This window comes from Poromitra crassiceps (genome assembly GCF_964638095.1).
Source record: "Poromitra crassiceps genome assembly, chromosome: 4".
In the NCBI taxonomy this organism is placed as follows: Eukaryota; Metazoa; Chordata; class Actinopteri; order Beryciformes; family Melamphaidae; genus Poromitra; species Poromitra crassiceps.
This window is the reverse complement of record NC_139626.1, coordinates 34,896,783-34,968,871: the sequence shown is the minus strand read 5'-3', so window position 1 is coordinate 34,968,871 and position 72,089 is coordinate 34,896,783. Positions and strand designations below refer to the sequence as shown.

Below are 72,089 nucleotides of genomic sequence, written 5' to 3'. Positions count from 1 at the left end.
ACAGAGAGGCAGACAGACAGAGAGGCAGACAGACAGACAGAGAGGCAGACAGACAGAGAAGATGATAAAGCCTGGAAAGCAGGTAAACACACACACGCACGCACGCACGCACACACACACACACACACACACACACACACACACACACACACACACACACACATATATGTGTATATATATATATATATATATATATATATATATATATATATATATATGACCTGGATGAAGAAATTAAATTGTGCAAGAACATCAAACATTTCAAACGCTTCTATAAAAAATCACTCATTGGTAAATATGTGGAAATAGACAGTGTTTTGTAATTTGTAATTTAATGGTGTTTGTATTTGTTTTATCTGTTACTATGCAACACATTTTTAATTGAACTTTAATTTGCTTAAATTTAATCTCATTTACTGTTATATTTACAATGCAAATTTTTCATGTGAATTTATTATACGCTTTGATTTTATCTGAACTGTAAACTGCTGGGATTGTTCATATTTTTAAGTTGGATAATGTAAAGAGGGGGCCGAACAAGATAAGCTATGGCTTCTTTCTGCCCCTTCTCAAACTATATCATAATGTAACTGCTACGTTTTCTTTGTCTTTGACTGTTCGAGATAAATAAAGATCAAATCAAAATCAAATCAAAATATATGTATATATACAGTATATATATATATATACCGTATATATATATATATATATATATATAGTGCATCCCTGCTATCTCCTCAACTGCCTGTCCTGGCTGACTTACCCTGATGTTGTCGAAGGACAATTTGCTGGTGATGTCGTACAGGAGGAACAAGGCTATGGAGAAAGAGTCAACAAAAAGAGATGTATGACTATATATCCTACTACTTCAGTCATGTTCCTGGGTAAACGTCATGTTCCTGGGTAAACATGTTCCTGGGTAAACATGTTCCTGGGTAAACGTCATGTTCCTGGGTAAACGTCATGTTCCTGGGTAAACATGTTCCTGGGTAAACATGTTCCTGGGTAAACGTCATGTTCCTGGGTAAACGTCATGTTCCTGGGTAAACGTCATGTTCCTGGGTAAACATGTTCCTGGGTAAACATGTTCCTGGGTAAACATGTTCCTGGGTAAACATGTTCCTGGGTAAACGTCATGTTCCTGGGTAAACGTCTGGCTGTGAATGGATCATTTTGAGTATTGTCTCTTCCTCTCTCACCCTGTGCATCTCTGTAATATGCATGCGTGACACTCCTGAACCTCTCTTGGCCCGCCGTGTCCCAAATCTGAAAGGGAGAAAGACAAGCGGTTGCACGCTCTCAGGCTGTTGCACTTCTTATGAGAAAGACAAGCGGTTGAACGCTCTCCCGCTGGTGCCCGAGCGGGAACAAGGCCAGCGCCTGCCCCGAACAATAGGCTGCTGTTGTGAGAGCACTTCAGGGTTTCACTGGAAATGATTTACTGACCTGCAGTTTGACATTTACGTTGTCAACAGTCACCACTTTGTTCTGAAAGGAGCGGAAAAGCAGAGGACGTTAGAGTCGAGACAGATAGTAATTTGTACTACCTGCTTGCATCTACATAAAAATACACACACAGTGGTGGAAAGTAACTAAGTACATTTACTCAGGTACTATAAGTACAATTTTGAATTTGTTTTGGGGGTGGGGGTGGGGGTGGGGTAGTGTTTGGCTGACATCTAGCAGGGCTGAATATCATATTTAGTACCTTCAAGTAAAAGATCTCAGTACTTCTTCCACCACACAAAAACACACACACACACACACACACACACACACACACACACACACACACACGCACCGTGAAGCCGATGCCCACTGTAGCAGAGAAGGAGCCGGGGATGAACTTGCCCTGGTCAAACTGCACCAAGAGAGACGTCTTCCCCACTCCACTGTCCCCTACCAGGATCGTCTGCAACACACACACACACACACACACACACACACACACACACACACACACACACACACACACACACACACACACACACACACACACACACACACACACACACACACACACACACACACACACACACACACACACACACACACACACACACACACACACACACACACACACACACACACACACACACACACACAGCAGTGACATCAGTGCGTGTGCCAAAACATGGTTTTCGCCTATAGCTAATTTCACCTTTCATAACAACTCTACGGGGGCCGAATTTCTATCTAACTTGGCTGTTTAGAGTAAAATAGAAGATAGAAAAGGCTACAGTATGTAGAAGGAGTCTCTCTCCACAGAGGGAGGTCGCTGCTCTCAGAACACGACAATAGAACCAAAAACAGTTCAATGAGGAATTGGAGCACATGAATCACTGGACAAACTATTAAAAGGATGTTTTACCGGTAATCAACCCACTTTGTATCATTAATAATCTCAGTAATATAAGCACATGGGCAGTGTTTATCTCTCTCTGTTTTCCTCATGGAGATCTCCCATTTCCTCCTCCGGCAAAGCACTCCGTTCTGACGCGTTTTACGTCACAACGCGTCACAACGGAGCTGCGGAGGTTCTGCTGGAGAGGCAGAATCTGCTGTTATTGTTTATTCTTATTTTTTAAGTATGCGCACAGAGCCTTAACAAGGCTTAATGACTTGCAGGAGCAGGAGCATTTTTCTCTGTGAGGTAAACAGAGAGAGAAGGTAATCACGGCCCATGTGCTTATATTACCCAGATGATATATGATACAAAGTGGGTTGATTACCAGTAAAGCCATCCTTTAATAAGGTGCAGCAACTGCGACTAACGTTTCGATGCAGAGCGTCTTGAACTGTTTTTGGTTATATATTGTCCTGTTTTGAGAGCACCTACCTCCCTCTGTGCAGAGGCTGAAGTGCAAGAGACTCCTCCTTCTTCTACATTGATGAAGACGCTGTGCGTCGAAACGTTAGTCGCAGTTGCTGCACCTTATGAAATATTTTGTCCAGTGATTCGTATGCTCCACTTCCTCTTTACCACTCTGGTATAGCGGGGAAAGGCTCTGTTTACCTTTACAACCAACCACCGAAAGTACCAAGCAGGCACAATCCAGATCCAATCGTTTTCAGCGTGTAGCAACGAGCTAACATTGTTGATGATGTTGTTTCACAGCGGCGCAGGCATTTGAGATCGACAGATTCGTCAAGGAGGGAGCGGAAAGGAAATCCATATATGGTCGCAGGTGGTCAGTCAGAGCGGGTCGGAGCCAATGGCAGAGCTTGCAGGGAGCGGAGAGGGATTTTCTTCCACTGTCGACTGAAATGGTCGACCCCAATGGCTGAGCTTATATACCTGCAGCCAGACCTACTAGGACACAGATCTGAGAATGTTTTTATTGTCACATAAGATTTTGTCCAGAACTCCATGACTATTTGTACTCTTAAACAGTCATTCTGCTACATTATCTAATTCTGTTAACTGAAGTTTAACACAATTCTTCAGTTTGCTAGGGGACCATCTGGAACCCCGTCAATGACCACACGTTGAGAACCACTGCTGTAGCTAGATTATAAAAAGCAATCATGCATCACAGAAAAGGCTAGTTTTAATTTCAAAATGAAGGCAAAATAAATCTAATTTCGAAGTGCTTTAGCCTACTTTTTTTCCTTTCTTTTTGTAAGGTGTAGCCTATAGCACCAGAAACATGTCTTGCAAAGTTCAGGATTTATATTTAAACTGTGCCATAATGACTGGCAGTGTTGGGCAAGTTACTTTCAAAATGTAATACACTACATATTACTAGTTACTTTCATTTGAAAGTAATAAGTTACTTTACAATATTACTTTCTGTGTAGAGTAACTCGTTACTTATTACACTACTTTTGCATTACTTTAACCAAAACAACAGCAGCAGCAGAATGACATCGCTGCCCCGGCCGGAACCATCCCGAAAGATTATGTCAACCACCTTGAAGTCAGTGTAAACAATCCAAAATTCTAAATGTTATTCTTTTCCTTTGTTATTGTCATCTATAGTAGTTATTTGCATAAAAACAAACAGTTTGATTAGGAAATGATTGTATCTTTTTTTAAATATGTGCTTTGATTTAATAAAATGTAACTACATTTGTAACTTGAGTTACTTGATAAAGTAACTGGTATAATATTACTGAAATCCAATAAGTAATAAGTTATATTACTGAGTTACTGCTAAAAGTAATATATTACATGTAATATGTTACTTTTGTAATGAGTTACCCCCAACACTGATGACTGGTCGTAAAATCCTAATTTAAACGAGCTGGCCTGGTCATTTCCATAAGAGCCTACCTTGTGCATGAACTCCTCGTCGTATACCGGAGTGGGGGGGATGTTTGGCTGCTCATCATCTGTGGTCTCTGTGGATGGATTGGGATGGATCTCCGGGTAAGCCGTGGTGTAGTACGCCGAGATCGGCTCCATCGACTCCATTCGCTCCATCCTCTCGTCCTCGTCCAAGGGTCTGCGACGGAGGACGCCGGTGAGGAGAATCTAGCCGACAACCATGCGAGCCTCAGCCTTCCAGCACAGCAGCACTGAGCGCTACAGTTGCCTGTGTAAGCTCCTCTTTTTGGAGTGAATGGCACGGCTGCAGGCTGGGATAGCTACCTCCATCACTTGTCTCTGGAAATGCAGTCGTGACCATTCACCCACATGATGACGAGGATGGATGGATGGTGATGTGATGTGGGGGCTGGGAGGATCTGCGTCCATGGGGAGGATGTGAGGGGGCGGGGAGGATGAGAAGGGTCCAGCTCTGACCGGAGGCAGTACATAACACGCCCACTATGTCTAGTTTAGCGAGGGTCTGCCCACGTGACTCGTGAGACATCGTGATGACAGAAGAGCCGTGTCATAAGCCGTGTCATAACTCATAACTGGTGAAAGTGGGCCGGAACCGTCCGGTGCTGCGTTCCTTCAAGACTTTCTGTGCCTGAACGCCACTGCGGTCACGCCATCCGCACTTTGGGTAAGCGTAGTCGCGCTATCTGCACGTAAAATCCATTGAGCGTCTACTTCGCTCTGTACGGTAAAGAGTGGGTGAGCCCCTCATGGTGCCTTCAGGTACGCCTCGTACACTCAGAAACAGATACTAATGGCCACAGAGCTTGTTGTAAACAGCACAGATAATGTTTTTCTTATCACTTTCCCCTGTTGAAGTTGAAATGTATACATCTGTCATTAAGGCTACTTTATTGTTCTTCAAGACAACATTTTTAATAATTACCTCTATCAATGAGGTTGTTTGTGGTGCCATTTGTCTGTCTGTATGTCTGTTTATTTGAATTAGACAAAAACTAATATGCACATTTTCATGAAACTTGGTGGAAGGGTGAAGCATGGACAAAGGAAGAAGGCATTACATTTAGGTACGGATCTATGTCAGACTGACCTCATGGTGGCGCTATAATAGAGCTTAGTAACAACATGATAATAGGTAATATTGTGATGATACAAATTTAATAATTATGATATATCATGCAGGCTATATAGAAATGTAAAAGCTGTGTTTCATCTTAAAAAAAGGAACACCTCACCCTATAAGATCGACCATACATTTTCCTCTCACCTGTAGTGCTATTTATCCATCTAGATCGCTTTGTGAATAGCTTATTAAACATACCATATTTTATTTATTTATTATGTAAAAATGTATTGTTTGGGAAGGAGAGCTTTGGACTGTTGTTTGAGGTGCTCTTTGAGCCTATGGGCATGCTCTGTACTTGAGGGGCGTGCTCTGTACTGGCCCCGACTGGAACTGGATAATATTGGGGAGGATGGGCGCATGTAGGGGTGAGGATGATGATGATGAAGATGTGTGGATAAGGATGACGAGGAAGATCAGAAAGAGCATAAGACAATTCTGATGCAATCTCCAATCTGAGACTGTCAGCTGTCAATCTTTACAGAGGGAGGGCTACTTTAATACACAAGTCAAATGGGCTAAGCCAAAACTCACGTTGTGTGTGTGTGTGTGTGTGTGTGTGTGTGTGTGTGTGTGTGTGTGTGTGTGTGTGTGTGTGTGTGTGTGTGCGCGCCCGCACGTGTGTGCGTCAGTGAATCAATCTCCTATAATATTCCCATGGGGACTTATGTTATGCCTGTGGTGGTAGCCTACTCAAGAATGTGACATTGTCATACTTTTTGTAGTTTATTTATTAGGATCTACTATGGTAACATATCTCATTAATAGTTTATTATTGTTATTATTATTACTAGTACAGTGCCCGTTCCCCCATGCACCACCCAGTGGGCGCTTCCCCCCCGCACACACACTGCACTCTGTCAGGTCCCCCTAAGCGCAAGTTTGAAGTCGATCCGACAAATGGTTCTCGAGATACGCGAAGGACAGACATAAGCCGTTTTCCCACATGCGTACCGGAAAATTACCTGTAAGTCAATATCGGACATTTCCCTTCACACCTCTCCTCTCGCATATGAGAATCTAGCAGCTAAATTGCCTGTATGTTGGGGGGCGGGGCGGCACTGCAGAGCGGGTGGGGAGTGACGTGTCGGCAAAACTCTGAATGGTGAAATAAGTTTGCTTGTTTATCCGTTCACCTGCGTCGCGTTGAAGCACTTTTTACAGACTGGCTTCGTTTGATTATTTATTTATTATTTATTATTTAAGCATTTATTTACCAGGGACAGTGTACATTAATCAACATGTCAGTTTGCACATCCATGTAAATATACCAGAGTTAGCAAGAGAGCTAATTTTCATCTGTAGTCCCTGAGCATGGTGGTAAAAGAACTAGGGTCAAGGGTTCATATAAAAAGTAAACAAAGCAATATAGGATGAGCTAAAACATACAACGTTGCAAGACAGCACAAGACAGACACTCCGTAAAAACATAACAACCCATAATGTCACATTACAATACCAAACAAGACTAACAGGACAGTACATAGAAACAATTAACACAACAATTAAACCAAATCCATTAAAACAATGCAAGTAAAAATTGAAAACTAAGAAAAGCGAGTGTGAGTTAGTATGTGTATATAAGGTTAAATAGTTAAATGTGTGTGCAGATTTGATTTGATTTGAGCCACCCCTTCAATCTGTATTTAAAAATGGAAATGTTGGAGCTCTCTCTAATATCAGTGGGGAGACTGTTCCAATAGTGGGCCGCTCTGACTGAGAAGACTGATTATCCAAACGTGGACCGTCTAAATGGGATGACACAGTCTCCTCTGGACGCCGCCCTTGTTGCTCTGCCGTTGCTCCGTCCTTGAGTTATGAACTCAGAGAGTGGGGGAGGAGCAAGTTCGTGTAAGATTTTAAAAAATAGACAGGCATCTGAAAAATGTTTAAAACTATCAAAATTAAAAAGATTAAATTTCTTTACAATGTTGCAGTGGTGGTAGCTGTTGGGCTTTCTATCCAATATTTTAAGTGCTTTTTTAAAAAGAGACTCAATTGGTTTCAAAGTTGTAGAGTTGGCTCGAGACCAGCTAGTGAAACAGTAGGAATTATGGGAAAGGATCATGGCGTGCATGAACAGGGTAGCAGCTGTGGATGATAGGTACGGGCGAATATGACGGAAATTGGCCAGGTTGAATTTAACTGTGTTGGTGAGCTTTTTTACATGTTTTTTGAATGATAAATTTGAGTCAAGGATGATCCCTAAATATTTGAACTCTGAAACAACATTGAGTTTCTCCCCCTTAACAAAAACCTCAGGGTGATGGGTTACAGTGGACTTACAGGATAAATACATGCACACGGTTTTACTGATGTTCAGATGTAAACATGAATTGGTTAACCAGGTGGATACATGTACCATGGCTGCTGTTAGTTTTGTGGCGGATTGTTGTCTGTTTTTGGTATGAATGAAAAGCACGGTATCATCGGCATACATCTGTATATTAACAAGTGGGCAAACTGAGGGTAGATCATTTATGTACAGGCCAAAAAAGATCGGGCCCAGTATCGATCCTTGAGGGACCCCAATGTTACAGGTGATGAAAGATGACTGTATATTACCAATGCGTACACTTTGTTGTCTGTTTGTGAGATATGAATGCGTCCACTTAATGGCTTCTGGAGAAAAGTTAAAAAATGATAATTTAGAGAGAAGGACTTCATGGTTGACTGTGTCAAACGCCTTCTTTAGGTCTAAAAAAACTGCGATGTGTCCGGGCTTGCCTTCGCTGTCGGCAACGTAAGCAAAATACTTCCACATTTCGCTTCGTGCATTTGCTTCGTCTGTGTCCCTGTCGGGCTGTGCCTGTGACTGAAGGAGGAGGAGGACTGTGGCCACAGAGAGCGAGCAGGCAGCAGAGATAGGGGAAAATCAGCACGCCCACACATTATTATCACAAGATCATTTCGCCAGTTTGCTTTAATGTGCGTGAATGATTAGATTATGCCCGCTGGAACATTAAGCAATGTGTGTACACCTCGCCCATGAGAGTGTCGCGGGAAATGACTGGACCCGTTCTACACTTAAGTCCGCTATCGCGCATACCGCTCTTCTGACTGGATCGAAACTGGTGAAATCTCCGCGATGACGGGGTCGCGCTTATACCGGCACGGCGCCTTTCCCACATGCAGGCATTAGACCACATCCGGTCATTTTGCGGTACAAAGCGCATGTGGGAAAAGGGCTATACAGACAGTCCTGGAATAAGTCCAAATTGCATGAAATGCGGCACCGCACTCCATCGGGGTCCGAGCAGCGCACTCCCCAAGTTTGAAGTCACAATTTGACAAATGTTTCTCGAGATAAACTGCTTTTTGTGTTGCCAGCAGGTGGCACTATGTCAAATTGCAAGAAATCCAGCGCTGCACTACTTCGAGTTCCCAGGAGCACACTCCCCAAGTTTGAAGTCAATCGGATGAACGGTTCTCAAGATAAACCACTTTTTGTGTTGCCAGTAGGTGGCGCTGTGCCGAATTGCACAAAATTCGGCACTGCTCTATGTCAGGTTCCCAGCAGCACACTCCCCAAGTTTGAAGTCGATCAGATGAATGGCTATCGAGATAAACCACTTTTTGTGTTGGCAGTAGGTGGCGCTATGCGAACTTACACGGAATTCAGCTCCCTGCACTCCGTTGAGTCCCCCTAAGTGCGCTCCCCGAGTTTTAAGTTTTAAGTCGATGGCTATGGAGATAAAGCGCTTTTTGTCTTGCCAGTAGGTGGCGCTATGCCAAATTGCACAAAAGTCAATGCTGCTTATTCAGCTTACAAATACATGTTCTCTCCTCCTTTCATACTGCCCTCTCATGTTTACTTAACACCCGCCCCCCCCCATTCAATGTCAAGGACTCGATGTTGACTTAGCTAACGACCCTGTTTACTCAACGACTGTCCTCACAGCAGTGTTGACACTTAGCCCAGATCATCCAGGGCTTGATGGAGCACACGCTTGATTGGACACAAATGTATTAATATCGAACATGTTTCGCATCCGAATCGCACGGAAACAGGGCACCGCCATCCATCGGGTCGCCATCAGCGCACCCCCCAAGTTTCAAGTCGATCGGACCAACGGTTCTCGAGATACGCGAAGGACAGACAGACAGAGAGAGAGACAGAGAGAGAGAGAGACAGAAGCCGTTTTCCCACATGCGTACCGGAAAATTACCTGTAAGTCAATATCGGACATTTCCCTGAATTTCCCTTCACACCTTCACGCTCGCATGTGGGAATCTAGCAGCGAAATTGCCTGTATGTTGGGGGGCGGGGGGAGGGGGGAGCTTATTTGGGGGGTCGGGTTTAGATCAATAAGGTGTTTTCGGGTTGTCCTTGGGCTGCAAACTCATTTAAAGTATGCAAATCGAAGTTGTTTCTGACAAGAATAATGTCACGTTACTCCGGGACTGCTCAACCCATGACAGAGCCACTCTCCCCGGCTTGGCAGAGTGAAGCGCTCCGCCCGCGCGTCCCCGCTGCCTGGAGCACAGCGGCTCGTGCTCGCGCTCTAAAAGGCAGGCTCCCACACGCTGCTGCCTGGCCAGCAGAAAGTGCTCCAGACTCGGTGTGATAATCCTGTAACAGCATTTGAGCTTATTCAGGTAAGATATTAATAATGTAATGACACATTCAGCGATAAACTGTCTACAATGAAGACATGTGTCAAATATGACAATGTGGTGTTCAGTATTTTAAGAGCACAGGTTTTTTTTCATTTCCTGAAAAGTTGGCGATTTGGAGATAAGTGGCTTTCATTGCACAGCGACGAAATGCACAAAGCGAAATGTGGAAGTAGTTTGCTTTGATGTGCGCGAATGATTAGATGATGCAAGCTGGAAGTGAACGTTAAGCAACGTGTGTACACCTCGCCCATGATGAGAGAAGGACCGGTGTCGCGGAAAATGACTGGACCCGTTTCTCACTTGTATCCGCTATAGCGCATACCGCTCTTCTGACTGGCTCGAAACTGGTGAAATGTCCGCGACGACGGGGTCGCGCTTATACCGGAAAACAACTTTCCCACATGAAGGCATTAGACCACGTTCCGGTCATTTAGCGGTACAAAGCGCATGTGGGAAAACGGCTAGAGAGAGAGACAGACGATCCCATCATTCTAGTATAGATAGATAGATAGATAGATTAGAACTCACTTTCCAAATTCATACACTCTCCATACCACTAGAGGTTGCACAAGATTCACAGCGTCGCAGTTTGTGTGTATGTATGTGTGTGTGTGTGTGTGTGTGTGTGTGTGTGTTTTACGCTTGGGGACCCAAAGGAGGAGTGCTTTATATGACACGACTTTAGATAATGGTAGTCATATTCTTCCCTGGTGAGACAGGTGGGTCTGCTGGCTCACAGTTGACTAATCCTGCAAGGTGCATGGGCTCAGCTCAGGACGTCCTACTCCCAACTAGACTAATAGGGGCCCTTTACACGAGGACAGTTTCTGTTTGTACCGTCTGTTTGTACCGTCTGTTTGTACAGTGTGTTTGCACCGGCGTGTGTAGAGCAGGCTACTGACTTGAAGAGGGGGAAAAGATGTCTTTCTCAGCCATAACGATGCCTCCGGCTCTGGTGGCAGATCCGCTGACTGTAATTGTGGCTTCAGGTGAGTGGAAAAATGAATTCAGGGATATCCAGCTAAAGTCAATGAAGGCCTATCTTGTGTTTTATTTGCAGATTGGAGTTTGCTTACTTTTTTGGGCTGACACAAATTTGTTGTCATAAAATAGTAACCTATCTAGGCTAGTATCAAACTAATATAAGTTATATTAGGCCCTATAATATAACTTACAGTTATAACTATACAGTTATATTGCAAAACAAATACAATGTCATGATAATCACCTTCTGGAGACCTGGTATATAGCCAGCCTACTGTCTAGTGCTATGTATAGATACTATAGTCTACTGTCTAATGCAGCAGTGATATTTACTTTGCTGTTTTCCTTTGGACAGTGTAACTATCTGCTGTATTCTTCTCCTTGCCAGTGTCCTGCATAGCCCTCTGTATAGTGATCCTACTGCTGGTGGTGGTGCTCTACAGGAAGGACCCTCTCTGCTGCAGAAGCAGGCCCTCTCAGGGGACTGAACTCTATACAGTAGGAACAACCACACACTCAATTTGAGCATGGCCCTTCACCCCAACCGCTCCGTTGGAGCTGATCAGTGCAGTGGCCAGCAGATCAGACTGTGGTTGTTATGAGGGACCAGTAGGAACACTGTTTTAACATTTTGTTGCAATGCTATACAAGTTCAAGGTAGTAATTCAAAGTTTGTTGCAGTTTTACAATGCCGAGTTTTGTATGCTTTTGCCACTCACTGGTTCAGTATTTGGCACGGATCATCAACACTGTTTCAATGACAACGCTGATAACATTATGGATAGCTCATTGTATACAAATCAGCACCTTTGAAAGAAAAATAATTGCTATAGACGTTGTTGAATTGAAACAATACATTGCCAGTGATATTTGCCAATGTCCTTACTGTGTGACTATAAGTTAATAGCATCATTTGAAGTGGTAGAGGCCTCAACTACCAGCTTGGTAAAACTGTAACTAACTAACTAACTAACTAATCTCAGTGATGATCTCCTCTCCCAGGATGGTTCTCCTCACTACCAGAATAGGCACTCTCTGATTGGCTTTGCCCATAATGAGCACAGTGCCACCATGAACCAGGGAGCTCTTGGATTGCAGGTAAGCAACCACATGTAATAATATAATAATAATAATAATAATAATAATAATAAAATAGTAATTAATTCATTTTATATAGTGCTTTTCAATGACCCAAAGACGCTGACAGTATGAGTACAGACAGAAAACAATATAACAATGAGCAACAGGCAACAGATATACATAACAATGAACAAGATAACAAGATAACAACTAACACATCAATCAGGGATACTGTAAATGGAAACAGAGGGGAGGGAGGGAATGTGGGGGAGGGTCAGGGACCAGACAGAAGAGAGGGGGGGAAGGGAGGGTGGCAGGTTGGAGGAGGTGGTTAAGGGTAGGGGAGGTTGTAAGCTTCGGAGAACAGGTAGGTTTTGAGTTGGTATTTAAAAGTGGGGAGTGGAGGTGAGTCTCTGACAGGCTGGGGGAGTTCCAAAGTCGGGGGGTGCTGCTCTAGAGAGAATGCTCGATCTCCAAAGCTTTTGAGATGGATGCGTTTGGATGGTGGAACGGTGGAAGGGTTCGGGTAGGGCGATGGGGGAGAAGGAGGTCAGTCAGATAAGGGGGGGCTATGGAGGGCTTTGAAGGTGAGAAGGAGTAGTTTGAAGTTAATGCGTTCTTTGATGGGGGGCCAGTGGAGAATGGAGGACAGGAGTGATGTGATTGTGGGACTGGGTGTTTGTGAGCAGGTGGGCGGCTGAGTTCTGAACCATCTGGACTCTATGGAGGGAGTGGGAGGTGATGCCAGTGAGGAGGGAGTTGCAATAGTCCAGACGGGAGGAGATGAAGGCGTGGATGAGGGATTCAGCAGCAGGGGGGGAGAGGCAGTGTCTGATTTTTGCAATATTGTGGAGATGGAAGTAAGAGGTCTTGATGATGGAGCTGACATGGGGATCAAATGAGAGGGTGGGGTCCAGGATGAAGCCATGGTTGTGAGCCAGGGGGGAGGGGGTGATTTGGTGCTGATGAGAACTTTCTGTCTTGTCACTGTTAAGTTTGAGGAACTTGTGGGTCAGCCAGGTTTTTATTGTGGATATGCAGCAGGTTTCGATGTGGGTGAGGGGTATTGATAGTACAATATAGTGAGGGGTGGGTTCTGAATGGATTTTGTGCTGATGTAAATCTGGGTGTCGTCGGCGTAACAATGGAAGTCCAGGTTGAATTTGCGGATGATGTGACCAAGGGGGGAGTATGTAACAGTACAGTACAGTACAGTAACAGAGTATGTAACAGATGAGCCTTGGAAGGATAGTGATGCATGTGTGATTTAGTGCATGCTGCTTCTGAGTGTGACATTACAGCTTCAATCAGAAGTTCTTACAGAAGAAGTACAGTACACTCTGTGCACAGAGGAGAATTGATCATTGCAAATGTTGTAAATGCATCCCGGGTGCCTACTGAGATGTTGCGTGTATGCAATAGCATCCTGGAAGGCTGTTCATCATTGGAAAGCCACACGACTACCACTTGTTGTTGACGAGAGCGTTGGCAAGAAGGACCGTCAGAGACAGGTCCACTTCATGATCACCCAGAAGGACCGTCAGAGACAGGTCCACTCCATGATCTTTGACCTCAATAGCTGCCACAGTGAGGTAAGCACAACCACAAGTGGGGACTCGAGCCACATGACTTGGACTCGAGTCACAATGTTAATTGCTTGAGACTTGACTTGATGCAGGAAGAGAAGACTTGACTTCTTCTGGGTTCTGATGACTTGGAAATGTCTTGAAAAAGTTTCTCAAGTCAAGTCTTGTGTTTGTGTAAATGACTTAGATTGAAAGTGATGAGATTTGTTCCAGCAGACAACTTAATTTAAATTCTGTTTTCTAAATTTGTATGGGATTATTTAATTTATTGGAGTTGAAACTGATTATAGAAATCAAAACTTTACACTATTAAAACCATATTGTATTGAAAAGTCCTAGATATTTACGCTTACTGTGGAATAACTCACTGTTCCTGTGTTCAATTACTGCACACACTCACTCTTTGATGTACGTTTTGTTACGATGTACCTGACTCAAAGGCTCATTCACATTGAATAGCATCTAACTGCAATATCTGAAACACATCTGTATTTAAACCTCTGTACTAATGTCCACTTTTTCCCCATGTTGAACGGCATATAATCATGCAATATCTGGAAACATATGTATAAGCCTTTGTTTACAATCCTAGGTGGCATATCCACACATTTACTGTACATTCCTTCATATACGTATTTAAAATATACACTTTACACACACTTATTGTATAGAGTAGTTGCTGTAAATTTACATTCCTTTATATATACATATTTAAAATAGACACTTTAGATCACACTTAGTAGCTACTGTAAATTTAGCTGTCTAAATGTACCCTTTTTGCCTTGCCTGTTTTTGACTTCTTTCTTTCTTTCTTTCTTTCTTTCTTTCTTTCTTTCTTTCTTTCTTTCTTTCTTTCTTTCTTTCTTTCTTTCTTTTTTCTGTATGTGTGTACTTTGAGAGCAAACCAGAGCCCAATTCCTTGTATGTGTACATGTATACTTGGCCAATAAAGCGGATTCTGATTCTGACATTGAGTTTGAAGATATTAAATTAAATTGATACTGGACTCTTGATTTGTTCTGACTTGACTTGCTGTTCTACTTGAGACTTGGCATTAATGACATGGACCTGACTTTGTGTTTGACATTTAGACTTGGGACTTGACTTGACTTTGTTACACCTCTGCAGTCTGCACACAGCTAGAAATGTTCTCAGTGATGAAACCAAGACACTTTTTAGATACTGTAGTTTAGGTCAAAATGATTTCACTGTTATTTCACTCTTCTCAGTGTTGTGCCATTCTGTAGTAACTAACGACAAAAAGAAAATTCTCAGATGGTGTTCCTTAACTCATTGAGTGCCAGCCACTTTTGGAGAACGGACGCTCCCAGTGCCAGAGTTTCAGAGCGTTTTCAGTGATTTCTCGAGGCCCACAGAATATTGTGTGATATTACTATGTAAACACCGAACACGCACAAAGAACGAGGAGACTCTATTGTATCATCAGCAAAAAAAAGTTTATTGATACCATTTTCCGTTCTTTAGTTATGAGCCGGAGAAGATAGGTTGTTTTCAGCAAAAACAGGCGTTTCAAATTAGAAGCTGAGATATTCAGCCTTTTGTGAAATGAAGCATTTCAAGCACATTCACTGACTCTGAAGCTAATATTTTCTGATGTAGTGACGTGGTGTAGTTGGGTGGTGCCCTGCGTGCCCCACCCCCCTCTCCCCCCCCTCAGCTGCAAACTCCTCCCCACACTAACACACAGCCTCACGCACCCAGCGTCTATTTTCGGAGTGCTCCGTTTTTGTGCGCCGGCTCCCAGCGCGACACCCAAAAGCCAAACCGGACTGCTGAGAATGGTTTGGCCCTTCGGCGTCGGGTGCTGCTTTTCTGGCGGCTAATCGTATGGAGAAACTATGCAGCAGAGACAGAGGGGCTCAGTTGTGGGCGCGGATTGACTGCTGTTCGCAGCCAACGTCAGCTCCAGCCAGAGCAATCTATATGGCTCTGGCTGCAGCATGCATCGGTTTCTCTTTCATCACGGGGCTTTTTCCTGCTGTTTTCCTGACCTTTCTCTAATCTGAAGAGCACTGTCGCCACCTAATGAGTCCGTAAAATAGGTTATACACCTTCAATAGCTACAATATTTGTACAGGAGATGCCTGAGGCTTTGATCCACGTCCCACCGCCAAAAAACGCATTTGACGCCGATCGACGTCATTGGCACTCAACGTCACTATTTACTTTGACGCCGATCGACGTCATTGCCACTCAATGAGTTAAGATAGAAGCATGATCAAATGTGTGTATTTGGGTGTCCTTGACATGAAAAACTCGAACAACATTGTCTCTATGCTAGTTTTTTGGCTTGAATTTGGATGTTTCATCTTCTTTCATTTGTTTTTATATACAGCGTCCACCGACGTATGAGGAGACCCTTGGCCAGTCTGCTGACATTTCACATGTGGATTTCCGGTCTCTGGATGTTCACCTCTCAATCCACGGCCACAACCCCTCCTCACAGCTCAGCCGGGAACGGGAAGCATCCAACCCTGGTCAACGATCCCCGGAGCTCCAGGGCCCCGGACGCTCCATCTGCTACCCCAGCACAGAGCTCCAGCAGTGGTAATTGACCATCAGGGTGAAGAAAAGAGTTTGTGGAATGACTTGCTTTGAGGCAGACCGTTGAAAGACGTGGGATTCTGCTTTGAGGGATTTCATAATAATGACTCAAGCTCGCAGATGGCCAGAATGACGCAGCCAGCAGATTGCACATTGAGTCCCCTCCCCGATGGGCTACTGTTATTTTTGTACTGAGGCTCTAGATGGCCTGATATTCCATGCTTATTCTTCAATATTTTCATATTTCCATTTCCATGTCCCAAAAGAGCCCCCAAGTATTCAGAGTTTACCCAGAATTCTGTTCTTGTGGAAGAAGCCTCTGAAACAATGACAGCATGTATGACTATTGGTCATGGGTTTCATACACTTTCTGTAATAAAACATCTAAAAGCATGTATGACTATTGGTCATGGGTTTCATACACTTTCTGTAATAAAACATCTAAAAGCCAAACATCTTATCAAATGGGGTCCCTGGAAGAAAAGCTGATCAAATGGTGGTCCGTGGTCTAATTTGTGTCAGTTTAGGTTTAGTCCTTCATGTGAAAAAGCTTGAGAACCACTGCATTAAGGCACGGAGACTCATCCCACCTATTCATTGGTCGGGGAAACTCTGGGATACATGAAGAATTAATGTACAATAAAAAAGTGAAATAAAAAAATGTGTAAAGACAATAAAATTGCTTTATGGCCGAAGATGTTGACATTCACAGTCTACAAATTAACAAAGCAAAAGCAAAAAAAAAAAAAAGCAAAAAAAGTTTTTATGCCAAGGATAGTGTATTATTATAGGATAGTGTATTATTAGCGAAAACCAGACATTGCAAACTGATTTTGGCCTGAGCACCTCAGCAGTGACCATTACTTTGGACCCAAGAGGAAGAGAAAGAACAATAACAAAGGTTTACTCTTTAACTTAGGTCAAACACTAACCACAGAAAGTAGAAAGCCACTTTATCACAGCTGAGCTTCACTGGATTTGTCTACGTTTTTTTTGGGGTGTCCTTATACATTGAGCATGAACTGTATACTGAACTGATAGTGACCTAGATTGAGATCTATTTGCCAAAGTATCAAAAGGTGTGTAGTGTACCCTGTAACCTAACCCGGTTATCGAATTACTTAGGCAGTGAAGACAGTTGCGACTTAAAGTCACACACTGGATTCCTGCTTTAGCTGGGATCTAGTGATTTTACCCTCCGCCATCTCACTCCAAGAATGCTGTGTCTGCACGTAATAACCCTAAACCCCTCACATTTATCATCCGTTCGGCTTCGTGACAGCTCCATGCAAAGTCTAGCAGGCATTATCCTCACTCCCTTGCATACCACAGTTCCCATTTGCCTCATCAGATTCTTGTCGAAAGCCTTTCTTTTTTTTGAGAGAGATTTATAGTTTTTATTTTGAGGATACCACATACAACACAATGTAGACACCAATACAATACACAAACAAACAAAACATCAATTTAAGAAAAAAATATATAACAAAAAAACAATACAATACAATACAAAATGAAATAAAAGGAGGAATAAACGTTTTTGCAGTGGTACACTGAGTTGGAGGATACGAGTTAACTGATAGCTTCCATCAGGTTCCTTAGTAGAAGTTTCCCAATTATTCCATTTCAGCATGTGGTCTATGTCATTCAACAGTCCCTGGATACGTTTAATATAGGTGCTGATTGTCGAAAGCCTTTCTAACGGAAAGGTCTGCTGACAAAATATATATGGGGGGAAAAGTTAAAAACACGCACATCCAGGTCGAAAACGGGCAGGTGCAGAGCTGGAGAGAGGCTGGAACAGTGAATAAATAAAACAGCTCGCACACTGCAAAGGCTCCAGTGAAAAATATTTATTGCACCGTTCTGGTTACGTTTCGAGCAGACTGTTCTTCATCAGACTGATGATGAAGTGCAGTCTGCTCGAAACATAACCAGAACGGTGCAATACATATTTTTCACTGGAGCCTTTGCAGTGTGCGAGCTGTTTTATTTATTCACTGACAAAATATATATGGCCTGTACCATTATGTAACAAATGTTACATTGGAATGTCGCAGAGTATGCATTATGGTGGTCACATGAAAGAACAGCACAGTTTGAGCAAGAAAGACTGTGAATCACCCAAGGGTTTCCTGCCAAATCATATGCTTCAGGAAGTGCTTTTATCAAAAATACCCCCCCTTCCCCCAGAAAATGAATCTTTAATCCAATCTATGACACGTTCTGAAGGAAACTGCAATCTAAATGTATCATCTGGACTGAAAGGACATAAACTGAGTTCACCCCAAAAAAATTGGAGCACATGAGTAATCCGGTGACATCTTGTGGTTGGTTAAGGAATTGCATTATATGACTGCAAAGCAAAGAGCAAAGAGATCATATTTAATTTTTCAGTAACAGCTACCAACAATTAGTGAATCAATACCAATATAGCAACAATGAATAACACACAGCTTGGCACAAAGCTGAGTTATACATATAACATTTTATTTACGTGACAGATGTGATGGTCTCATATAGCCATAGACAGTAAATATAGCACAGCAAGTCAGTCAGTACTCCACTGTCATGAATACATTTTCCACATTTTGGCATATAGAGCGTCAACTTCCCTCCCCTTCCGGTCGCAAACCAGCAGCAAAAATAATATGAATGGTCATGAACGGCGAGAGACAATAATTTTTTTTAATCCTATTTGAATTGTGCCATGAGGTACATATGATGTTTGTCAATTTAAAAGATACGTGTTTCCCCTAGGCAGCTCCCTGCTGGTGAAATATACCCCCCTTCCCCACTGGTGAATTACCCTCAATCCTGCTTCCCACCCGCAGACACAGCCAATCCTGCCTGTATGGACACTCGACCAAGCCGGATGACGTAACACGGGGGCACGAACCTGCGACCCTCGTGTTGGGTGGCAGGGAATCTAGCGCTACACTACCCGGACGCCCAACAATGGTAGAACCTCTTAACAGAACACATAATAATAATAATAATAATTATTGGATTTATAGAGCGCCTTTCCAAGGCTCAAAGCGCTCACAGGATCATTATTCGTTCACACCATTCGTACCGGTGGTTCAGAAGCGTGGCAGCCACACATTGGCGCTCAACGGCCCCTCCGAACCACCATCATTCATGTCTACATTCATACCAATCATACCATTCATGTCTACATTCATACCAATCATACGAGGCAAGGAGGGTTAAGTGTCTTGCCCAAGGACACAACGACAGCAGCTGGGAGGGAGCGGGGATCGAACCGCCAACCCTTGCGTCATTGGCCGACCCGCTCTACCTCCTGAGCTAAAGCCGTCCCTGGTACATCTCAATGGAACAAGAAATTACTGCATCAAACAAAAATCAAACACCTTCACGACACTTGGAACCCTTTCCTTAAAGCTTTGAATGTGCCAATGAATTAAGACCTCTTTTCTGCACTGATTTATCATTTTCTTTTCCTTTTCTGATTAATATATATATATATATATATATATATATATATATATATATATATATATATATATATATATATACCTGTGAGTGTCTCTGTTTGTTTGTCTGCCTGCCCACCTCCCTGTCTGCCAGTCTGACTATATGTCTGTCTGTCTGCCTGTATGTATGTCTGTCTGACTATACTGTATGTCTGTCTGTTTGCTTGTCTGTCTGTCTGCCTGCCTGTTTGCTTGTCTGTCTGTCCGTCTGACTATGTCTGTCTGTCTGCATGCTGTTGTATTTGTACTTACAAATCATACGTACAAACCCATTGTCTTCCCATCAGTGATGTTTATGGCTTTCTTCTTTTCCTGTTTGTTGGGTATGAGTTTGTTTTATGCTCGTCTTCTTTGTGCTGTCAACCGTTTGCAAAATAATAATGAAAACAAATGTAGTTGATTGAGCGGTTTCATACCAAACCTTTCAGTTTTACGACAAACTGCAACTTTCTTGACATGCAAAGTTATCTTTTAAATTGACAAAAATTACATGTGGACCTCGTGGCACAATTCAAACGGGATCCAAAAAAGTATCGTCTCACCACCATTCATATTTTGTTTCGCGGCTGGTTCGTAGCTGAAGCAGGAAGTAGGCGGTCACTCTGGCTCTCCATTGGTGGCCCAATATATATGAAGCATGTCAGTGGGAAGGGGCCTGATGATTGGTTCTGAGTAGGGTTAGACCAATAGACCAAATCACCGTGACGTCACCATGTAAACAAATTTACCTCCGGGTACCACTCGGGGAAGGCGGCAGGTTTAAATGTGCGTGTTGTCAAATAAATGCTGTCAAACCCTCTCGTTGTTTTCGGCCGACTACTTTCAATTTAAATGGTTAAACGGTTGGTAAACATACTTGTCCGACGTATCTAGCCTTTCTTCTGTGTTTGTTTTATGTAGTGTTAGCTAGCTAATAACGTTTGTTAGTCTGTCAAACTCGCTGTTTTTTTGCAGACTCGTAACCTCGCGTCACCAGGCTCTTCTCGGCGAGAGCAGAGTCGTTAACGTTACAGACAGAGCTACCGACGCCACGTTAATTTAATTTAGCGTCAAGTCTGGTCCAACAGGTAAATAAGCTAGTCTGGTCTCCACTAACGTTAGTGAAAGTGTTGTTATGAATGATATTAAACAACAACACAACACGAACGAACCATTTTTGTCTTCTTTGTCTGTTTTTGTCTTCAACATGTCAGTTTGTGCCGTTCACCGCCATTATAATGTGTGGACCCAGGGGTACCCGGAAGTAAATGTAAACATCCCGGTGATTTGGTCTATACACTGCTTTGAAGAGAATGTGCTACTGGAAGATATTGGCTTTTAATTAAATATTGGACATCGGCCAATCATGTCACCCACCGCTGATATAACAGATTCCCCCAAAGTCTTCCAGGGTGCTCACAATGCTAGTCCATCAAACCAAAAGCTCCTTGATCCCAAAGGACTATGGACTCCACAAGAAGGACTATGGACTCCACAAGAAGGACTATGGACTCCACAAGAAGGACTATGGACTCCACAAGAGTGTGTATGAAAGAACAGGAGGTCAATCAGTCTAGTCCAGTTAGCCTTAGACCAAGTCCAGCAGTTTGAACTTGCCCTCTTGTTTGGTGGGCAGGATGTTGATGAAGGTCTTGTAGAGTATGGCTCCTTGGGGCAGCTTGGTGATGACGCGGTAGACTTCTTGACTGCGCGGCGGGGGGATGTACACCTCCTTAGTGAAGCGGACCACGCCGTCCTCCAGGGCGTACAGCGTGTTGTTACGTCCCATCCCCACCTTTCAGAGAGAAGCCACAGTGAAACAGCCAGTGAACACAGAATATTTGTCTGAAATTCCATCCAATCAAGTTTGCATGAACTGCAATAATCCAACTATTGACCATATTCTCAATATTTCTCAATATTACAATGAAGGTGTTTCCATTCCATTCATATTCCCGTTTACATGCTACAGCGCATAGTCCAATTAATGACTGAAGACCCGTCCACCTGACGTCCCTACGTCTGAGCTTTCTGTCATGTTTCTACCATGTTAGGGACAAGATGTCGGGACTTATTTTTCCCGCTGGCATCTTTTCTTCTGTAAACAAGTTGTGCAACACTCACTGGAAGGATAAGCATGCGTCGCTACTGGCTAAGCAGTTTGACTGTCGTACGTGTCGTTATGTTACGTGACAGTGGTTCTCAAACTTTTTCACATCAAGGACCCCTAAACTAAAATTAGACCATGGACCCCCATTTGATAAGATTTTGCCCCAGGGTCTCCCATCTGATTTCCCCCCCCTTTTAGACGTTTTATTACAGAAAGTGGATGAAACCCATGACCCATGACCATTCTCTCATTGTGTTACTTATGGATGGAATTATAGTGAAAATAAATAATTTCCCTGGAACCCCCTCAAGGACCCATGGGGGTCCCTGGACCCAACTTTGAGAACCACAAATGCTGTGAAAACTCTGATAGGACATCAGTGTGATGAAAGGGATGGGGGGTCAGGTGTATTTGTAAGGGATAATGTGCAGAGAGCCGGTCATTATTGTAAAATAAGGCCCGACAGGGTGATCAGACCCCTCCGCATCACCCTGTCGGTTTTTTTTTTACAATAATCTCTCGAGACAGACTTTCCACTTGCATCGGAAATCTGTCGGCAGGCCCCGTCAAAAGCTGTGTAACAGCGCTCGCACGCATGCTGCGCTTTACCCGATCAAAATGAAGTGAACGTGACCGGTGTGTAGTCAAAAACTTGCCATTTTCAGCGTGTAGCAAGTTGCTACTTGCTACTAGCAACGAGCTAGAGTTGTTATTGTTGTTTCATAGCGACGGACGGATTTGAGAGCGACATGCAGCGAGCGGAAAGAAATGCATTAATGGGCAGAGCCGGTCGGTTGGAGCCAATGGCAGAGCTTGCAGGGAGTGGAAATGGATTTTCTTCCGCTGAGTTGAGTTCCTGTTGCACCACATTGAAACGGGGCTGCTGCCCCCAGAGGTTAGAGCTTTTTTTTTTTTTTTTAACCGATGGATTCCCAGATTGATTTTACAATAATGACAGGCTCGCTGTACATTATCCTGCTTATTACACAGCTACTTACTAAAGAAATCAACAATTTAACACAAACTACTGATTCAAAAATTATTTTGTTGATTTAAAAAATATTTTATTGCTTCCGCTAGAAAAACAGATTCTAGTTTGGCACTGCCTTCATAACAACGTAACTGCAGCCTTCTTGAGATTAGCCTACTTAGCGCTATAATAATTCAGGTTAAACTGAACATTTCCATTCATAGTCAAGTGAGACAAGGTTAATGGGACTTTATGTCTTTATCGATGGTGACGTTTTTGTCCCCATACCTCTCTATGCAGGGCCGTCGCACCCTATACGCAGAGTACGCAGACTGCGTAGGGCATCATGTGCTCTTAAGGGCCTTTTTTTTTTTTTGGTGCCCGCAGTCAGGCCACTCACTGAACAGCAGGCCAGGCGCCGCCTACTGGTTTACTAGTGGTTTTATTACTTTATTCAGGGTTAAAGTGGGTGCATCTCAAATTCAAATTGGACTCGGCCCAAATTGGGCTTCAAACGGCCCAAATTGGGCTTCAACCGGCCCAAATCTGGCTTCAAACGGCCCAAATCTGGCTTCAAACGGTCCAAATTGGGCTTCAAACGGCCCACATTTTTCGCCGCCGCCCTTCGGACGCCGGCACGTATCGGCCTGGCCTGTTTGGTATCTAATGCCCGGCCTGAATTATGATCCCAGTAAATATAGTAAATATACTGTATGAATAAGTATTCGGTTTTAAGATTGCAGTTGTGTATTTTGCAGGGGGTGGGGGGAGGGGGCACCACAAAACAATTACGCTTAGGGCACCCAAATGGCCAGCAGCGGCCCTGTCTCTATGTCTCCTTCTACAACAATTAAGCTAACGTAACACTTGCTAACTAGCATTAGCTGGGGGCATGCTGCTAATAAACCAGGCGGGTAGAAACAACAACATTACCTGGATTCATCTGAGATGTTTCTAACGAAGAGAGAGGTGTTTGGAGGCTGTACCTCGCCATTTGAACAGACTGCTAGCTGACTTTGTTTTGGCACAGGGTGAAAATGAGCAGCCGCTTCTTTTCACCTGACAGCGAGGAGTTTCAGTTGCAGGACGTAGCGCGTGGGAGGATCACGCTATTCCCCCCAGTTCCCCTCCCCCGAAAAGGTGCCCCGTCCGACCAGAGGAGGCACTGGTGCATTGACGAGGACTCATACCCCACCGGCTTCCCATCCACAGAGACATGGCCAATTGTGTCCGTAGGAATGCCTGACCAAGCCAGAAATGCCGCTGCCGGGAATTGAACCCAGGTCCCCGCAGTGGAAGGCGAGTGCTTTTGACCTCTACACTACCCCGACTACACTACCCTGACTACACTACCCAGACTACACTACCCTGACTACACTACCCAGACTACACTACCCTGACTACACTACCCAGACTACACTACCCTGACCACACTACCCAGACCACACTACCCTGACTACACTACCCTGACTACACTACCCTGATTACACTACCCTGACTACACTACCCAGACTACACTACCCTGACTACACTACCCTGACTACACTACCCAGACTACACTACCCTGACTACACTACCCAGACTACACTACCCAGACTACACTACCCTGACTACACTACACTGACTACACTACCCAGACTACACTACCCTGACTACACTACCCTGACTACACTACCCAGACTACACTACCCTGACTACACTACCCTGACTACACTACCCAGACTACACTACCCAGACTACACTACCCTGACTACACTACCCTGACTACACTACCCAGACTACACTACCCAGACTACACTACCCTGACTACACTACCCAGACTACACTACCCAGACTACACTACCCAGACTACACTACCCAGACTACACTACCCAGACTACACTACCCAGACTACACTACCCAGACTACACTACCCTGACTACACTACCCTGACTACACTACCCAGACGCCCCCACGTCTTCATTAACGTGCTCATTGTTTTTAATACTGAAAGCGTCACTTACATGTGCTCCTGGATGATACCTCATCAGCCTCTGTGTTGCGAGGACGTTGCCGGCATGGACAAAGTTTCCTTGTAAACAGATAGAAATAGACGTGAGTTAAGCGCCTACATTACCATCATCATGTATTATCACCATGTATAAAGCCTACATTTATTGGCATAGAGGCCAATGCTACTTAATCACATTTCCTTATCAAGTTGTGCATCATGTCGTTTTTCCTCATTTCTGTTTGAATACACACAACCGCATGTCACATCAATTGGATTAATAAGAGCATCAACCAGATGAGCACCAACCACAGCAAGACAAATTCCTAGTATTTGAAAACATACCTTGGCAAATAAAATAATTCTGATTCTGATTCTCATGTAAAGTAAAGTGTTACCCAATGTTCTTTGTTGAATATTTCAATAATAAGACTATGCTGTTACTTTTCTATCATTTCAGAAGATAAATCCTTCAGATAACAGAGGACTTCAATAGTAATTCAGCATTTCATGTGACCAATGATTTTGCAGGTGTAACATTTTTGAATTGCTGGATATCTAATTTTGGAATCAAACTCTTCATATTATCCAGTAATACATTTGTTTTATATTGGTCCCATTTTCCCCATTTGATTCATGTTTATGGGACTGGGTAAATATGACTAGCGCTAATATAACACTAGGGGAAACCCGACACAGGGGTGCAGTTCCAGTGCAATTCCACTTCTTTCATTTGACTATGGAAGTCATTGAGGAAACTAGACAAAAAAAACGACTGCGTCCACACTGTGCAGTGTGCACTTTCAGGTTTAGTGATGCAGGGAGGCGGGGCATTTACACTGTGCAGTGTGCACTTTCAGGTTTAGTGATGCAAGGGGGCGGGGCATCCACACTGTGCAGTGTGCACTTTCAGGTTTAGTGATGCAGGGAGGCGGGGCATCCACACTGTGCAGTGTGCACTTTCAGGTTTAGTGATGCAGGGAGGCGGGGCATCCACACTGTGCAGTGTGCACTTTCAGGTTTAGTGATGCAGGGAGGCGGGGCATCCACACTGTGCAGTGTGCACTTTCAGGTTTAGTGATGCAGGGGGGCGGGGCATCCACACTGTGCAGTGTGCACTTTCAGGTTTAGTGATGCAGGGAGGCGGGGCATCCACACTGTGCAGTGTGCACTTTCAGGTTTAAGCTGCGTTCACACCGACCTATTAAAGTTTTTCACTGGCATCGAGTTTACATACAAAGTCAATGCAAACGAGTGATTGAGCGTATATTTGACCGGGAGAAAAAACGCTGGGCGTCCGAACGACAGAGACAGAGCGATAGGGCGAAAATACGCTCGTCGGCGCCCGAGATGAAATATCCCAACTCGAGCGAAATTACGCTGGCATCAGTCGCTCGCTGTTCAACGCTGATTGGCTGCCGTGTGAGAGTGAGTCAAGGATCACACTGGCTTGGAACAAACCGCTGGTTTATTGTGTGGCAACAAACCGCATTGACAGCTGATTGACAGGCTGACAGCTGACATGAAGTGAAGTCTGTACTACCGGTATAGAGCTCCCGTTAGGAACACGCTGATAGGCTTAGCTTGTAAACAACTATGTTGGCTCATAACATCATGACATTGCGTAACGTTATAGCCCCCAGATGTCCGTCAATTTGTGTGCCTGTTGACAAGCGGTTTAAACACAGCGACAGAGCGATTCCAAAGGGTTGAATCGAGCGACAGAGCGAAAAATAATTATCTCAGTGTACTGTGAACACAGCTTTAGTGATGCAGGGGGGCGGGGCATCCACACTGTGCAGTGTGCACTTTCAGGTTTAGTGATGCAGGGGGGCGGGGCAGTTTATTTGATCCTTTCAGACCCATGAACAGGAATCAAACGTTAATGCATTAACTCCACAACCGGCTCAGAAAACACTGCACACCATAAAATCCCTTCGTTTTAGTTCATAAGTTAAATAACTTTGATTTTGAGCTGGGTTGTAATAAGAAGGAGTCATATGCCAAAGTCAAAGTTAAAACAATAACTTTAAAGCTATATTAAAATACTCATGACTTTTGATCTGAGAGCTATCTCAGTCGTTCAAAAAGTTATATATAGGGGAGAGTTTCTAATTTACGGAAATATCAAATTTTCACCATGTGAAGGGTTTCTGCAGGCCACCACACATACAGTACACACACACACACCACACACACACACACACACACACACGCACACACACACACACACACACACACATATATTCATGTATTAATTTATATATATAAATGAATACATAAATAATCGATTGTAATTACCATCCTGCTTCTTGAAGCCGTATCTCCGACCAGGACTCTTTCCCCCAAGGTTCTTGGTGCTACCACCAGACTTCTTAGATGCAAACCTCACCGAGTCCATAAGAGAGGACTGGCAAGGCATCAACAGCCCTGAAACCAGAAGCACACTAACTATATTGCTGATGAGCAGTTTTGCTTTAATCATATGATGTCTTGGTAATCTAGCCCAGATTTGAAAGGTCAAAGTGTAATAATGGTCTTTGAATTTGTTTTATGCGGTCTAGATGGGGAAAATACACTGAAATGTCTCATCTTCCACAAATAGTAGAAATGTTTGTGACAAATCTGAAAGTGTTTATTAATGAGAATCTAATGTCCCCTTGGTAATCTAGTCCAGATTTGAAAGGTCCAAGTGTAATGGTCTTTGAACTGGACGGTCTAATGCAGTCTGACTTCGGCAAAAACAGTGAAATCACCCTTTATTTCACTTTTCAATAAGAATAACTACAGTAAAACACACGAACAAAATGATACCAACTTCAGCGTACCTTCACCTAGCCTAGCTAACTCGGCTCCTACAGCTCTCTCGTTGTCTATGCTACGTGAAGACTACATTGCTGTTCAATTGTTTGCGCTTTATATGCGAATTAATGTAAAAGTAATATAATAATTTAGATATTTTTGGTACCTGTTCTGGATTTGACAATCAAGGACGCAAGCGCGGCCATCTTGAATAACGTGATCAACGTAACGCGTCTGCGTCACGTGTTAGCGTGCGATATGACCCTCCCCACTCTGCTGATTGGCTTACCGTGATATTTTGCCCTAACCTTAACCAATCGTCACTCATTCCTAAACCCAACCAATCATCACTCATCAAGAGTGCTGCATTCAGGTTCTATAGGAAAGAAATGATGGGCACCTTCGCTCAAACTCCTTTGATGTAATCTCAATGGCTCTGTATTCTCTCAGGCCAGTCTACGGTATCTCTTCCACAATCTTGTGAAAATTGAATGATTGACAGGCTAAACGTAACTGGATTTACCACCTGAAAGCTATTTGAAATCTGTTTCCCATGGAACTTGAACAGACCCCGTTATGTGAAACCACGCCCCATACGTAAAGGCACTTCCGCTCGCGGGCCGGGGAAATCAAGTTGCTCTCATAGAGAGCTCCGTTCATATGCAAACAAATAGTCTCCTATAAACCGTAAAACCTAATCAAAGTTTTGCAAATGAACAATTGTAACAACAGTGAAAGTACTGTTTATCGTACTACGTTTTAGTTGGACAACCTTTGTATGCAATACTCCAAGAAAGTGAGTGTGCAGATTGCAGTGAGTAAACGCAAGCTATTAGCTAATGTTAACCTGCTAACGTTAACTAGTACTAGTAGTTAGTAGTAGTTAACTAACGCTAGCTGTTACCAGTTATCATTTTGGAGAATGACTCTTACTTAAACAATTTGATTGTGTTCAGTCAGCTCCGTTATGTCCCACTTTTTCTTGTTTGGAAAGATCATCTCGCTAAATTTCATGAACAAAAAAAGAAAAGAAGTGTGTGTGTGTGTGTGTGTGTGTGTGTGTACTAGTACTACTAGGGGACTGTTCTATGATTCGTGAATGGTCTCAATTGTGTTTTGCCAGCTATGCACAGCAAAGGAATATCAAATTGCCAGATTTGTGAATGGAGTTTTGCATGGTGGTCTCTCCATACCGGAACTATCAGGGCTAGGTATTGCCTGTTGAATGGTCTTACATTGTTTCCTTTTAACCCATGTCCCATCTTGTATCTAACTTCTACTTGGACATGAAACAGCATGGATAGCTACAGTGACTCCACCAGTGACCTAGATGAGGACTTTCCTGTATATGACTTTCTCCAGCCTGGTCGCCACCTCAGCCAAGCCTCCCAGAGCCAGGCAGAGAAAGCTGATCCAGTAGTCCTGGATAGTTCAGATACAGAAGAGGGATCCCCCTTCTCCCCAGCCTCAGAAAAGGGCAAGTTGTGCGCAGGAGGAGTGGCTAATGTGATGATGATCAGCAGTGAATCAGATGAGGAGGATGCACTCGACGTTCCCCTGGCACAGAGACTCAAACAGAAACAAGCTAAGCTAAGTATTAGCACGTCCTCCTCTGTCACCAATGGCAAAGATACAGAACAATATTCCAACAATGGGTTTTCAGAATCAGAGCCCCTGCTCCCCAGCTCCCATCAGAGGAGTGTGGAGAACCGAGGGACTCTGGACGGCCCGGAGGAGGCCGCTCTCGCTCGGCAGTGGCCACCTCGGAAGCCTTCGTCCTGGGCAGGGAGTGCCAGCACGTCCCCTGCCAAGAAGAAGCGTGCCAAGCAGATGACAGAGGAGATCCAGGCTTCCAGGGAGCAGGCTCTGAGAAGAAAGGAGGCCAGAGAACTGGAACAAGAGAGACAGAGAGCGGAGAGGAAAGCCCTGGCAGAGGCAGCCAAAGCCCTGAGGCCAGAGGAATGTATCAAGCACATAGTGGTGGTGGTGGACCCAGGTATGCAGCAGAGAAAGTATATTTGTGCTTGTTTGTGAGTCGGACCCGGTTCCACACCAAAATGTAATGGGTTCTTCCTTGGCCCATGCTACAACCTTCCACAATGTTTCATGAAAATCGGCCCAGTAGTTTTTCCATAATAATGGGGTAATAATGCTTCGGCACGGTACACAATTTTTTGTTTATTCGATTAGACCAGTGGTTCCCAACCATTTTTGTCTTATGTACCCCTTCAGCTGTTTTGCCAATGCCAATAGTACCCCCTCACTCATGCGTGTTCAAGATTCAAGATTCAAGATTCAAGATTTTTATTGTCACTCCATGGTACAAGTACCACGTGTGAAATTCTTGTGCAGTGGACTCCGTTTACGACATAGTACAAATAGGCAACAGCAATAAGTAATAGGCAATAAGAAATAGGCATCAATAAGCAATAAGACAGCAATAAGGCAATAAGAAATAGGCATCTTATAAGCAATAAGACAAGTCGGTGGCTTATACGACAGTGGCATATTCATTGCACATAGGTGCACATGTCATGTGCATACGTTAGACGTGTTCAGACATTCCAAATTCGACGTTTTATACATACATGTGCAAATAGCATGTACCTTATTAAACATACACTTAAATTTACAATTAAACATTAGGCACCTTATTAAACATACACTTAAATTTACAATTAAACGTTAGGCATCCGTAATAGTAGCAGCTGCAGTACGGTACTGCGGTACGACTACTGCACTATTTGTGCATATTTAGGAGTCTCGTGGCCTGCGGGAAGAAACTGTTCCTCAAGCGATTTGTGCGTGTTTTTGGAACCCTGTATCTCCTCCCTGAGGGTAGCCGGGAGAACAGGCTGTTGTGGGGATGGTTTGTGTCTTTGATGATCTTCAGGGACCTCCTGAGGCACCGCTGGTTATACAGTTCGTGCAGTTCTGGCAACTCGTCTCCTGTTACGTGCTGGGCCGCGCGCCTCACCCTCCGTAGCGCCCTGCGGTCCATGGTGGTACAGTTCCCGTACCAGGCGGTGAAGCAGCCAGTCAGCAGGCTTTCAATGGTGCCTCTGTAGAAGTCCCTGAGGATTTCTTTCCTTAGCCCAAACTTCTTCAGGCGCCTGAGTCCGTGTATTCGCTGTTGGGCCTTTTTGACAACAGTGGCGGTGTGGCCGGCCCAGGTCAGGTCCTGGTGGATGTTGACTCCCAGGTACTTGAAGCTGTCCACCCTTTCCACCACTGTGCCGTTGATGGTGATTGGGGGGTGTGTGCCCCCCCCTCTCCTGTAGTCCACAATGATCTCCTTGGTCTTGGAGACGTTCAGAGAGAGGTGGTTGTCCTGGCACCATTGTTCCAGGACCCTCACCTCCTCTCTGTAGGCCGTCTCGTCGCCCCCCGAGATCAGCCCCACGACTGCTGTGTCGTCTGCAAACTTCACGATGGTGTTTGAAGTTTGAGTCGCCACGCAGTCGTGAGTGTAGAGGTCGTACCAGAAGGGGCTGGAGACGCACCCCTGGGGTGCTCCTATGCTGATGGTCAGCGGGGAGGAGGTGAGGTTGCCCACCCTCACCACCTGGCGGCGGTCTGTCAGGAAGTCCAGGATCCAGTCGCACATCGCTGTGTTTAGTCCCAGGTCCCTGAGTTTGCTTACCAGCCTGGAGGGTACTATGGTGTTGAATGCTGAGCTGTAGTCCACGAACAGCATTCTCACATAGGTGTCCTTCCCCTCCAGGTGGGACAGGGCGGTGTGGAGCACGTGTGCCACTGCATCCGCTGTGCTCCTGTTGGTGTTGTTTGCGCTGCAAAGAAAACGCTGGCTGCAGTGGATCTGCGGACGTACTGTAGAAGTAAATCCATACAAAATAGATTTTTCATTGAACTGCTGGTGTTTGGGCTTGCTTGCCTCTATTTTCCTTCTGTCACTTGGCTCCCATAAACATGAATCCGGAGCAACAGCAACTGGATGTTTATCCATTTATCCATGTTTGCTAGCTAGTTGTTTAGCATGCACTTTTGGCATGCATGCATGAACCTCTTCACAGAGTGTAACAGTGGACACCTGACAGGGGGGAACTAGTTGCGGCATGTATGTACCATTTTAGGAATGGGGTTATGAAATGACCTGCATTTTTTTTATTATCATTTTGGAAATAAATTGTAATCCCCAATCTTTCCAAGTACCCCCTGCGAGCGGTCAAGTACCCCTAGGGGTACTCGTACCCCTGGTTAGTGAATTACTGCATTAGACAGACATTTAATGGGGAAATTTGGTTGTTGAAGCAGGAAAAAACATGATTGGCAAAGAAAAAAACTAAATTATAAATGACAACAGGGTGTGGTGGTGTGGTGGTATTGGACATATCACTAACGCGGCAGTTAAATGCATTAAGTAGGAATAAATTAATTATAGCCGAGTGTATGGAGGGTGTGCAAAAATCACATCAGTAGCACATACTGAGATAAAGAATCTGAATTAAATGTGTGTACAATCTAGGGAAAAAACAAATCCCAGAATGTTCAGTATAGACAAGAAAATAAAAAAGAATCAATACACATGGAATGTATAACAAATTCATGTACCCCATATTCATATGAACAGGTCTGTGTAAAGCCAATATGTACTGTAGTAGTACACCAGTCATTCCCAAAGTGAGGCCTGGGGACTTCCAGGGGTCCTTGAGGCGGTTGCAGGGGTTCCCCATCAAAATGAGGAATTGTGTTTTTAGCTCTCTTACAGGTGGAAGGAGGCGGAGCTTTGTTGACGTCTGTGCAGGCACTGGGTTGTAGCTGCGCCATAGAGAAACAGCCCCTCCCACGCAGTGTCAGCTGGAAGAGGAGGTCTCCCAGTGCCCAGGTGATTAAACTAGGGCTGGGCAATATCAATATAATACCATGGTCTGGGTGAATACTCTTTTCTGATTGGCTGGCAGGTGTGCGTTAAGATTGTTCAACGCACACCTAGGAGACTCCTAGGCTATATTGCTAGTAGCAATATATCACTATTATATCCATATTATGATATGAGACTAGATTAACTAACTAACTGCGGGAAGTAGTGTGATCCTCCCACACACTACGTCCTGTCTGTGAAATTCCTCGCTGTCAGGTGAAAAGCGGCTGGCGACTGCACATATATCGGAGGAAGCATGACGCTAGCTAGTAGGGATGGGTACCGAGACCCGGTACCAAACGGGCCCCGGGGCCGGATTTCGGGATACCGGAGGATCAATAAGCTTTCACGTTAACGGTTCTCTTATCGGTACTGTCTGGAGTGGAGAAATTAAGAAAATAGATTTCCTATAGGCTATATAATTGCTAAATAAACGTTACGTTATCTTGCACATTTTATCTCACCAACTCCGTAAGACAGGCCTATGATGTGTTTTTTGCGATTTCCGAACAAGAAAAGGGATAATCTTTTCCGCGTTGCGCTCTCCGAGAGAGACACAGCTGCTGCACTGCCAGCCAAGACGAGAGGAGTAGGACTGAGAGAGGGGATGGGAGGGGCTGGGGGCGTGCCTGAGAGCACCCACCACACACATGCACAGCTGAGCACAGGGAACAGGGAACCGGCATGCAGGCAGATAGACTACTGCAACTGAGCAGAGCACATGTTAAGAATGGCTGAAAGAACGAAGCGAAGCGATCTAAAGTGTGGTTGTACTTCACTCGAGTCGATCGTGACAATTCACGTTGTCACAAGTGCAATAAAACCTTCGCTAGTAAAAGGTGGAAACACGAGCAATTTGTCTAAACACTTAGCCAAAGTGCATCACATTCAAACGGAGAAATGCACAGTTTTTGACAAGCTAGGTCGCCCTCCATCATCTCCTGTCAATGATGCCACGGTTGCGTTACCCAGTCTACATCAGGTAACTATAGTATGTGAACATGGTAATGATTAAGACGAGAGTAGTAAACATTTCCCCACAGTTTGGGTGTGTTAATCATCATAAATACAGTCTGATATAAATCGTCAGGTGACGGTCATCATCTCAGTTGTCGTTATTTTTATTTAGTGATTTGGGGGGAAGTACAGGAGACAGATACTGTCTTGCTTTATTTTTATTATGCTTTCCCTAGCTGAATGTTGCTATTGGCACAGTGTGGTAGAAGGATATTTTAGGATATTTAAATTAATAATAAAAACGCACCCATTAAGATTTTGCAACTTCTTTTTTGTTAAAGCTGAGCCTGCAGCCACAATGAACCAGCCCAGTCCCACTCCCACCCCTCCTCCCTCTACTGCTGGTCCAAGCAGAAACCCCTTCACCATGGCAGCTAGTGGGAGAATGACTGAGGAAAGGATAAATGAGTGCCACCTAACTGTGACCAGGTTCATTTGTCTCTTTTTTCCCCCCTTTCTCCTCTTAAAAATAACAAAAAGAACCGACAACAACCAGTCCCATTTGTTTTGGGATTTTTTTTCTCGTAAAAATAACAAAAAGTACCGATAAGAGTACCGTTAAAGTACCGGATCGATAAGCAGTATCGATAAGAGTACTAGTATCGTTAATTCCTTAACGATACCCATCCCTACTAGCTAGTCTACAACGTGCTACTTATAACATTTTTAAGCCTCAATGTATCATTTTCAAATGAATTACGTTACCTTGCTGCCGTTTGTTTAATTTAGGGTGATTACTAATGACTCAAAATGTTTTATTGATGAAGCAACAAGGCATGTGTGATGTCTTGGCCCCTCCCTCTCGCAGCCAGAAGATGTGGTGTGTGTACAGGAGGCCCATGTGGTGATGCAGATGACGGTTGATGACTTCATCACTCTGATCCACAGCTACACTCAGGTTGGTCACTGACCTCACCTCTATGAGACCAGACCAAAATCACTGACCTCACCTCTATGAGACCAGACCAAAATCACTGACCTCACCTCTATGAGACCAGACCAAAATCACTGACCTCACCTCTATGAGACCAGACCAAAATCACTGACCTCTCCTCTATGAGACCAGACCAAAATCACTGACCTCACCTCTATGAGACCAGACCAAAATCACTGACCTCACCTCTATGAGACCAGACCAAAATCACTGACCTCTCCTCTATGAGACCAGACCAAAATCACTGACCTCTCCTCTATGAGACCAGACCAAAATCACTGACCTCACCTCTATGAGACCAGACCAAAATCACTGATCTCACCTCTATGAGACCAGACCAAAATCACTGACCTCACCTCTATGAGACCAGACCAAAATCACTGACCTCACCTCTATGAGACCAGACCAAAATCACTGACCTCACCTCTATGAGACCAGACCAAAATCACTGACCTCACCTCTATGAGACCAGACCAAAATCACTGACCTCACCAAAATCACTTCCCCCATTTTCTCCCCAATTGTACTTGGCCAATTTCCCCCTGCTGCCCCTGTCGCTGCCTCTCCCTCTGCCGATCTAGAGAGAGCTGTAGAATAGCACCACGCTTCCTCCGACACATGCGCATTTGCCAGCTGCTTCTTTTCACCTGACAGCGGGGAGCTTCACCAGCAGGATGTAGCACGTGGGGGGATCACGCTATTCCCACCAGTTCCCTTCCACCCTGACCAGAGGAGGTGGTAGTGCAGCCTCCAGGACACATACCCTCAATCCGGCTTCCCACCCGCAGACACAGCCAATCATGCCTGTATGGGTGCCCGACCAAGCCCGAGGTAACACGGGGGCGCGACCCTCGTGTTGATAGGCAGTGAATCTACCGCTACACTACGCCCCTATTTGTGTTTTTTACACTGTAATGCCAGGATGTAAACAAACTGGCATTTGAGGGGTTACAATTCTGAGTCAGAATGAAATGTTGGTCCCCTTAATGAGGGATGAAGTTACCAATGAATAAGAAACAATAAAAAAAAAAAAATACTATGGAATTCACCCTTCTCAACTTTGCCTTCCGAGTCTTGAATCTTAACAGGCACCTAAGGGTGTTTTAGTTCACAGGATACAAAGTCCAGAGACCAATTAAAATGTGTTTTTCTTTGCAGTGTTGACAACAGTTTGTATTGCCTTCCTCTGTATTCCTATATGTCTCCCTTTATTATGTGACCCAGGAACAGAGGCTGGGGAGGCCCACTCTGACTTCCTGGGTGCAGGAGCTGCAGGCCCATCACCCTGGCCGGACCCTCAGCCTGGCCGTTATTGACCTGGAGAAATACTTCAGGTGTGTGTGGGAGGGGCATCGTGTGTGTAGGAGGGGCAGCATGCAGGTGTGTGTGTGTGTGTGTGCGTGTGCGTGCATTTCCAGGCTTTTTATCCCTTTTTCTTCTTCCAATTTTGTAAGGAAAATAACCAAATGAGTCCAAAATGTCTTTGATTTCATTTGATTTCCACGTTTTGTACCATTTCCTGAAAGTCGGTCAGCTGGGGCGCCCACTTTTAATTCACAGCGAATTGCTATCGTTCCTCGGCTCCCAGGACAGACTTGATTGGTCAGGTGCGCTGACGTCTGCGCCCTGTTGCCAATCTGAATTAAACAATTAGAGAGCAGCCTCAGATGACATCATGCTTATTAAATGTTTAATCGGCCGAATCGCTCACATTCACACCTGTTGCACCGGCGCATAAAGCAGGCGGGGACATAAAGCAGGCGGGGACATAAAGCAGGCAGGGACATAGAGCAGGCAGGGACATAGAGCAGGCGGGGACATAAAGCAGGTGGGGACATAAAGCAGGCGGGGACATAAAGCTGGCAGGGACATAAAGCTGGCAGGGACATAAAGCTGGCAGGGACATAAAGCAGGGAGGGACATAAAGCAGGCGGGGACATAAAGCAGGCGGGGACATCAAGCAGGCAGGGACATAAAGCAGGCGAGGACATAAAGCAGGCAGTGACATAAAGCAGGCAGGGACATAAAGCAGGCGAGGACATAAAGCAGGCAGGGACATAAAGCAGGCAGGGACATAAAGCAGGCAGGGACATAAAGCAGGCGGGGACATATGAATTGACACAGATTGGAGCCTGACAGGCACAGAGCACAGACAAGCTACCAGGCGCATTGTGTGAGTAAGCAATTGTTATTTTATAATTATTTAGTATTATCCAATTAATTTAGGCTATGTTAACATGTTTAAGGCATTGTTTAAGGTAGACTTTCTTCTCTCTCGGTGGAGGGAGGGAGGGGGCGGCACCCTAGCGCCCTCTAGTGATTTATTTCATTTCATTTTGTTTGTTTTTTAAATTCATGATGACGTCACAGAAGACATTTGAGTAATAGAATATTCAAATGTGGAAAAAATATTTAATATAATATATTTGGTTCAGCCCTAATATTTATTCACTTTGACAGTAGAAGACAGGTTGGTTAGTGTAGGGGGGGTGGTGTAAGTAGCCTGGGTAAACCCAGCCTCCACGTGACCTCTATGTGCTATCAGTCACAAGAAACTTACGCTACAGGCATAGCCTGTGATGTCACATTGAAGGCTGGGTTTACCCGGGCTAGGCTCTAAGTAGCCTGTGACGTCGTATTGAAGGCTTCGGTGTAAGTAGCTCCCGGTGTAAATTTGTGCAACAGTGTCACTGGAAAACAGCACGGTGGTCATTCACCTGTCCCTAGGTCAAAAGAGAAAAGAAAACAAGGAATGCCAGTCAAACGGCTGTTGAGTTAAACTGAGCATATCTGATGGTGCGCTAAAATGTCACATGAAACATGCCGCATATTATTTTGGACATAATCTGGGAGCACGGGTGGATGGTACAGGTGGAGGGTACAGGTGAAAACTGTGTGAAAAGAAACATTTTAGAACAGAGGATGGGTTGTAGCGAGTGTCACAACAAGTCTTCCATGAAAAACAGATAGTGAGTGCGCTGGACATTTGCTGCCCCCCCCCCCCCCCCCCCTCTTCCCCCAGGTCCAACAAGTCCCAAAGCCAGAGGAGGTTTCGAGAAGCCGTCCTGGGGGAGGAGCGAGGGCCCGGAAAAGGAGCAGGGAAAAAGAAGAGGAAGAACGATGGAGTTGAGGCACCACCTGAGGTGTCCCGAGTTGAAGTAGAGGAGGTATGTTGATGCTAATTTGTCACAATTAGGGATGAGTCGATATGCTTACGATTAGAGATGGTGATAGTTAATTTTTATTGATACTGATACTATTTTCCAGACTGCTTAATGATCCGAGTCTTTATCAATACCACTACCGATAATTATATGTATTATTTGGTGGAAACACGAGACGACAAATTCTTAACAGAACTGGTATTGCTTTTATAAACAAAATAAATAATATATAACCCGCTTTGCACGTTCAGCCATCCTAGCAACTTAAGCATTGACCAAATGAGAAATGAAGCGAACGAGGGCAAGAGGCAATTCAATTCTTCCTTGTTTAGTTTAATGACAGTTGGCAGGCAATTCAATTGAATTCTAAAACTGTTAGACACTTGCTGTATGTTTGTGCAGCTGTGATTTGAAATGACATGACTGTCTCCCAGAGGCAGAACGTTAAGCTATAGGACCCGCTAGTCTTGTTGGCAGTGTTGATAAGCCTGGACCTTACAGATTTTTGTGTTTTGAGAAATTTGGAACCGGATCCGGGTCTTGAGCCCCATCCCTACTTACAACACAATTCAATACATGACATGGGGTTTTCAATTCAATACAGCTGTGATATGCTGTAACGAATAAAAGTTAATTGACAACTGACGCAGAATGAAATTTAACAGCCAAAAGGTAAACAGGGAACCACTTGAAAAAACCCCCACTTGAGATCAAAACTGAGCCAGGAGTCGTTAGAAGTTGTCTTAAATGATGTATGAACATGTATGGTCAAGAGATGCACTCTTGTATATTCACGAATGGATGCACAGGTTTACATGCAATTAATTAACAGACAGTCAATGATACTTATAGGGCACAGATCAGATTACAGTACATCTGTTTTGATGTTCATTTTGAAGGCAACTCTGTAGACTCAACCCATCTGTTATTCTGGCCCTGTACATGGCACAGTGGGAGAGAGAGGGGAACTGCAAATGTAGGCTGCAGGTTATCTGAATATTGTGTCTGTATGTCTCTACAGCAGTGGGAGCCAACACGGTGCCCGCGGGCACCTGGTCGCCCGCGGGGTGGCGCTGTGACGCCCGCAGGCCACGTTCAGAATTTTTTTTTTTTTTACACAAACAAGACAAAACAGACAAACAGGCTCAGACACAGGGGAAAGAAAGGAAAAACAAAACAAAAAAATATAATCAGAAAAATGTATTTTTTATTTGTTTTTCTCCTCCCTTCCCACAATAACACACGAATGTAGAAAATAATTGGTTTAACAATGCATACGTTTTAAAAACGTTTATTGTCTGTGTATAATTTATTGTCTGTGTATACCGTAATTAATTATTGATTAACTATTTTGATCCACCTGGGCTGGGGTCAAAGTTTAGTTTTACTACGTCATTCACTCTGCGACAGTGCGACTGCCAGCTGCCAATGATTATATCAGTTGGTTAAGCTAAATGATGGAAAGCAAGAACAATGGCAGAAAAGCGAAACAAAAAACATTACCAATTTCAAGAGGAGTGGGAGGAAGAGTTCTTCTTCACAACAGTGAAAGAAAAGAGTGTATGTCTCGATTAAATGCATAATACTCATTATTTAAAGGTAAATCGAGCAAATTTCAACAGGTAACCCCCCACATGACTCTCTACCCTTCAGGTAGCCCTCGACCTCAAAAAGGTTGGTGACCCCTGCTCTACAGTAACTATGTGTAACTTAAGGGAAAATGTATATGAATACATTAAAGTTATAATCCGGAAGATTTCAGTTTTCTTGTCCCTGACAACACCTATGGCCATGAGCAGTAATTGCAGGTGAGATCCAGTGTCACATATGTGAAGTGAAGGTTTTATTTTTCTCTCCTTAATACATTCAAGTTGGCCATTGGGGGCAGTAATGCAACACTTGGATGCCAACCGCCACACAACTCAAAAGAAGAAGTTGGTCAGTGGTGCATTATTATGGATCTCACTGGAGATCGCGATGACACGTGGGCGGCTGGGTACAGAGTGTGTGTGTGTGGGGGGGGATTTGAGCTGTCAAAAGGGAACAAAAGGCTCGCTCCTGGCCAATCCCGGCACTTGACTGCTGCGTAGGCGGGCACAGGGTGTGTTCTGCCCAAATCTCCAGTGGGATCATAATAACGCGGACACGACAGCAACTTGTTCCAACTCCGCCTACCCTCTCTGGCGGGTGATGGAAAACAGGTCAAGAACTGTGGTATCTTTTTGTTGTTGTTTTTGTTTGGGGGCGGGGAAAGTGTCGCCACAGACAAGATCATAAATGTTGCAATACAGAGAGATGCAACAGCTTTCATCAATGAGCCATAGGCTCAATCACCATTGTGTTAACTCAGTTGGCGATATATAGTGACTTTACAGACATTTATTTACATGAAAATCTTCCAGATTATCACTTTAACTTGTTTGTTTCTGTGCCACTAATCTTTCTAGCGATGGTATTGGTTTGCTGGATTGTAAACAACACTTTCAAAATGTCATTACAAAGTGCTCACAATCATTTCAAGAGAGATGCTCAAACCATCTCATTTGTGATTATTACTAAATGGAGCCAATATTGCAATACATCTTTCTGCCCCATGATACATATCACATTTTTGTATCATATGTTGAATTTCAATATATTGTCCCATCCTTGGTTACAATTTATTTACCTTGGGAATGTACATTTCTGGGCTCTGTGGTGAGCTTTTCCAAGAAGACAAAGCCAGGAGAACACAATGTTTGAAGTGTAAATGTTAATTCACATGCAGGTGAATTGAAATAAGGATTCTGTTTTGTTAGATTCTTAGTTACTCTTGTTCCTCCCATATCCCATTAGGCTGTGGTGCATCTCCAGCTCCACACGGGTGTCTCGGTCCGCCTCTTGCCCACCTGGAAGGACTTCTCGGATCACATCAACATGACTACTAGAGCGGTTGCAGAAGCCCCGTTCAAGTGAGCAAGCAAAATAATAATAATAATAACTTTAATTTATATAGCGCCTTTCATAAAACCCAAGGTCGCTTCACAGAAGTGGGATACAGATAGGGGAGAGAGGGGGAGGAAAACAAACAAACAAACAAAACAAACAACAGGGACGGTTGAACTAAACTGAACTAACTAATGTGGAAAGGCCATGGAAAAGAGATGTGTTTTGAGGTGTGTTTTGAAACTGTTCAGGGTCGGGGCATTACGGATTTCGGCAGGGAGAGCGTTCCAGAGGGTGGGGGCAGCCACGCTGAAGGCTCTGTCCCCAAAGCCCTCTCCTTCAGGACGTGGATAGATGCTTTCTCCACACACAACACAAAGCCCTCTCCTTCAGGACGTGGATAGATGCTTTCTCCACACTCAACACAAAGCCCTCTCCTTCAGGACGTGGATAGATGCTTTCTCCACACTCAACACAAAGCCCTCTCCTTCAGGACGTGGATAGATGCTTTCTCCACACACAACACAAAGCCCTCTCCTTCAGGACGTGGATAGATGCTTTCTCCACACTCAACACAACAATCACTTTCCCGTGTGTCTTTTCAGGCGGGAGCGGGAGAACACAGGCTTCTCGTTCCACCTGGAGAGCGAGTGGGCGGGCGGCCAGCGGGTGGACAGAGCTGGGAAGGGGCTACTGCAGGTGTGGAAGAGGCAGATCCAGCAGCTGAACAGAGTCAGTCCAGACATGGCCTCAGCTATCCTGGCAGCCTTCCCCTCCCCACAGCTCCTCAAGCAGGTACGCACGCCCACTGCTGACATGCATGGAGAGATCAGCCCAGGTGTCGCATCTTTACGCTACGTTCACACAGGGCACCTACCTCAACCTGAGCCGAGTTACAAGCGCCTCTCCTCTCTCCCGAGTGTTTTTTTTGGGTCACGTGTGGTCCCGAATTATCATGGGTAGGTAAAATAAATCGGATCTATTTAATGTGCTATTGATGCTGGATATGTATAACCAGGTCTCCTTCTTGGGTGACTGCTGTCATAGAGAACTGGATGCTGTTGTACTAAGTGGATTAACTTTTCATTGTCCATCTTGCTTCTTCGGTCGCTATTCTCTCTCCTGAAGATTTGTTTACCGACAGGGAGAAAGCCCCACGTTATAGCCACCCGTCAATCTCTCTCTCTCTCTCTCTCTCTCTCTCTCTCTCTCTCTCTCTCTCTCTCTCTGCTCAACATTGTTGTAGTAACACCATTTTATTTTGAAATTCAGTTGACTTTGCCATTTCCCATGCCGATTTTTCCTTCATTGTTTGACAGAAGAAGTCTGCCTTCACGCGCCTAGTCAGCTTGAAAATAGAACTCACGCCTAAACGATAAAATCGGCGCAGGTCAGGCGAGGCGTGGGCACATGCAAGTTTCACGCTGAGGCGCCCTGTGTACACAGCCGACATTGACTAAAAAGGACGCCTATTTAAAAGCGTGGGTAAAGGCAAGGCGTAGGCAAGGCAGGGTGCCCTGTGTGAACGTAGCCTTACAGTGGATAGATACCTGTGGTTTCAGCATTTTTACAGTGGATACCTGTGGTTTCAGCATCTTTACAGTGAATGGGTGGGTGAATGTAGGCACATAATCATTGTAAAGCGCTTTGGATAAAAGCGCTTTATAAATGCAGTCCATTTACCATTTACAGTGGTTACATGTGGTTTCAGGATTGATTTTGAGATTTCACTGATTACTGTTGGTGTTAAGGCAGGGATGGGTCTGGCACCAAGTTATATCACAGATCTTTTTTAAGCCCATATGAGCTGGAACATTGCCTGTGGTCTTCAGGCAGGTTCCTATTGGCTGTTCAAAAGTCTATATTGAAAACAAGAGGTTCATATTGGCTGTTCCAAAGTCAAAACAACAGGTGATTGGTTATTTGCTCTCATGGCTTCTAGACTTTGGATTAGTTGGTTGTTACAGTACTTCTCTTACTTTGCTTTTGCTGTCGATTATATCAGTTTTTGTTTCTTTTTACTCCTTTGTTAAGTGCCTTGTTTTGAAAAGTACATATAAAAAACAGATGTTCTTCTACATGGATTACCTGATATTCCCCGTGAACCAGCATTTACCATATGTTAAAGTGGCGCAGCCTCCAAGGGAACGACTGATTCAGGGGGGCTTAAAGATCAAGGCAAACACATTTAGGACTAAATACAGATCAGAATCAGAAACACTTCATTGGCAGGAATTCATTCTGGCGTAACAGCACAACTCAACAAGATAAAAAACACAGTCAAGACACACTCAGGACATGATAGAACCCGTACAAAGTCAAATTGACAAAAAAGATCATTTTTGAATCAAAGATAGGCAGGGAAAAGGCTGTTGAAGTGGCGTGTGGTCCTAGAACCGCCTTCCTGAGGGGAGTTTTCTGAAGACATGGTTTCCAGGATGAGAGGGGTGCTTTCAGTCAAATACACAATGAGACATAGGCATACATGCATAAGCATTAGCATATTTAAATGTCGTCCTCCGAATGCTGAATGTTTCTCATGTTTCTCTGAATTCCCACTGAGCAACTCTGAAGAGACATTAGTAAAGCCTTGCATTTGTCCACAGGCTTACCGCCGGTGCAAGACGGAGCGCGAGAAGGTCTCCCTGCTGTCAGAGCTTCTGATTCGCCGAGGCGAGGGTGTGACCTCGACGTCGCGGCGGGTCGGTCCCGAGCTCTCCAAGCGCCTCTTCCTCATGATGAATTGCTCCGACCCGCAGCAGACCCTGGACTCCGTCTGAGCTCACAGTATGTCCTCACCGTCTGAGCTCACAGTATGTCCTCGTTCCTTTGAGTTTTTCTCCAGAACTGAGCAGATGTTTCTGAGCTCGTACACCACAGCTTCACCTCGTAACAGTGAAGTTGATGCCACATTGTTGCTGTGGTATTTTCTGTTATGTATATATATTTTATTAAAGAGTTTTATCAAGTTCAGTAATTTTCATGTCTGAAATGATTCCTTGGTAGGTTGTTCCTTGGTTAAAATTCATAAGAAATACTATGTACACTATCAAATTTTATTGTAAATGTTGTTGGTTAATGTTGAAATGGTTGAAGTTCTAATTTTAGAATAAACGGTCAAGGTTAGGATTGGACTAATATGGGTTTTTGAAGGACGATACTGATATTTTTGTATTGATGTTGCAATTAGCTGATATTTTATGCTGACATCAGTGTTTGAATTTCTTCATTTTCCTGCAAAAACAACAAGGATCTCCCCCAAAAGGGTTTGAATTAGTTCTCGTCAGCATGGAAAAGCTTCTGAAACAGGATCATAATGACATTTCTTTAGGGTTAGCAGCTTTTTTTTTTTACCCCCCTGTCCCCTACAATTTCAGTGGTCAGGAAACTTGAACACATTACTACCTTTAAACAAAGAATTAGCGAGACAATTCTAGTCAAGTAGTATTTTTCCAGTACATATGCAGATGTAACCCTACCTGTCTTTTACACCACTAAATTAATTCTGCTTTGAAAAACCTCTTTGGGAATGCTAAACACCTTCAAACTCAGTGGCTGACCTCTAACCGGTTTAATTAAGCATTATTTCAGGCATATAAGACATTGCCCCACATCTGCCGCTGTCGTCTATCTCTCTCCTGTAGTCCTGCATGCAGGACGGACATATCTCCGCAACCGTAACTCGTAGGGACTCAGAGTTGGATTCGGGGTGAAAAAATACATAATAGTCCTTTATAGGCATTGCGATCTGACCTTCCGTTTCCCAGAGAACTGGGACTTTTCTCTGATTGGCTAGTTTGAGGTCGGCGCCAATTTTCATGAAAACTTCCTGAGGAGAGGAAGAGTATAAAACACCAAAGAAGAAAATGTATAGATCCAGAAGAGGGCGGTAATGCAACATTAAGGATGTCAACTGCCATAAAACACCAAAAAGAGGGTTAGTGGGTATGACATCATCAGTCACCACCTTCGTTTGCATGTTCAGTTGAAGGATTGTGATGCCACGCCACTGCTGTAACGCCGCCCCTATTATACATAAATAATCCAAGAGTTAAGTTTTGGTTTTCTTATTTTGCCCAGTGAATGTGTAAATTTTGAAAATCATTTTATTTATTTATTCATTTATTTAATGTATTTATTTATTTATTTGCATAAATGCTTTATTTGACAGATATATACTGTAGTGAGAGAGACAGGAAGGAGTATGAGGGAAAGATAGAGGAGGACATGCAGCACTGCATGATGGATTTGAGCCCGGGTTGCTACCAGAAGGACTGAGCCTTAAATGTTACGCACTCTACACGGTAAGTAAGCCACCCCCCCACACTCCCCCACACTTTATTCAGTGGGCCATCACAATAAGAGTAGGCATAATACTGCATTAATTCCATTACAGGAGACGGACTGAAGTTCTCTGAAATTAGGTGGGAAAAATGCGTGCATATTGGTATCAGTACCGCCCCCCTCTCTCTCTTTGACCTCGCCTCAAAATGGGGTGTTTTGATCTTTTGAAGAGCAAAAGAGGGGATAGCAGAGCTTTGGAGCTTCATATGTCACTGTGTGTTTATCCCTGATGGGAGAGAGATTTGCTTGAAGATCCCGTTTGATGCACATGAAAAGGTGTAAAGTGTGGCATTTATATCAGGCAACAACACACTTTGAGATGATGAGGATTCAACATTTCCGCTGGGGATGCCTCGCTTCTTACAACAAACAAGAACATTCATTATGTTGTGTAAACCTTGCTGAATTTACCATTCAACATGCCACCTAATTATCTGAAACGATGCTCTGTCATGCAATATGTAGCCTATTTTCTGTTGTTTTCCTGTGTTTTCGTATCATGTCCCATCACAGCTTTCCAGTCTAAAGCTGAACTGGTTGGAGAATGTGAGAAACATATTGAAATGAGATGGAGTTATGTATAGTATATCTATGTAGTGAGTCTACTCTGAGCAGTTGTGGCGGCAGTGGGTCACTGGAGGGCAGACTTGCGCCACATACAGAACTCATTGGCTTAGAATGGAGCCAGATGGGGGGGGATATAAAAACATATATAGGCATGTCAGGATTTTGGGAGGCTGGATAAATTATCAGGCAGGCAGCAAATGTATGTAAGTGTAAGCTGAGGATGGGTGGAAAGATAATGTACAGAGAAAGCTATGGGAGATTTTGATTAATGTCATGATAGCTATTGGAGGATTTCCTTTATGCCATAGAGACACTGCGTAACGCGTCATGATTCAGAAACCACGGCCAAGACGGGGGAAAACAGAAACCCCCCCTCCAATCCTGGCGTTCTCCTATGTCGCGTGCATGGTTGCGTGTTGCACAAAAAGATCGTATATACGGAAGATGAACACTCTCCAACTTACTTCCTTGACAGCTAGATCCAGGGCCGTAGCCAGGGTTCCGAAATAGGGGAGGTCCAGCAAGGGGAGGGCGCCGCCGAAAAAAAATTGAGTTTTTTTTTCTCCCCTTTTTAAGCCATATTTAGAGTAATATATCATTTTAAATCAACATTAGGATTATACTGTTGTGATGTCATTATTCAGTATATTCTCTTTCATGTCACCACCTGCTCAGCTCTCCTGTCAACATAATTGTAACTAACAAACACAAACTGTTTTAGCCAAATTCATATCAAAATGACACCTACAAACACAGGTACACAACCCAAGCCGTACACAACACACAAAGTTACTTAGACAGACTAGACACTTACTTTCTTGGTTGTTGCTAAAAAATCTGTCAGTGTCACTCACTGTCTGTCGTTCACTCGCTCACTGTCTCGCAGCTCGCTCACCTTCAATTATCTCGCCAGGCAGACAGACAGTCATCACTCACCACCATGCTGCTGCTCTCTCAGAATCAAGTTACCGCGGACGCGGCGTCAGATGACTTCCTGCCTGACCTGCCTTTCGTTTCAAAATAAAAGCGATCCCGTGTTTTTCATGCTTTTCCTGTTTTCCATGCAGATTGTTTTATTTTTTTACAATCTTCGTTCTCAGGACACTCTACAATTTTCTGTTCCCAAAGTCCGAACTGAATTGGGGAAGAAAGCTTTTAGGTTCTCTGCACCCACCGCATGGAACAGTCTGCAGTCTGATCTTAAACTTAATAGCTTAGTAACCTTAAATGGTTTTAAGGCTATGGTAAAATCTCTTGAGAACAGGCTGTCTGTATGCAAATGTTTTATTTGATCATTTTAATGTTTTTCAATTGTATGTGTTTATGTGTTTGTTTGTTGTAACTTTGTGTTGCTGCTGTTTCTTGGCCAGGTCTCTCTTGTAAAAGAGATCTTTGATCTCAATGGGACAAACCTGGTTTGGTTAAATAAAGGCTAAAAAAAAAAAAAAAAATCTCTGAAATATTAAAAAAATCTCTGAAATATTAGGGGAGGTCCGGACCTCCCCGTGCTCATAGCTAGCTACGGCCCTGGCTAGATCCACATTTTTCTTCTCGCCAATTCTCAATGGCTTACTTGTTTTGCTCAGGAGTACAACTAACTGGCGATTTTTTACATTTGTTGTCTGCGCAGCCCACCACACAACAGCTTTTAGCTATGTTTAATTCAAGGAAAATGACGCTGGTGTGTGGAAATGAACGGAGCTTTTCCCCCGTGATGGGCGTGGCCTATTTCATGCAGTGTCTCTATAAGATAAGATTTTAAAAATGAAGGAGATGCCAAGGTTCCTATGCACGGCTGGAAAAGTATTAAAAATGAATTTGATCATTTCCAGGTCTTCAATAGTTTGGATATTTGAAACAATGTTTGGAAAATGTGGTTCAGGTCTGTCAAAATTAGCTTTTATGTTGTTGTGGAGCCACTTTAAGTCCACAGTTTTGACCCTATACGCGTAGGAGGCGCGTCAGGCAGAAATGTCTAGCAGGCAATAACACCCACCTGTACAAGCAAATAATGTTCAGATAGAGGGATGCTCTTATTACCCAGCCACTGTCAGCATGAAAAATATTACATTTTAAAATGGAAACCATGTAGGAACCCTGTCATTCATCTCACATATTCTGATATTTGGGGCTGTGAAGAACGATCATCTAGTATACAGTGATATGACCTAGTTAGCAGAGGCAAGAATGATGTCTATCTGCTTAAATCACATTGAACACCAACAAAACCTAAACAAATCAAGGTCTGGAAAAAGTATGAAATGTTTTAATTGAAAATGTGTAGGAACCCTGTATATAGGTAATTTCTCTAAGTCAAGTCAAGTCAAGTTTATTTAAATAGCCCTAATTCACAAGCATGTCTCAGAGGGCTTCTGAGACATGCTTGTGAAGCCCTCTAAGCTGGGCTTGGCTTTAGCTGTGGAAAGCCTTGAGGAGAGAGACTCATTCAGAAGAGGGGGGCGGGCGTTGGGAACCCAACAGAGAAAAAAACTATTTATTTACTATCTATTTTTCCTCTAACCTCTGGGCGCAGGCTCATTTGAATGCATGAATAACCGGAACTCAAGGGGCTCCGGTCGGCAATGGAAGAAAATCATTTTCCGCTCCCTGCAACCACCGACCGACCGGCTCTGACCATTTATGGATTTCCTTTCCGGTCCCTGGGTGTCGCTCTCAAATCCCTCCATCGCTATGAAACAACAACAAAAAAGAAAAAGAGGGAAAAATAATAAAGAATAATACAAAAAAAAAAAAAAAAATTAGGGATGTCACAATATATCGTCCCACAATATATCGCGATATCAAAACCTGACAATATGTATCGTTGAGATGAAATCTCATATCGCGAGAAAAAGAAGCTGAACATGGTGGCACTGATCTGCATCTGATTACATGCTCGCTCTCCTTTTCATTACTTTGTTTGAACAGACGAGGGACGTTACAGACATGGAGGATGAAAATGGTGAAATTACTCAAATTAGCGTGGAGGATGCCCCCTCAATTTACAAATCGATCGCAAAAAAATATTGTTAAAATATCGTATCGTTATCGTTAACCCAATATCGTGTATCGTATCGTATCGTGAACTGAGTTTATCGTGACCCCCCTTAATAATACAAAAAAATAATTAACAATAATGATAAAAAAAACAAAAAACACGCTAGCTCAAAAGAACATCATGGACACGTGTGGACGCATGTGTGCGTGGATTTACTGCCAGATGTGAAGCAATAGAATTACAGTTGATCTTATGTCTCATGTTCATTTGTGCAAAGCCGCCTCCCTGTCACTCCTGTTCAGACTAATGTTTCCCGGTAGAATGTGGCTTCGCAGCAGGGCTCTCCACTTAGAGAGACGGTGACATTTTCTGATAATTATTTTACTTCACCAGGCGAAAAAGAAAATGACTTATTATGGGTCCAAGAGATGCATTGTTAGTATTGGCCAAAGTGAGAAAAGAAACCAAATGGTATAACCAGCTGCAAGCTGAAGTGCAATCTTAATATGCAGTGTATGATTTGTGCACATCTGGCCTGTCGACCACGCGACTATAGCACCACATCAGCGGATACTAATAAACACTAATCGATACACATCTAGCTCAAAATGCTTCGTGGCATTTCCCCGATGCCATTGAGTCATTCCGCTGCAGTTAGCCGTCCCTATGACCAAATAGATGGAGCCATTCAGAATCATGAGTGCCAAAAGTGCATAATGTACTGTAGGTCAAAAGCTCTTTTGACTACCGTATATGAGTTCAATTAGAGTAAGGGTATTGAGTCACGGGTATTAAGTCAATTGAAGGGTGAAATGTGGAAGTTAGGATGGCACTACACTAGATGCTGTGCTCATAACCTTTTTTTTTTATGTTTTTTTTTTAAATGAGAGCAATTTGCTATGGAAATGTCCTGCCTGCTGAGGCAGCGGTGCTATATAGACAGAAATGGTGAAGAAAGGATTGGTTCATTCAAAATATTGGCTGTTATTAATGTTCTAATTGGCTCCCCACGGACTGTTCCTGGTTGTCTGTACTATAGAGCCCTTTCAAGGTGAGGAGAATATGGTTAACGTAAGTTGTTTCAACTGACTCCAAGCGAATGTCACTATTGCTATTTCAAATCTACCAACTGTGCTGGGTATCGCTGGATTTGTAAGTTTCCTCTATAGTGCTTTGTAAGTTTGTCACATTTTTATATCCGAGGTGCTTTAATAATCTTGCTTAGTGGATTCTTAAAGAGTAATTCCTGTTAACAACCGGCCCCTGCACCAACCCAGGCTTACGCCTGGTCTTAAGCTAAGTCGATCGTAACTTGATGTTCTAAATCTGACCTAACAGTTACTCCATTTGCACAATCTATAGGCTTAAGACCAGGCGTAAATCTTACGCCTAGTCAGGCGCAGGCTTAAAGTCCAAATCTAGGCCGTTACTAACAACACAGCTTGAGCTACAAGCAACATGGCAAAAGTAGTTTGCTAGTACTACATTTATCTACTTTTTTTTATACATTGAACCAACTTCATGCCAAATCACTGTTATCTCAATGATCATGAAAAACCACCAGCGCTTCAACCCACACAGTAATAAGACCACACATATAGATATGGAAAAAGTCACCAAACGTAGGCGATGAAAACTCGCCGGGACCCGGTCGGTCCTCTCCACCGACTCTTCGTACTTCCTGCTGCCTCCCAGAAACAGCGTTCATTGAGAGAGCCAGGTAGGTCCCGCTGTGTAATGAAGGTGTGTGTCTTGTTTTATCAGACAATGAGCAATTTAGATCTAAATCTTCAACTAACAAGGTCAGGTTCTGTCGCACTGTATGATTTTCCATAAGGTTTTAAACATGGACGCTTAATTAAGCAAGTTAAGCCCAATTTATACTTGGTCTGTCGACACTTTTGAAACCGTCGCCGACAGAAATTAGCTCTTTGTCGACACTTGTGAAATTTCGAATGTCGCTGACTACGTCACATAGTGTCGCGCAAGTGTGATTGGCATTATAGACGGCACGCGCGGTTGACTTCCTTGTTTTGGTTTGTGCCCACTATTTTTATCAGCCTGTCCTTGATGTATGACTTCGTGAAAATCACAAAGAACACAGTGACCAATTTCCCAGAGAGAGAGGAGGTGAGTTGCATGGTTGTGTGTCGTTATGCGGCTGCAGCCAAGTACGTTACATCTTGCCTACTTTTCAGATAACAACTTTGTGCAGGAGGTTTTATTGTGATTGGTACGTTGGCGAAGATGTGAGGCCATTTGAGCAGAGCCTGCAATTCCCTAGCGGGCAGCAACGTTGAGACTCAGAATGAGTCTACGCCGATGACACTCAGCGTTACTTTTCCTTCCCCCCCTCAGACACCCACATCGAAGCACGCATCTCTGCATGCCTCAAAGACATCGGTGACTGGATGTCTGCCCACCACCTCAAGCTCAGTCTTGGTAAGACAGAGCTACTCTTCCTCCCAGGGAAAGACTGCCCTCTCACAGACCTCTCTCCATCTCCACTGTGCTTCCCTCTCAAACAGCTAAGAACCTTGGGGTGATCATTGACAACCAGCTGTCTTGCTCGGCCTACATCTCCTTGTACAACATCTGCAAAATCTGTCCGTTTCTGACCAGGGAAGCGACACAACGCCTGGTCCAGTCACTTATCATCTCCCGCCTGGACTACTGCAACGTGCTTCTGGCCGGCCTTCCTGCCTCTGAAATCCAACCGCTTCATCTCATTCAGAACGCTGCAGCCCGTCTGGTGTTCAACCAACCCAAATTCCCTCATGTCACTACCCTCTTCCGGGACCTTCACTGGCTTCCCATCTCGGCACACATCAAATTCAAGACATCAGACATCTCCTCTGTACCTGCAATCTATGGTCAGGCTCCAAACCTCTCACCGCTCCCTCCGCTCCTCCACCAGTGCAGGACGCCTCGCCTCGCCCCTCCTCCGCTACGTGGGCTCAAAAGTCGCCCATCCCGTTTGCGACTCTTCTCGTCCCTGGCACCACGATGGTGGAATGAGCTTCCACCTTCGGTCAGGACGGCCGAATCACTGCCGATCTTTCGGCAAAGACTAAAAACACACCTTTTCAGGCTCCATCCGGGCCCTTCTTGAACTAATATCTTTCTGTCTCTCTCTCTCTCTCTCTAAAAAAAACACAAAACACTTTACCACTATTCCTTCAGAAGTTGTAGCTGTCATTGTGTTGCATAGTTCATTTCTCTAATGTTGACAAAAATGTGTTGTGCCAAATGACGTAATGTAATGTAATGTAATAATGAATGAAGGCTGAGTCTGGCGTCGAGGCGTCATCGTTGAGAGATCTACTTCATACAGGTAAATCCCATCGAGCTGCTGCGGTCGTTCCATCCTCAAAATACAGACATGGAGAATGACTGTAGGGTCCAGTTCTGTAGGGTCCAGTTCTGTAGGGTCCAGTTCTGTAGGGTCCAGTTCTGTAGGGTCCAGTTCTGTAGGGTCCAGTTCTGTAGGGTCCAGTTCGTGTAGTTTGTGGTTTTGCCGATAAGCAGGTGAAGCTGTGGCATTCAGATAAGCCTTTGCCGTGCACTGTACCCGACATTATATACAGTACAGTGAAGCTTCATATCATGAGCTATCAATGTCAAGGACACCCGATAGGATCACTGCGCCGGACCGGAGAGATTAACAGCGCCATGGCGTGCGCTGGCCTAAGTTATGATAACCTTGTCATCACTTGTCAGCTCTGCAAACTTCATCACCATTTATATTTCATCTCAACACTACAGGGAAGCCTGTACTTAATGGAGATTTAGACCTTCAACCATTCCTTATCTGTCCCCGTGCATGTCGATGTGAACCATCCCCCTGCTATTCACATGATTTGCTTTTTGTGTTGGAGCCGCTAGGATATGAAATAACTTGTAATCCTATAATAAATAGAGAAAGGATATCATACACATATGATATCAGAGCAGAACTAGACACTACATGGAATATCCGACCTACAGAAATATTGTAATACCATAAGTGATGATAAGGCCACTATAAAATGACTTTTTAGTACCACAGATGCAGTCCTATTATGAATATTGTAATGGATTTTTGTTAAGGCAAGCCTGGTATTTCCAGATGAATCTCAGCTTTTTGGAAGCAACTAAAACGAGATCCCAATACAAATCATGTGGCAGTACAGTATGCTCTAGCTGCACTCCTGACAAGATAGTGCTGTTAAGGAGGTAGTCATGACAACAGGATCTTTGCATTTTGCTGATGGATGGTCACATTTACATTGTAAAAAAAGTTAAAATGCAGGCAAATATTAAACTTTTTTTTTTTTTTTTTTATGAGAATGTGGCTGACCTCGGACCCTCTAGGGGGGTCCAGAGGCATGCCCCCCCCTTCCCCGGAAGAAAAGTGTACATTTTAAAGTCAAATGGATCAATCTGGTGTACTTTCAGAGCAAAATGAAGAGGCTAGATCTATGAAGACACACTACACACCACATTAATAGCATCTTTACTGTGCTATGGCTTTACAGTGATGAAAGAATAAATGTCTGCCTATATATATTCTGCATACAATGGCCCATCTATACCAAAGTAGCCTAAGTACAAAGTATCATTTGCTTTGTAGGCATAACAAAAGTAAAATTCAATTAAAAGGGAATTTCCTAACTTTGATTGGAATGATGTTCAGCCAAGACAATATATAAGCCCTAAAGTAGGAGTTTGCATTCAACTAGTTGAAATTAATATGTGGCAGTCGAAATCTATTTGTGGCAGTCAAAATCTGTTTGTGCTGTACCGCCAGAGTGAGATTTGTTCCAATGCTTCAATTCACTGTCCATAAATGTACTGTAAATATACCATCAAGCACAATTCTATCACACTGTGACTATTTCAACTAAAATAATAAAGTGCATCCTGAAGACCGCATGACCTTGAGAAAAAAAAATGCTGTGATGCTGTATCAATAACTTTTGAAAATTGGAGATTTGTGTGATTTTGATAATGTTGACGACTGGACGACCAGCACTATTTTCTGAAAATGGCTCAGAAAAACACACTTATCTTCAATGTACCTGGACATCCCATATATTTTTAGGTGTCTACATTCTGGTTCTGGACTAGAGAGTTGAACGAGGCTGTGATTATCCTAGAGCTCACAATAGGTCATGTTATACAGTATAAGCTCAAGTCATTTTTTTAATCATTCCTCACTTTGAAATGGTTACTATAAGGCCATTTCATCACACATGAATGCAATTTGGCTCTTTGGATTCACAAGAGTCTCAGCTTTGTAGCCATACCCAATTTCTACAATTCCATGACTGTTTTGGTACCACAGTGTGCAGAAATAAGGAAACAAAAAAAGGCTAGAATAACATTTTACTGCATGCAGAACACTGTCTTTAGGACCCCGGAGCTCATATACCCTATGTAGCTGACATACATGGCTGTAAAGCTAAGACTCATGTGGTTCTAATTAGCCAAATTCCATTCAGATATCTTGATGTGAGAGGTCAAGGGACTCAATTGAGTAGTCATGCCCATTTACCTTTGTCAAAACTTTGCAGACTTTGGAGCTATGTTACACCTGCTTCCCAGCAAGCTAGCAGAACATGGCTGCTACCTAAAGCACACCTAAAGAGGGTCTAAAAACGCCACTGGTGACAGACCGAGTCAGTCTCTCTCTCACTGGTGACAGACTGAGTCAGTCTTGGTGACAGACCGAGTCAGTCTCTCGCACTGGTGACAGACCGAGTCAGTCTCTCTCACTGGTGACAGACTGAGTCAGTCTCTCTCACTGGTGACAGACCGAGTCAGTCTCTCTCACTGGTGACAGACCGAGTCAGTCTCTCTCATTGGTGACAGACTGAGTCAGTCCCTCGCACTGGTGACAGACTGAGTCAGTCCCTCGCACTGGTGACAGACTGAGTCAGTCACTGGTGACAGACTGAGTCAGTCCCTCGCACTGGTGACAGACTGAGTCAGTCCCTCTCACTGGTGACAGACCAAGTCAGTCTCTCTCACTGGTGACAGACCGAGTCAGTCTCTCTCATTGGTGACAGACCGAGTCAGTCTCTCTCACTGGTGACAGACCGAGTCAGTCTCTCTCATTGGTGACAGACCGAGTCACTCTCTCTCATTGGTGACAGACCGAGTCAGTCTCTCTCATTGGTGAGAGACCGAGTCAGTCTCTCTCTCACTGGTGACAGACTGAGTCAGTCTCTCTCTCACTGGTGACAGACCGAGTCAGTCTCTCTCTCACTGGTGACAGACCGAGTCAGTCTCTCTCATTGGTCACAGACCGAGTCAGTCTCTCTCATTGGTGACAGACCGAGTCAGTCTCTCTCTCACTGGTGACAGACCGAGTCAGTCTCTCTCACTGGTGACAGACTGAGTCAGTCTCTCTCACTGGTGACAGACCGAGTCAGTCTCTCTCACTGGTGACAGAGCCGAGTCAGTCTCTCTCACTAGTGACAGACTGAGTCAGTCTCTCTCACTGGTGACAGACCGAGTCAGTCTCTCTCATTGGTCACAGACCGAGTCAGTCTCTCTCATTGGTGACAGACCGAGTCAGTCTCTCTCATTGGTGACAGACCGAGTCAGTCTCTCTCTCACTGGTGACAGACCGAGTCAGTCTCTCTCACTGGTGACAGACTGAGTCAGTCTCTCTCACTGGTGACAGACCGAGTCAGTCTCTCTCACTGGTGACAGACTGAGTCAGTCTCTCTCACTGGTGACAGATCCGAGTCAGTCTCTCTCACTAGTGACAGACTGAGTCAGTCTCTCTCACTGGTGACAGACCGAGTCAGTCTCTCTCTCACTGGTGACAGACCGAGTCAGTCTCTCTCTCACTGGTGACAGACCGAGTCAGTCTCTCTCACTGGTGACAGACTGAGTCAGTCTCTCTCACTGGTGACAGACCGAGTCAGTCTCTCTCACTGGTGACAGATCCGAGTCAGTCTCTCTCACTAGTGACAGACTGAGTCAGTCTCTCTCACTGGTGACAGACCGAGTCAGTCTCTCTCTCACTGGTGACAGACCGAGTCAGTCTCAGTCTCTCTCACTGGTGACAGACCGAGTCAGTCTCTCTCTCATTGCACACACAGCACTCAACAGAAGGAAATGACTCCATGCTCACTTGAGAGTTAATCCTTCGGCTCGACTGGACGTAGTAGGGCATAGGAGGACGTAGGAGGACGTCGTTGCCAGACAAAATAAATCTTGTCCCCGTTTGAGGCCTTCGAGACGTCGACCTGCTACTGTATAGTTTTTAAAGGGGCCAAAGGAGCGGACGGAAACCCAGAAGGACAACAGCAACATTACCCAACTTAATGGCAGCTGCGTCCACCTCTGCCTTTGATAATCACCTCATTATCTCGCTATCAATCACCATTACAGGTCGGTAAATTGTGAGAATTATACGAATTCCCTAAATGATTCACAATGCGAGGCTATGCGTATTTTTACATTATTTACCGGCGTTCGTCGGCCGTTCACGGACTAACAGTGGATCTGCCGCTCCATCATGGGTAATGAGGTAGAGAGCAGGGAGTAAACAGGCGCTGAGGTAGAGAGCAGGCGCTGAGGTAGCTCTCGTAGAAGGCAACAACGGGGCCAAGGCTGCATTCAATATCATTTATTCAAGTTTATATGAAGCGGAAATCTTCGGGCGATGGCGGCGGACAAGAGTCATTGACTCGTCTGCCTCTCCGGCTTTAAATCACCGGGGCCAAACACAGACAGGGGGAACCGTGCGAGAGAGATCGGCTGATTCTCTTGTTTACATGTACACACAGATAAAGGCTTGTTTCATGTAGGTTTTCTTTACTACAATGTTTCCTCCCACTGCAAACTGCACAGGTACCACTCTACCACAGGTACCACTCTACCACAGGGCCTGCAAGTCTTCTACAGCCTGCTTCTTAACACCTTAAGTGCCATAGCCGAAATAATTCGTCTTACATAATCCAACGCTTAAGTGCCAGAGCCGAGTTTACTCGTCTTACATAAACATTTTTTTTTTTTTGACGCTGGGACATCAATCAACAACTTTTACATCTTCGAGATCACTATTGGAGCAAGATAATGTGTATAATCTATTTTACCGACCCACTAAGTGTTGACAGTGCTCCCCCAGACGACCGAAATCAAAGAAAAAACTGCCGCGGGACCAAGCCGTTCAAGGAAATGCCGTGGCGATTTTACAGTAATCCACTTGTCTTGCCTGAGAGCGGCCGCGCACCGGCAGCAGCACACAGAGAGCGGAGAGCGATTTGCAAAATAGATCATAGGTGAAACACACTTTGAAACACCTCAGAAAGGCCATAATCAACATCTGCCCATCGCCCACGCATTCCCCGGCCCATCTTGACTCGCACAAGGAGCGTCCGCACGCAGGCAAGCAGGCAGGCAGGCACACAGGCAGGCAGCAGCAAAAGCGCTTCTGACACGCCCGCTGTACAGCCAGGAGGAAGGAGGAGAAGACACACGGAGGGAGGAGTTTGAATGAGAGGGGTGTTTCCTGTTGTTATGGAGGAAATTACTGTTCAAAACTATTGTTTAGAATGTCTGACGGTCTTACTGATGCCAAAAATGAATGGTTAAAGTGACTGTTTCACAAAAAGCCATTTATCTCTGAATAAATTTCCAGACGCTGAAACCATGCTGTACTCAACGGCTAATATCTACATAACTACTAACTCTGCAAACTAACTCTTTTAGACAGAGAAAGCACACATTCTATTAGTTATTTTTAGATGATTGGTGTTCATGAATTCTTAACAGAAAAGAATCCTCGGCTGTTGCTAAAATGAGCCAGAATCGTCAAAAACACCCCTGGCACAACTTACCTACAGGAATGAAAACATGGCTGGCATTCAATGTGTTAATTTGGGGTACGGGGACCGCCAGGGGTCCTGTTATAGTAAAATTATTGATTGATTGCTTATGATCTATGGCTCTTCTAAGATGGACTCTGCTCCATCATGCAGACTCATTCCTGAAGGGAGATAACATGTATTTTGTCTTGTGTGATCAGACCAAGGTTATTGTGTCTTTTGTGAATGTCAGATGGAATTACTGGCGTAATGGAAACGTACTGGGTTAGATGGAACTTCTGTGAGCGCAGTGGAAAATCACTGGCCTCCAAGGTTGGGGGCGGGTGCTCATTTTAGTATATGATGGGAAGACGCTTTGACTCGTGGCTCTCCTGATGTAAGCATTTTGACAGTCAGGGAGACTCTGTGCACAGATGTAAACATGTGGAATAAAATCCTCCTATATACACTTTGAACGGGGAACTCATTATTGATGGATCAACAAGGCATTTCAGCTATTTTTCCATTACAGTCCTTGAGGAGGTTCCAGGGGCTCCCCAGCAAATGGATAAATTGTTAAACATCCCCATTATTTCATTTACAAGAAGTTAACACAATTAGAGAATGTGGAAGAATGACTGTTTTGGCCATAGCTTCACTGTTATGACTCAGAATAGGCTCTAATAGGCTCTAATAGGCACTAGAGCCTATTCTGAGTTGGGGTATGTTGAGGTTCTTGACATAGAGCCTTATCTTGAAGTACTTCCATCATGGACGCTACAATTGTATAACTTTTTATATAACTGTTTAATGTAACCTTTCATGAATTGTGATTATTGCAAATGTATTGTTTTTCTAATTGTTTTTCTAACTGCTTCTTTACAACTAGATCCTTGCTTCTACTGGTGGGGCATATTGTGTTGTTGTAAAATGTTTTATTCAATAATTGATTGTACTTCCGGCATGATTGTATTTAGCCGTCATCTTTGCCTGACACAGCACAACGCTAAGGAAGGCCTTTGGCTGAAACGTTCGTTGCTGCGGATATTTGGAGTGCTGGCTTTTTCTCTCACTACTCCCTCCTCTTGTCCTCTGGTCCGGAGCTGGTCTGAGCTTCGGTTTGTGTTCACTCGACATCAACAATCTTTATTATTATATATCCACATCTTATCATTTTATCCAACCTGTCTCTGACCAGACTAATGAGCTCGTCATCTGCGATACATAATACATAATACATACATAATCCTTGTCTCTCCCGGGCAGAGGGAGTAGAGCCTCCTTGTCTCTCCCGGGCAGAGGGAGTAGACAGTAGAGCCTCCTTGGCTGTCCCGGGCAGAGGGAGTGGATTTACAGGTGGAGTTGGTGGTGGTGTGGAGAGGTTTGGGATCAACAGCGGTGCTCGCTGCCTCAGAGACAGGCATTTCTGGCATGGCCACAAACAGCCAGCAGACCGGTAAAATAAGAGCAGGGAAAACTGTGAAACAGCATTTTCTTAATGCTCAGCTACTGCGAATTCACACTTGTTTCCATAAACAACATCACTGATGAAATTATCAAGTGATGATGTCATGGTCACACCGATGACACCATCAGTGATTTAATTGATGATGTCACTGATGATGTCACAATGTCTATGCATATGTGACCTCATCAGTTCACACATCAGTTCACTGGACATTGTCATTGTGACATCATCAGTGATTTATGACATCACTGATGACGTCCTACCCACTGATGTCATAGACATTGTGACATCAGCACCTGCTGAGGTTTTAAATTAGACGACTCTTGGCTTTGTGGAAGGACAGTGTTTAAAGTGTAACTCGATGACTTTTCTCCAGTCTACCATCGTCGGATTTACAATATGCCTCGGGTGGCAGACACCAAAGTCTAGTGTTTGATGCCTCGGGTGGCAGACACCAAAGTCTAGTGTTTGATCGGCCAACCGCCAGAAATTGACCTTTTCCCCTGACTGCCTTTTTCATCTGTAAAACTGACACCTCGGAGTCCTATCTGCATTCGGCAAGAACTAGTCGAGACATGAGTAACGGTAATCTTAATTTTTGGGACCAGTTGCAAGCTGGCAGCTCCGATGTGGACTGGTGTGAAGGAAATTACGTTATTCACCCCAACATCGCTGAGTTTTATAACACGATCAGCAACATTTTGTTCTTTGTTTTGCCGCCTATATTAATGTGCTTGTTCCACCAATATGCAACACATTTCAACAGTGGGATATATCTCATATGGAGTCTACTACTGGTGATTGGTATCGGATCTATATATTTCCATGCCACCCTCAGCTTCCTGGGCCAGATGCTGGATGAGCTGTCCATCCTGTGGGTGCTGATGTGTGCCATCGCCATGTGGTTCCCCAAGAGATACCTGCCCAGGATGTGCAGGAGGGATCGCACAAGGTTCAAAGTGCTCATTGGCATCTTGTCAGGGATCAGCACTGGGATGGCGTTTGTGAAGCCAGTGCTCAACTCCTTTTCACTGATGACCCTGGGCTTCGCCTGCACCCTGATGCTCATTATTGAGCTCAAAAGGTGTGAAAACCCACATGTCTTCAAGCTGGGCCTCATCTCAGGGTCCTTGTGGGCACTGGCTCTCCTTTGCTGGTTCAGTGATTGTGTATTCTGTGAAATGTGGTCCTCTATTAACTTCCCCTACTTACACTCTGCTTGGCACATCCTGGTTTGTCTGGCTTCCTACTTGGCCTGCGTTTGCTTTGCCTACATTGACGTGGCGACCGAGGCCCCGGAGCGACATCCCGTCATCATGTTCTGGCCCAATGAGAAGTGGGCCTTCATCGGTGTGCCCTACATCACCTTGCTCTGCGTCCACAACAAGTCTTCAATCAAGGTGACTTAAGTCAGCCGAAGCTCTTATCCGCCAATTGTGCTTCGTTGCTTGCGACCCAGGATGCGACCCAGCAGCGTGGGCACAAGATACACCGCTGACCCAGCAGCGTGGGCACAAGATACAAGATACACCGCTGACCCAGCAGCGTGGGCACAAGATACACCGCTGACCCAGCAGCGTGAGCACAAGATACACCGCTGACCCAGCAGCGTGGGCACAAGATACACCGCTGCGCCTGTGATTGTGCATCTATTGCTACTGTGTGCTGCCATGCCACTGGTTAACCCTTCACGTGCCAGAGGTGGCACCCCCGACTCGTGGTTTAGGGTATGGCCGGTCTTCAGACTCGTGGTTTAGGGTATGGCCGGTCTTCGCCTATGGATATTACTGAGGGGGTGGCTGCTTGCCCATGGCAAGTAGTGTCAATTTCCATCAAATCCAACTCCCAGGTTGGGCTCATCAGAAGTGGTCTGGAGGATGAGAAGGGGCTGTTGTCCAAGTCCGCTTCAGGCCACTGCACTGATCTGCACTATCTGTGACCTTGGGGCTTGGAGATCCATTAAAATGTGATTAGTTTTGATGCTATTCTGCTGACTCGACCGGAGAGGTGTGCACTGGAATCCTTCTCTGAAGAGAGGCCTCATCAACTCAATGCAGCTTATGTGTCAATATCACCAGAATTATGAATAGTAATAATAAATACACTAATGCAGAGGGGGACATTGTAATATATTCTTGTTGCACGGGCACAATGCATGCACACACAGGCCTGTTGCTTGCACATGCATGTATGTATGTAGTATGTATGTATGTATGTATGTATGTATGTATATATGTATGTATGTGTAGCCGAGTATTCGGGTCCGCCTATTACTCACACTTGAATAATAAAATAATAAAAAGAGAGTGAGGCTGTAACATTATAACCAAAATCCCACACAATACTGCTCCCCCTTTCAAACAACCATTCCCCCCCCAAATGACACATCCAAAACAAACACACTACATCAAAACTTCACAACCCAATCAACCTTTACACATTATAATCCAACTTTCATTTCCCAAAACAGAACCTCCTTTCCCCCCCAAAAAAATCCCACATCACCTCCACAAGTCACTCGTGCATCTGGCCCCATCTCAGCCTCTGAGGTTCCCAAGGGGTTACTCTCCTCTTCGCTCCGCAGCTATCACATCGGCGGCAGTACTCCTCTACGTCTCTCCTCTCTCGCTCCCAGTAGAAAACTTTACGGATGCGGCTGAGTGTCTCTTCAGGCCCAAAATGACTGGATCCAGGGCCCTTGTGCGCCCCCCTCAGTGCCAATTCTCGCAGGTAACGGGGCACAACCAGGCACCCCTTGCCTTCTTTATTGAGCCCCTCCAACTCCAGAACCCCGTCTTTACACAGACGCAGGTCTGGAAACATCTCCCACAGTTCCTTTGTGGCGCTGGAACACCAGGCCTCATCCCACGTGGGTCGGCGTCGTGCTGCCGCCCACACGTGCACCGGTCCGATGTCAGCGTCATCCTCCTGTCTGCGTCTCCACTCGCCCACATCCCTTATGGTCATTCCCTTATCCTGCTGGTCCACATCTGAACAATCCTCCTCCCGAAGTCGCTCATTTTCTCACCCCCATCCACCAGGGGGCGGTGTGTTCAGTTCATCAGGGGAAACACAATCACCAGCTATCTCGTTCGCTGCCTCGGCTTTATGTACCACAACCGTGGGGGGTGTAGAGTACTCTGGCTGGACCGGCTCTCTAGACCTCTGCTCCACATGCCCATCCGGAACCACAGTCGACACACTGCCGACTGTAACAACGGGCTCCTCCTCCCGGCTGATCACATTCTCCCCAGCCTGTGCACTCCCCCTGTCCTCAAAAGTCCCGGTACACTCACGAGCCAAATGTCCAGGCTCCCCACACTCCCAGCAGAGTCTCACCTGCCATCCGCCCACACCTCTCTCTGCTCGCGTTGTTGACTGGTCTCTGAAAGCATCATAGCACTCTCTCGCCAAGTGCCCAAATTTCCCGCATGTCCAGCATACTCCGGGACGCGCCCAGAACCACTGCACCCTGGTTCTGGTCCCTCCCCCGGGACCATTGCGGCACACCCTCGCTAGGTGACCATCTCCACCACATGTCCAACAAGTGCAGAATTAACATAGTAACACTAAGAGGAACATCTAGTTTAATGTTTGATGACAATAGACTAGACTAGTTGGGTCTCATAGATTACTACTTTAATCTATATTGTAAATATAAAAAAACTTGCGCTTTTATTTTGAAGGCAAAATCATTCAACCGGAAGTGAAGTTGTAAATGTAAAAAATTGTTGCTAAATTCACAGAGCCATTCTTGCGGTTTCCCCATCACACACAACACACATGACAACGTTTTCGTGTGAGACGTGAGGAGTGATGACTGACAGCTAGTTTGAGTGATGACTGACAGCTAGTCTGAGGAGGAATGACAACGTTTTCATGTGAGACGTGAGGAGTGATGCCTGACAGCTAGTCTGCAGGAGGATCGACAACGTTTTCGTGTGAGACGTGAGGAGTGATGACTGACAGCTAGTTTGAGTGATGACTGACAGCTAGTCTGAGGAGGAATGACAACGTTTTCATGTGAGACGTGAGGAGTGATGCCTAACAGCTATTCTGCAGGAGGATCGACAATGTTTTCGTGTGAGACGTGAGGAGTGATGACTGACAGCTAGTCTGCAGGAGGAATGACAACGTTTTTGTGTGAGACGTGAGGAGTGATGATTGACGAGTGAGGACTGACGAGTGAGGACTGAGGAATGAGGACTGATGATTGACGAGTGATGCCGTATTGTGCGATGACTGACGCGTGAGGAGTGAAACAGTAATGCAGGAAGAATGACAGCATTTTCGTGTGAGGACTGAAGGTGTTTCAGAGCACACTGGATATAGTTTACTAGGAGACATGACAACTGACAACGCTTAGACTGAGGAACGATAGCCTATACTCTGACGGAGGAGGATGCCCTAATGGTTGCCGTACCCCAAGTACCCGAGCAACGATACAGGCCTGCAATGGGGGGTTTCTTTTGTATAATTAGCATTAGCCTATTACGTGATATAGTAAATGACAGCATATATTGGTGATTATTAGATACAGGGGAGTACTTTATATTATATTATATTATTAAAGGGCACTTACCTGCAGTCCACTGGTTCACCACAAGGGGTCTAAATACTATTACAAAAGGGGTTAGTAACCATAAATCAAACATATAACCTAAAGGGATTTATTATACGAGAGTATTATAGTCAAGAACACAACTCACCAACAACCCCCCCCCCCACACACACACACACACACAAACTCACTACCTCCTCCAAAACTCAACTGAACCCCCGCCCCCCCCCCCCCCCATAAAACTGTAACTCATATCTAATGTAATGCCTGTTTAACTGGGACTGTAAATTCATGTAAATTCCCTGCACATTTAATGCCTTTTTAACTTAGCCTGTAAATTTCATGTACATTCAATGTAAACTCTATTTAACTCCGACTGTAAATTAATGTAAATCCACTGCCTATTTAACGTCTATTTAACTCAGTCTGTAAATCTCATGTAAATTCAATGTAAATTCATATTTATGATCCACAGAACACTTCACCACTCATGTACATATTGTATATATTTACTCGATTTGATTGCACTTGCAACTTTGTGATTGTCTTTAGTTATCTTCCTACTTCTTCTCTCTGTATATTGATGTGACCGCTACGCTGCATACAGACACTAAGACAAATTCCTCGTATGTAATTTGCATACTGTGGCAATAAAAGTGATTCTGATTCTGATTCTGAAGAACTCAGGAGCACTACCCATTCTAACCACTAGGGGGTACAAAAGTGCTATGTATGAAAACACGATAAACACGATTTCAGACGGACAAGCCCGCACAATCACACAAACACTTCAACACATGCATGCGGCCACAACACACACTCATGCTGACGGTGGCCGGTGAAATTTGTCCTCTGCATTTGACCCATCCAGGCTTGTCCTTTCCTCCAGGGGGCAGGCCAGGAGCAGTGGTCGCTTTTTCTTTCCAGCGCCCGGGGACCAACTTCAGATGTTGTCGTCACTGGTCGGATGACGATCTTCTGCATGTTTTTAGTGGGGGGTTATGTACGGAGGAACCCCCTGGGGAGTACAAGGAGAACATGCAAACTCCACACAGAAAAGAGAATACATACATGCGGAGGAATACGGTAGTTGGTTGGGAGGAAATAGTGCAGAATGAGAGGGCTGTTTGACGGTAAAGTAAAGCGCTGAAAATTGTCAAAATAGAGCGTACATGTATACACTGATATTGATTTGTTTAGGTGGGTGTTGTTTTAGGTGGCTAAATTACGTTTTAGTTCTTGACCCCCTGTACTAAAGAGACAGAGCTGTGGAGGCTGTTGCTCAGAGTGCTGGATCTCGATAGACGGTGCGCTCAGCGTCCAGAACACTGTACCTATTTCAGTTAGTGTATGCAACTAGCTGATAGGACCCCACTTCAAACAAACCGAACTATCCCTTTAAGGCAAGATGACCCCATATAACCTTTCAATGGTAAGGGAATCTTTCACACACACACACACACACACACACACACACACACACACACACACACACACACACACACACACACACACACACACACACACACACACACACACACACACACACACACACACACACACACACACACACACACACACACACACACACACACACACACACCAGCCAATCATCCCAGGTTATATAGCAGGAAAGGGGGACAACATCCTGGAGGAATATGCTAAAACTATGCTAAACTAGCCTCCACCAGAAGTGTCTAGACTGGATCTTCCACACTCATTCCTGCGGTACTCTACAGATGTTACTCATAATGTTACTCATGATGTTACTCATGATGTTACTCATGTTACTCTACAGATGTTCCTCTTTTCATTTGGTCAACTTACTGCTGGGTTGCCAAAGTGCTGCCACAGCAGTAAAAGTGGCGTCCTTTGTTTAAATGTCTTCTTTGTTCTTTACAAAAGATACCCTCACTGCTGCAGTACTGCTGCAGTAACGTGGCCAGATCCAAAGAGTACCATCCATATGTAGTTTTATAAGGTGGTTTATACTGTAATACTACTGAGTATTCTTATAACGGGAACTGGCCAAATCACATACACACACATATTCTTTGCAAATATGCATGATTTCACATCACTTGCCTGCCTGCAGCAAACAATAAAAAAAAGATCACACTGGAAGACTGAAAACCTTCGTGTGCGTCTGGATTTGAGTGACCAAGGTTGTCTGGATTTTTTATTTGAGTGAGACAAGCATTATGTAAGGTTGAGATTGAAAAGTTGAGAGAGAAAAAAACGATATTTGGAAACCTTCACCTTTTGTACAATGCCTCATAGTTTCTCTGAAGTCTCAGACTTTGGCCTCAAGTTTCTGAGAAGAACTTCAGGCTTCCAGCACTTGGGGAGCCACATGGGGAGCACATAGTAGACAAAAGAGAGAAGAAGAGAGAGAAAGAGAAGTTGTAGAAGTTCAGTACTTGAAGACATTCTGGGTTTGTACATCGTAATGCTGGCAGGATGCCCCATTGTCTGCCTTTCATAAAAGAACTTGCTGACAAAGACAGGAAGATGTGGAAGTCTGCTCCTCTTAGTACAAATATACTGTCTATTTCCCGCCCCGTGTTTTGATGCCACCTGTCTGCTGTACTGAAGGTGAAGGCTTAGTCTTCAAAGTACAGAACATTCAAAGTTGTTTCCACCTGTGTCGTTTTCATAGCATATTCAAGAAATAAGGAAGTCTCGCGCTTGCGTCAAGTCTGAGGACGAGTTTTTAACAAGACAGCATTGATGAGGACGGCTGGTGGCTGGCTAGTCATTGTTTCCCCCAAGCGTTGTTTTGCCAAAAATAAACTTGATTGTCATCAAAAGTCAGATGTAAAATAGGACATCAACAGGCTTCAGAATGCCCAGGTGTCAGATATTCTATGCCATGCCTGCACCGTGCACCCTTAAAATCAAATATGGCCTGCATTTATATAGCGCTTTTATCCAAAGCGCTTTACAATCAGTAGGTACATTCACCCATGCATACACCGATGGCATGCAGGCTACCATGCAGGGTGCTGGCACACCATCAGGAGCAAGTTGGGGTTCAGTATCTTGCCCAAGGACACTTCGACATGCAGACTGAAAGAAGCGGGAATCGAACCATCTACCTCTTTTATCCAAAATGATTAGCTCCTGAGCTACAGCCGCCCCTAACTCAGGGGAAGATAACATAGGCTACAGTACGCCTGTTATCGGCAGGCTATTGAATCCAATCAGAGCACTTGAGTGTGAAACCAATCACAAGCCGAGCGCATTTCTCCTCGCTGCCGCTGACGACACGAGACAATGGCCACAGCCCGCGTTTGCCACTAAACCCACCGTAACCTTCCCTCTAACCCGAGGAGGGGAGCCGTAACCTTCCCTCTAACCCAGGGGTCTCAAACTCACGGCCGCATGCGGCCCGCCGGCGCCCCCTGTGTGGCCCGCGATGGAATTGCATTTTTTTTTTTTTTTTTTTTACAATGCACCTGAACGCAACATGCAAGATACCCGCTGAATAAGTTTCCAAATGTTCATGTCATTCTGGCCAATACCACCTCCACTTCTGTTATATGTTATATTGTCTGTCCAGAAAAAAAAGTCACTTAAGCAACATCAGCCTTTCAGCCAACACAGTGGCAGAGCGGATTACTGAGCTGCCAAGTGACATTTATGATCAGTTCTAATTCTAGCTGGAGTTCCAAGGGACAGTTGAAAATTAACACTGCCTAATTTAGTAATGTGCATTGTCCCTAAAAAAAAGAAAACAAAGTCCCTCAAATAAACAAATAAATTGTTAATGTAAAAAATAGATTGTCCCTCAAATAAATGAATAAATTGTTAATGTTGAGAATTCGAACGGTTGCATTTTTCTCTCTTTTTTTTAAATACATGAAGTGGCCCCCTTGTGACAAGACTGGACACTCAGCGGCCCCCAGGTCATTTGAGTTTGAGACCCCTGCTCTAACCCGAGGAGGGGAACCGTAACCTTCCCTCTAACCCGAGGAGAGGAGCCGTAACCTTCCCTCTAACCCGAGGAGGGGAGCCGTAACCTTCCCTCTAACCCGAGGAGGGGAGCCGTAACCTTCCCTCTAACCCGAGGAGGGGAGCCGTAACCTTCCCTCTAACCCGAGGAGGGGAGCCGTAACCTTCCCTCTAACCCGAGGAGGGGAACCGTAACCTTCCCTCTAACCCGAGGAGGGGAACCGTAACCTTCCCTCTAACCCGAGGAGGGGAACCGTAACCTTCCCTCTAACCCGAGGAGGGGAGCCGTAACCTTCCCTCTAACCCGAGGAGGGGAGCCGTAACCTTCCCTCTAACCCGAGGAAGGGAACCGTAACCTTCCCTCTAACCCGAGGAGGGGAACCGTAACCTTCCCTCTAACCCGAGGAGGGGAGCCGTAACCTTCCCTCTAACCTGAGGAGGGGAGCCGTAACCTTCCCTCTAACCCGAGGAGGGGAACCGTAACCTTCCCTCTAACCCGAGGAGGGGAGCCGTAACCTTCCCTCTAACCCGAGGAGGGGAGCCGTAACCTTCCCTCTAACCCGAGGAGGGGAGCCGTAACCTTCCCTCTAACCCGAGGAGGGGAGCCGTAACCTTCCCTCTAACCCGAGGAGGGGAGCCGTAACCTTCCCTCTAACCCGAGGAGGGGAGTCGTAACCTTCCCTCTAACCCGAGGAGGGGAGCGGGGAAGGTAAAGGTAAAGTCAACAACATGGTGGGCATTTTTTCACTCTGACACCGTGGCTTCTTTAGGAAGCGTATAGGTCATCATCCACAGACTCCCTCCAATATAGTACATGCTTTTTCTTTATTCTACTCCACGCGCTGCTTCTCTTCTGCTGGCATTCAAACTTGAACTGCCAACCCGAGTAGCTTGAAAGGGATGATGACGTGGTTTTCACGGAGAGGTAAGGGGGTTAGACGAGGTGGGGAAGCTGAATAGCTACGGCAAAATCACGCATAAAGGCGCAGAGTGAAGATAGAAACGCAGACACAAACAAACGTGAACGTACACGGCCACACCTGATGGCCTTAAAGGAGAATTTTTTTGAACCTGCAGCCCTCTCCTCACATTAATTATGATCTGACGACTCACCCAGTGATCTCCGCAGCGTTTTTGTCCGTCCTAGGCATTGTTTTGAGATCAATACTGTCCGCCAGTCCTAGAATGGAGCTCCGTGGGGGCCAAGTGGCAGCGTGCTTTTCCTCCCCCACGGAGCTCCATTCTAGGACTTGCTTGGACACTATTGATCTCAGAACAACGCCTAGGACGGACAAAAACGCTGCGGAGAACACTGGGTGAGTCGTCAGATCATAATTAATGTGAGGAGAGGGCTGCAGGTTACAAAAAAACGAAATTCTCCTTTAAAGCGGCCTTCACATGAGAAGTGATCTTCTCTTCTCTCACAACGAGGTAGAGCGGAGCACGGAGGCAAATTCGAGCGATGCGCCAAGGCTAGTGCTGCTGGCGCAGAGCGGTTTTACCCCAGATCATCTGTGGGGGGCATCTGCAAGACAGAGAAACACAAGTGAAGAAGACTTTGTGGACTTTTGCACATAAAAAAGTTCCAAAGCCAGTGATTCGCTCCTAGTTTCTGCAGAGTGTATGAACATCACCTGCTATGCGTCTGTCTCATTTGTACCATTCCTTATCTGGCAGACACAAAATTACATCAACTCAGCGAACTTGTGAGTTCTCACTGAACTCACATAACTTTTTCCGCACCGAGGGGGGGAGGGAGGAAGAGGAGGAGGAGGAGGAGGAGGGAGGAGGAGGGAGGAGGAGGAGGGAGGAGGAGGGCTATTGTTGTAAAATACCACAAATAAAAAAATAAATCCAGCCGCATAGTCTCAATCCAATTGAGTTCCAAAAACTTAATTTCCTTTTTTCTGCATGTAACACCAGGCGCTGCAGATATGCTGCCCAGCAGAGTACCCGCCTGTACCTATAGGAGGCGCTGCAGATATGTTGCCCAGCAGACAGTACCCGCCTGTACCTATAGGAGGCACTGCAGATATGCTGCCCAGCAGACAGTACCCGCCTGTACCTATAGGGGGAGGATAAGAAAAGGGCAACAAAAGACTAGACAGATCTATGATTACAGGTATGGGCTGAAAGGCCACTAAGGCTCAGAAATACTTGACAACAAGACTCGAAATGCACCCAAACTCCGGCAACAGCGCTTCCTCTCCGGTTTGTCAATTGGGAGACGACGAATCCGACATAATCATGGATTGAATGCCTCAGCCTGGGGACGCACTAAACTCATCATCTTCTTATCTTAGCATTTGGAAATCAATTTCTTGTGTCATGTCCAAGCACTCTGCTGCTCAACATGCTCTCACTAAAGCTGAGAACTGCAGGCACAATCTACCTGCTGATTGGAGAAAGTCCATAAGGAGCTGATGCGGTCCATTAAATCTGACTTAATTCTAATCTAAAGTCTCATTCTAATATTCTGTTGTGTTGTTTTTTTCTCTCTCTCAAACCGAACTCTATGGCCTTGTACTGTGGCAGTGCTCTTACTCTGCCCACACTGGCTGTTACCACAGTGCTGTTACTCTGCCCACACTGGCTGGTTACCACAGTGCTGTTACTCTGCCCACACTGGCTGGTTACCACAGTGCTGTTACTCTGCCCACACTGGCTGGTTACCACAGTGCTGTTACTCTGCCCACACTGGCTGGTTACCACAGTGCTGTTACCACAGTGCTGTTACTCTGCCCACACTGGCTGGTTACCACAGTGCTGTTGCCACAGTGCCGTTACTCTGCCCACACTGGCTGGTTACCACAGTGCTGTTACCACAGTGCTGTTACTCTGCCCACACTGGCTGGGAGGATTTGTATGCAAATTATGAGGTATTTAATTAGAAATGCTGAATGGAAGCGGCTCTTTTTTTTACCCCAATGAAGAAATTCTATAAATGATGATGGATATGCATTTGTTATTAGAACATAATCATGTAGGCTTGGCACGATCAGCCAAATAAATGGTTCGATCTCATTGCACCATTATTCAAATGGCGCTTAACTTGGGGTTTTGAAAATGTGTGTAAAATATTGGTCCACCACCACAACCTCCCAGTAATGTCATACCTGCTATTGCTCCCATGTAATTTATTTATTTGTTTATTTGTTTGTTTGTTTACCAGGGACAATGCACATGTCAGTTTCCAGATCCATGTAAATGCACCAGTTAGTTAGTCCCTGAGCAGGTTGGTCAAAAACTAGTGGTCAAGAGTCATCCACACTCAAAACAGCAAGGACAGCAGTAGGACACAATACAAACAACAATACAAACAAGACAAAACAATATAGACGCATATCTATATACACGGCTCTGGGCCGGGTGAGGAAGTAGGGAGCCTGGGCTGTGTTGTTGGCGTGGAGCTGGGAAGAAGCTAGCTATTTACGAGGCTGCCCTTTATTGTTTTGAAGTGTTTACAGCCGACAGCAGCCAATGTACAGGATGCACTGGATTGCAAGACAGCTCTGCTCCTGTTATTTCCTCATTCCGGTCCTTGACGGGATGTTACATTTGTTGTCAGAAGTAAAAAAAAAAAAAAAAAAACTGCAGCCTTCCGCCATCCTGCTTCAGCAATTAGCTTGTGTGTGTGTGGGGGGGCTAGCTAGCTACCACCTGTTGGACATAATTGAAAGGTGGGAGGCGATTATGCTTTGGCATCGGACCTGGTCTCACAGTTTGAACGTGTATCAGAACTTCTGGAACACAGAGCCCGCTTGAAGGAGACAGCCTGGGAGCTAGCAGCCGAGGCTGGATTGGGCTATCTCGACCGTCGACAAAGCGGCAGGTGTGCGGATGCAGAGTCCCTTCCCGGCCCGATGACATCCGATGGAGATCGCGTGCAGACTGCAAACAAAGATGGCGGCGCTCATGGTGGCAAGGTTCCCATTTAAAATGCCAAAGTACTCCGGTAAGGCAGATTGGGAGGTGTTCCATGCACAATTCAAACTGTTAGCACTAAGTACGGGCAGCAGGCTGGTCAGAGGATAATAAAACCCTGCAGCTGGCATTGTGCCTTATAGATTACTTACAGAGTATTCGTATAATGTTTGTATTAATGTTTGTATTAATATGGATTTGTTGATCATTATCTTCAGAGGTGGAGGAGTTTAAATGCCAAGTCCGGGCTAAATGCACACACTCTTGGGCAAAAGTCAAAGTTGAGAACTTATTGTTTATTTAATAAGAAAGAATATCAATGTGAAAAATATTGTAACGAATCAGGTATTCGTCCAAGGAACCAGGAGACTTGAAGTTGGTACAGGGCTTTTATTCTGTGGCTTCACAATAGCTCCTAGCGGTAGCTTCGCTGCTAGCTCTACCCACGTCCAGTCAACTCCCTCTCATAGCTTGACTGACCATGCTCTAGACAGGATGGTCACTTACACACCCTTCCCCCCAGGAACACCCACACATATCAGTTCCTAGCTAAACACGGAAACACCACATTACACGCCAAACCCCGGATCGCTACATTTCCCTCACCCAACAAGAAGTTGCACCCACGCGACACCCACAACCCCCACATATCCCCCTGTACAAAAACACCCCAACATTTTTTCCCATCACCACATCAATTCTATTTCCCAACAAATTCCCACAACATTTCAATTCCCCACAATTAGTCCCTTCTTTTTCCAACACCCCCGTCATAATGTCCAGTTTGCATTAGGCACTCCATAATGGATAGTTTGCATTAGGCACTCCATAATGGCAAGTTTGCATTAGGCCCTCCATAATGTCTAGCTTAGGCACTCCTTAATGTCTGGTTTTCCATTATTTCCTTTCTTTTTCACACATTCAAATTCAACCCACATTTCCAATTCAACAAT

General features: G+C 44.7%; 3 protein-coding genes and 1 pseudogene across 6 annotated transcripts in view; 2 read left to right on the top strand and 2 right to left on the bottom strand.

The window, feature by feature from the left end:
- Positions 1 to 4,432, bottom strand: part of LOC310774818 (ras-related protein Rab-37-like) — a gene marked incomplete at its 3' end in the record, with an annotated part of 7,992 nt that extends 3,560 nt beyond the window's left edge. The window contains exons 1-5 of the mRNA XM_083634958.1: positions 4,277 to 4,432; positions 1,802 to 1,912; positions 1,447 to 1,488; positions 1,200 to 1,266; positions 764 to 816 (exon numbers count right to left, since the gene is read on the bottom strand). Of these exons, the coding sequence (XP_083491084.1) occupies positions 764 to 816; positions 1,200 to 1,266; positions 1,447 to 1,488; positions 1,802 to 1,912; positions 4,277 to 4,426 (423 nt within the window). The 5' untranslated portion in view covers positions 4,427 to 4,432. The remainder of the gene's footprint in view (positions 1 to 763; positions 817 to 1,199; positions 1,267 to 1,446; positions 1,489 to 1,801; positions 1,913 to 4,276) is intronic.
- Positions 4,433 to 19,771: 15,339 nt separating this feature from the next.
- Positions 19,772 to 27,805, bottom strand: mrpl27 (mitochondrial ribosomal protein L27). Its single transcript, XM_083634929.1, has 4 exons — positions 27,761 to 27,805; positions 27,094 to 27,222; positions 24,806 to 24,873; positions 19,772 to 21,517 (listed from the first exon to the last, which is right to left on the bottom strand). The coding sequence occupies exons 1-4, from the start codon at positions 27,798 to 27,800 to the stop codon at positions 21,311 to 21,313; spliced, it is 444 nt and encodes a 147-aa protein (XP_083491055.1). The 5' UTR covers positions 27,801 to 27,805; the 3' UTR covers positions 19,772 to 21,310.
- Positions 27,806 to 28,223: 418 nt separating this feature from the next.
- eme1 (essential meiotic structure-specific endonuclease 1) lies at positions 28,224 to 43,388 on the top strand. Of its 3 annotated transcripts, none has more exons than XM_083635453.1 (9): positions 28,224 to 28,390; positions 28,890 to 29,590; positions 32,313 to 32,440; positions 34,302 to 34,391; positions 35,652 to 35,761; positions 37,450 to 37,594; positions 40,427 to 40,542; positions 41,122 to 41,311; positions 43,123 to 43,388. In XM_083635453.1, the coding sequence occupies exons 2-9, from the start codon at positions 28,891 to 28,893 to the stop codon at positions 43,294 to 43,296; spliced, it is 1,653 nt and encodes a 550-aa protein (XP_083491579.1). In that variant the 5' UTR covers positions 28,224 to 28,390; position 28,890; the 3' UTR covers positions 43,297 to 43,388. The 3 variants fall into 3 exon arrangements, with proteins under 3 accessions (XP_083491579.1, XP_083491578.1, XP_083491580.1); XM_083635452.1 differs by having other exon boundaries at positions 28,224 to 28,408; XM_083635454.1 differs by lacking the exon at positions 40,427 to 40,542 and having other exon boundaries at positions 28,224 to 28,408.
- Positions 43,389 to 59,266: 15,878 nt separating this feature from the next.
- LOC310774821 (alkaline ceramidase 2 pseudogene) lies at positions 59,267 to 60,106 on the top strand (annotated as a pseudogene). Its single transcript has one exon. The product of its transcript is annotated as an alkaline ceramidase 2 pseudogene (transcript).
- Positions 60,107 to 72,089: the final 11,983 nt, after the last annotated feature.

Excerpts from the sequence above, each read along its gene's own strand:
- mrpl27 (XM_083634929.1), bottom strand. The coding sequence starts at position 27,800 with ATGGCCGCGCTTGCGTCCTTGATTGTCAAATCCAGAACAG. Across the intron at positions 27,223-27,760 it reads GATTGTCAAATCCAGAACAG|GGCTGTTGATGCCTTGCCAG; the intron begins GTACCAAAAATA and ends TTCTGGTTTCAG. Across the intron at positions 21,518-24,805 it reads GGTATCATCCAGGAGCACAT|GTGGGGATGGGACGTAACAA; the intron begins GTAAGTGACGCT and ends TCTCTCTGAAAG.
- eme1 (XM_083635453.1), top strand. The coding sequence starts at position 28,891 with ATGGATAGCTACAGTGACTCCACCAGTGACCTAGATGAGGACTTTCCT. Across the intron at positions 32,441-34,301 it reads GGAGGTCTCCCAGTGCCCAG|CCAGAAGATGTGGTGTGTGT; the intron begins GTGATTAAACTA and ends TCCCTCTCGCAG. Across the intron at positions 37,595-40,426 it reads CCCGAGTTGAAGTAGAGGAG|GCTGTGGTGCATCTCCAGCT; the intron begins GTATGTTGATGC and ends ATATCCCATTAG.